This window comes from Bubalus bubalis, chromosome 10 (assembly GCF_019923935.1).
Source record: "Bubalus bubalis isolate 160015118507 breed Murrah chromosome 10, NDDB_SH_1, whole genome shotgun sequence".
Taxonomy (NCBI): Eukaryota; Metazoa; Chordata; class Mammalia; order Artiodactyla; family Bovidae; genus Bubalus; species Bubalus bubalis.
Genome location: NC_059166.1, coordinates 80,256,744 through 80,318,904, shown reverse-complemented (window position 1 = coordinate 80,318,904; position 62,161 = coordinate 80,256,744). Strand labels below are relative to the sequence as shown.

The following is a 62,161-nucleotide window of genomic DNA, read 5'->3' as shown; positions in this document are numbered from 1 at the left end:
CTGGGAGTCGGACACAACTGAGCAACTTCACTTTCACTTTTCACTTTCATGCATTGGAGAAGGAAGTGGCAACCCACTCCAGTGTTCTTGCCTGGAGAATCCCATGGACGGGGGAGGCTGGTGGGCTGCCGTCTATGGGATCGCACAGAGTCGGACACGACTGAAGTGACTTAGCAGCAGCAACAATGGCCTCTCAGCCCTGCTCTATCGCTGGAACTTCCTAACAGAAGTGTCTCAGGGTGGCCCTCTTGTGGTGGACAGGCATTCCCAAGGCCCTTTTCTGGAATGAAATGAGAGGTAGCCCCAGAAGAGTCCCTGTGTCACTTAGCTTTTATTGTCATCACTATCAACATTATCATTATCTTCAGCATCAACATTTCCCAAGTCAAGAATCTGGAAATAATATAGTGAGATAAAAACAAATAATAATATAATAACAAAAAAATTTAATACAGTGAGACGCCAGAAACAAATTGGAAAATCGTCAGCAAGATCTGTCTCTAGTCCTAAATAACTAAACATGTTTTAAAAATGTTTGTTTCTTCAAAATATAGGCCAGTACTTCAAAAAAATAAAGCAGATAGTTTGAAACTCTTTCCTTTGAATATTTCTGTCATCTGGAAATGCCTGTACATAAACCCCATGACAGATTTGCTTGGCTAACATATTTGACATGTCGCCATCCCTCAGAGTAGAGGAGACAGCCAGCATCCCATGATTTTAAGGGGAAAACATCCAGCACTGGGAAAATAGCACATTAGCTGGAACATGACAATCTGAACATGTAACTCCATGGAAAATAAATCACCCCAAACAGATTCTAGTAAGTATCGACATCATATTTCTTTTACTAACCCAAGAGTCTAGACTCTGTCATTCTATGACTCATAAACACAGGACCAAACTTGACAGAATCAGCTGTAGAACATTATAAAAATTAAGAAACCTGGGCCTCATCACTGGATGGTCTGGTTCAGAAAGTCTCTGGAGGAGAATTTTTTAAGTAATTGAGTGATTGCAGCATACAGCAGGGTCTGAGAGTAACACTGAATGGTGCTCCCGGTGGCAGAATGCTGTGGGGACTACCAAGAGAGGTGCTCCGTGTTTGTTGATTTGTTTCAAGGAATACTCAGGAAGTGGGTAGTCATGTTGCAGTTGCTATTGCAGGGATCTTCAGAGGCGATGGAGCCGGTTGAGGACAAAGATTTGCTTTATTCTTGCAGTCCTCAGAATCCAACCCTACACCTGGTCCTGAGTTGGTGTTCACAAATATTCATTAAGTGGAATGTTAAAAGTACCCAAGACCTCTCCTTAAGAATGGAAGATTAAGATTCAAGAGAGTTCTATTAAACAACTGAGATGTTTCATGAAGCACTTTATTTTTATTAAATAGATATAATTTGTTAAAATTTATAATTTTCAAATTAGAAGACTTTTTAAGCAGTTTTGGTTTCAGAAAAATGCAGAAAGTCCTGAGAGTTTCCATATAAAGCATTTTAAAAATTGCAAAGGGCAGATACTATAAGGAAGGATTATTTAAGATTTGCCACCTGTAATAGCTTCTAAATTTTAATATGCTATGAGTTCAGTTTTTCAAAGTTATCCCTTCCAATTTTTTCCATCTCTTTACAATAAAAATAGAAAAACAGTGCTCCTTTAGCTGGCAAATGTGTTTAAAGAGTAAAGGAAGAAGGGCCTGAAAAATTATACAAGCAAGAAATCAGAAGCCACCCAATCTAATATACGGCCAGAGCTATAATAGCATAAAGAGATGAAATAAATAACTACTTTGTGGTGCTTCAAAATCATTCTTCAGATAGAGAACTGTAAATGAAATGTGCATTATGTGCTAAAGACAAAGTAGGTGCTTTAATCCCCAGGTTTTTTATGATCACTCAGTTAAAATTCTTTTTCTTCATATTCTGACCAAGGACTTATATTATTGAATGATACAAACTTTTCAAGATAAATAGTTATAAATACTGTCTTATATGACTCCTGCGTCATACTTGGAAGATGAAATATTAGTATTAGTCCCCTCATTTGGACTTAGAAAAAATGAGTTTAAGATTTGGCAAGGCTAGAAGTCAGTGTCTTATGCCCAAAACTCTCATCCCTGGGTTCTATTCCTTACCTTGAGCTCATTGGAATTTTAAACTTTGAGGCACTCCCCCAGGAATTAGCAGACCTGGATTCTGTTCCTGACGTTGCTAGTAAATGGCTTTGTGACCCTGAGTAAATAACATCGAGGCGTCTTCCCTCAGCTGTAAAATGATAGGCTTGACTGGACAGTTTCAGTTTTTTCTGGCTATAAAATTCTATAAGTCTGGAAATACCTCCTAGTGACATTTATGCTCTCAATATTCCTCTTGCCCCCTTTCCAAAATGTTTTAGTTTGTGGCTTAATATCATCATTTATACAGATCATTTTAAACCCTTTCCAGGATTTTCTGTTTTTGTTTCTTGACAGCAGCTTGTGTTTCTGCATTTACTTTAAGTATTATTATATGCATTTTTTACATATTTGTTATACATTGAAATAGGATTAGTATGACATCAGATACAATTGATTCTTCCAAATTCTCTCCAATGTATAGAGCAATAATTTGAGTCAGTTTCACATTAGAAGTTTTAAATATTTAAATGGGTTCAAAGTAACCTGTATTATGCAACAAACTGCACTTTTTCTATAAGGTTTTCAGCCATTATGACTCCTGCTTGAAAATGTCAGGAACTTCTAAATGTCTGAGTATTACTCCATGGCTGGGCATACTGGCATCAGTCTTTAAAATCCATTTGCTTTGTGTACATAAGAGCAGGAACTTTTCTTAAAACAAACTTCCTTAAAAGTTTTAGTGGTAAGGTTCAGAAATACCTGTGCTGAATATTTATTGCCTTTATTTGCTGTCATCTAATTGTATTACTTTATTTCTTTTTTTTTTTTACTTTATTTCTTTAAGTATGAAATATAGCTTGGAAATATTAGCTAATACACATAAAATTATACAACAGAAAAGGTTGGTAAATACTAGAAAAAATGGTAGACTTGGGTGAAATTCCATCAGTTTTTCATCCCTCATTTTTATTCTATATATAATTTAAGGTCAACTTTACCATGACAAGATGCAGATGAAACAACTGCAAAAAATAATTACTGGAACATCTGTCAAAAATGACATTGAAATAGGTACTATTGAGTGAAGTACAGAGGAGAGAGCAATATAATTCTTTTGTAATTAGCTACATATTACCTGAAGTTCTGATAGGGTGTCGAAAACTGTCTGAATTTGATTTACAAAAGACACATTGAAATTAAGAGGTCTGCAGTGACAGAGAGGGTAGGAGAAACAATTTCATTAGATAATTCTGTAGAGATGCCTTGAGGATATTCCTTTCCCTCCAACTCCCACCTCCACCCCCATGCCAAGATCTTCCTTCTGTCCTGATAAGGATGGAGGCAGAATGAGCTAACATTTCCTAGTACCTGGTACTGTAAGTCCTCCCCCCGCCCCCCCATACTCTTAAAACATCCCTACCAAGTAAATTATCCCTTTACAGAATTAACAAACTCGAAGTTCGCACAGATAAGTGGTAGCAGTAATTTGAAACCAACATCTCTGTGACAAAATTCCAGGGTCCTCAATTAGAGAATCCAGTTCTAAGACCTACTCCTCTGATGTAGTCAAGCTTCTGTGAATTTCAGCAAGGTACTTGGCTTCTTTGAGCCCTGATTTTATCAGTAAAATTGGATTCATATCTACAGACACGTTTTCTGCAAGAGTGAACTAAAATGAAGATACATTAGCTATTAGAAGTACTTAGCACAGAGCTGTGCAGAGTTGTTTCTCCATGAGTCATGGCTATTATTACTATAACTACTATTGTTGTTAATTGCTTTTGAGATTATGATGCTGGGCTTTCGAAACACAGAGTATGATTTCATTGAATTGTCCTACGTGTACTGAAGTCCTACTATGAGCTGGTTCTACTTAGTAAACATTTTAGCTCCCCATGAACCATTTATCTGGAAGCAGGCAAAATGCTGTGAGAGTGAATATGTAGTGTCTTAAGGACCGCACAGACTTTGGACTTGAGGATAAGCCCTCATTATTTAAAGTTTTATCTAGCATATTTGCTGAATTAGGCTGCAGCATGCCTTAATTGAAAACAAGTAACTCATTGTTTCTTTTTTCCTTCCCACAATAAATACCGTCCTTTCCCATGGTATCTAATTTCCTCTAGCAGAAAGACATCACCATCACTATAGATATAGGCAGCAAGCTACCAATGAATCACAAAGAAGAAGGAGGCTAGTCTTTATGTGCCATTTCTACCTTATTTCAAGACAGAAGTTTGATGCACCTTCACAAATCTTTTGAGATTATATATATGAAATTTCTGCCACATAAAACACCAACTTCCAAAGGGACCAAAAAGCGCAGTTCTGAAAGGGGGGAAGAGAGAGGTAGGCAAGATGATTCTTGCCTGTAAACAAGGAGTTAACTTTTCCAAATAAGTGAAATCTAAAATTGGCCATTGTCATCGTGTGATATTAACACCAGCTCTTTTGGCAAGTTTAGAAATACTGGGCTCCCTTATAAAAGTTAAAAATGTCCTGGACCTGGAGTTGTTTATCCAGAGTAGGAGCTGCTCTAAAGTTACAGAGCTCTGGTTGGAAGAGGTGACTCGAAGGCCGCCTCCGAGAAACTGACGTCACAGTAGGCTCAGCTGCCGCTGTGACGCTGGGCTGAGCAGCTTTTTGATTTGTGAAAGTGGTAGAGGTTTCAAAGGGACTTGTCAGTACTTCTCTGTTGAATGGTTGGACTGATTTTACATTCCCATTTCATGCAAAGAAGCAAGATTCACTGCTCCAAGACGTCAAAGGCTTTTCACTCTAAAACAACCAGCTGTCCTCCCATTGCTAGGTTGACCGGTGGTTGGACCTCTGTAGGATTTCTCCCCAGTGCAAAAAGGTATGTTTGTTTTCTGACAGTTTGAAAGCAAGTGAGTAATTGTGGCAAAATATAGAGAGGGGCTGCTGCTGACATGTTTAAAGCTGTGGATACCTTTTAAGTGGAGGGTGATTTCAACATCTGCTTGATTCAGCATCAGTGCCTGGGCTTCAAAACAGTGGGGCGGGGTGCGTAACGGATTTTACTGACTCCCAGGGAAGAAAGGGTTCAGCTGCCGTGAGTGGATTTCCTGATTCTGGACTGACAGTGCCATCCGCTCTGTGAGACGGTTTTTCAAACACTGCTTCTCAGAACTTTGAAGACCGCTTTCTCTGCTGCAGGATTTCACTAAATTTATTTATTTGAAAACTAGTTTCATTAGGATGAAGACTTTTTAACGTTTGCCGAGTAAAGTTCACAGTCTTTGAAACTGTTGGCATTTGAAAATGGCAGGGAAAAATAAATCAGTGTGGTTTCATCCAAGATGATGGTTTACTCACTGCATGATAAGTGTTTCTGTAATTTGAGTTGAAGTGCATAACATTCATAATGGGTTCATCTGCAGTTAGGAGGGAACCTTAATCTATGTCTTCTACTGTTTAAGCTGGTTAACTTTAGGCATCTGTTTATCCTTGGATGTTTTCTAGTTGGAATATATAACTGAAGAGAGAACAAGAAGATAATGGAAAGGCAAAATTGATTTTTCAGAATTGCGTGTGGTAATAGCCCTTTGAGCCTATTGGAAGATAAAGAACATGTTGAAACAGCCAGTTTTAAAAATTCCCTTTTGCCTTGTAACAGAATCAAGTCATGGTTTTCTTTGGAAAGATGCCTTTGTCAGTGAACACTAAGGGAGGAATAAGGTCTGTTAATCAGTTGAATTGTTACAAGTGATTCCTAATAGCCTGGAGAAAGGGCTGGAGAATCCTGGAAGCAAATGGTGTGTAACTTTGATGGGTATAGACAAGGGAATTCCTGATTCCTCAAAGTTAAGAGGAAGCAAAGCATCTCCAAGGCAAACGGTTGTTCTAGGAATTGTGAGATTGGCAATACCAGTGGCATTCCTATTGGAATGTGTAACCTCCTACAAATGAAAATGTTTCCATGATATGAAAAGTAGATGTTTAGGGAAAGGAAATCAGAGAATAGGAAACAAACTAGGAGCAAAACTTTCCAAAGGGAGAAGTTGCCATCCAGTCTGCTCTCCTAACATTGTTTCATTTGTTTGGCTAAAATCCAGTTTTTAGTGGGGAAGATGAAGGTTGAACTGGTAATGATGAAGGTGTAGTTAAGAGTGGAGCATCCCTCAGATGAAGAAGTGTTACCATGGCCTATGTGAGCCTAACATGGAAAATGGAACTGATTTATTGTGAAATTCCTGTGTTGCTCCTAAATTTTGCTTCCTAGTAGGGCCGGAAGGTTAGCAGAACTTATTTTCCTCTCGTCATCATACTTATGCAACCCACTCACAACTCTTCTACAAATCTGGCTTCCGGCCTTGGGGAGGGAGAGGTGGGTTAAAGTGGATTATGTAATGCTCACTTAGAGTTGTTGGGGGAAGAATGTGTGCATGACTGAGTAATGCAACTCCCTCTGATACTTTACATGTGCTCTTACACATTTTTATTCTGAATGAAATTCTGGAGACAGTGAAGTGAAATGGAGAGTCAAGGAGACCTGGGGAGGGATGTAGATAGCAGAAATTCTTCTTTCTCTCCCACGGAGATACCAGTATCTGTGGGTGAAAAAGAGTGACAGCTAGGAACAAAGAGAACTTTTATATTGGCCTCCGCAGAAAGCACTGAAATTGAGTTTTTGAATCGGTTGAGCCATTTTACCCCATAACTTTTCATTTCAGAACATTATGTCCCTACAAAATTGCCCTATTTAGTTGGATTTTTTTTTAACATTTAGGGAGAATTATAACAAGAACAGTTTTATGTAAGATTCATCTACTCAGATTTTTACTAACAATAAAAAAATTCCTAAATCTTTAACTTGCCTTCTGTTCTTAAAATACTTGAAAAACACTGAAGGCAAAGGAAAACCATTAAAAATATGAGTCCACACAATTACACTTGCTTCTGTGAATTTTCTAATTAAATCAAAATCATAGTTTTATCTAGATGAAAATAGATTAAAGAAAGAAGGGTGCAGGGGAAGACCAAAAAAAGAGAGAGGAAGAAAGGAGAGAGGAGAAAACAGCCCTTTATTGAGCACCCAGTATGATCCGAAACGGTGTTAGGTGCTTGGATTAAGCATTCTCTCTCTTGCATATTTAATCCTCACAAAATGCTTTGGACCCCACTTTATTTTTGGAGGAGAAAGCAATATATTCAGCTCTATTATATTTGACATTTGTGACAAGACATAGACAGTGGAAAGTACAATAAACCCACAGAAATTGACAGACATTGCTCTATAGGAATTTTCTCTCAAAGGCTTGTTTTTGATCCATAGCCATTGGGTTTTGTGGCACAAGATGTGGCTCTAGTCTTGGAAAAGAGAAGCTCTGTAGATTGGTCCTTCTCCATATTAAGTGATGAGTTTGGCTTTTTGCAATTAAGTGCAGGGTTCTGTCTGCTTCAGGAATATTACCTGGATTCATGTGTAGTCCTGTTACCAGGAGCAAGCCTGATTGAAGGTTTTCCTGGATGATGTTCTTCAGGTAGGTAAAAAAGAAAAGAGTCTGTTGCCCCTTAACCCTGATTTGAAAGTGGTTCAAGAAGAATTTGAAATGAAAAGAAAAATTGAAGCCATTTGCTACATAATTGCAGGAGACAATTTATGATGATTTCTGTACATTTAGTGTTTAAAGATGGAATGAAACATGGACTATCATAGCACCTCTTTTCTAGTAGCTTGAAATTAGTCTGCTCTCTTTCTATAACTTGATTGGTTAAATTTGTGACTTTCTCTTGATATCTTAAACCATCCCACTATTTCTAAGAAGTTTTAATGTTAGATACCTGCTAGTCTGCACGATAGTTTTAGCTCACAAGTAATTACATATAGTAAAGCAGTCTGTATTCTCTGAAAATTAGCACTGTCTCCATTTCCTGTGAAATAGATGACCCCAATGGCACCCCACTCCAGTACTCTTGCCTGGAAAATCCCATGGATGGAGGAGCCTGTTAGGCTGCAGTCCATGGGGTCGCTAAGAGTCGGATACGACTGAGCGACTTCCCTTTCACTTTTCACTTTCATGCATTGGAGAAGGAAATGGCAACCCACTCCAGTGTTCTTGCCTGGAGAGTCCCAGGGATGGGGGAGCCTGTTGGGCTGCCGTCTATGGGGTCTCACCGAGTCGGACATGACTGAAGCGACTTAGCAGCAGCAGCAGAAGATTAATAGGTAATCAAAATCAGTAACAGATTCTCTAAGACACAAAGTTCTGTGTATTCTTTACTCTCTTCCTTATGTTATGTCTTCATCGACACATTATTTTGGGGCAACTTCCATTTGCTGTGGCACACACCTCTGGTCACTGTCTCACAGGGCTGGAGGGTAGCAAAAGGAGGGAAGGGGGTCAGAGAGGATGGAAAATGAGATTAGCAAAACTGGATAAAATTGAGACACGGTAGTGTTTTTAATGGGTAAATCTGAAATTACTTCTTTTTCTTGGATGAATTAGTCACAGTAGAGTGCCAAAGAAGTAGGTATGAATGATCAAAGTATCTGTAACAAATTTTTTGAGAGAAGAATAACCATATAGGTCCTAACATTATTGGGGTGTTTTTTGAGGATGGAGCCCTGTATATAGCACTGATATTCTTTGACCCTTATTAGTCTATTATAATTCATTAATAGATTGCAGCTCAAAAATGTATGTTTGGCACAGTTTAGCACATGATATGCACATTCAGGACAGCCTGACCAAAAAAAAATCGAATGTCTTCAATGTTTATATTTGGGATATGAAATATGCAGCCTTCTTCTATGACTGCAGACTGAGGCTTGCTGCCTGGTTTTGTGGGCTTCATTTGACAATGCCAGCACCCAGGCAGCTATGACTCTTGAGAATTAGCTCAAAAGTAGCATCATCTGCCAACTCGTAAGTCAAGGCACTTTGGTCGTGGCCTAAAAAGTTGAAGAGTTAAAGACTTCTTTTAGGCATGATTATCTTAGATGAAGATTTGAACATTTTAAGCATGCTTTTCTACCCATTAAAAATGTATCTGACTTTACTAACAAAAATACTTTCAGTGGAAGTCAGCACAAGATTTTTTTTTTTAAATAAGAAATAAGGGAAATTTTATCTTTTTCAAATCTCTTTTTATTCATGTCATTTAATCTTTATAATAACCCTGTGGATATCCCCCATTCTAATGTAAGTAAATAAAATCTCAGAAATTTTAGATGAGTTATAAAAGAGTTACCAATCAGGTATTTTAAAGTTCATCTTAAAATCCTGAGTACACATGCCCTAAATGCTAGAAACCTAATTATTTCAGTCAGTGCTTAGTATGATCAAAGATTTCCCTGCAAAGTGATCAAAACATTTTCTTCTGTACTCTAAATTCAGTATCAGAACACACATTCTGATATCTAGTCTATTCAGTTCAGTTCAGTTGCTCAGTCGTGTCCTACTCTTTGCGACCCCATGAATTGCAGCACACCAGGCCTCCCTGTCCATCACCAACTCCCAGAATTTACCCACACTCATGTCCATTGAGTTGGTGATGCCATCCAGCCATTTCATCCTTTGTTGTCCCTTTCTCCTCCTGCCCCCAATCCCTCCCAGCATCAGAGTCTTTTCCAATGAGTCAACTCTTCGCATGAGGTGGCCAAACTATTGGAGTTTTAGCTTTAGCATCAGTCCTTCCAAAGAACACCCAGGACTGATCTCCTTTAGAATGGACTGGTTGGATCTCCTTGCAGTCTAAGGGACTCTCAAGAGTCTTCTCCAAGACCACAGTTCAAAAGCATCAATTCTTCAGCACTTAGCTTTCTTCACAGTCCAACTTTCACATCCATATATGACCACTGGAAAAACCATAGCCTTGACTAGATGGACCTTTGTTCTCTGCTTTTGAATATGCTATCTATGTTGGTCATAACTTTCCTTCCAAGGAGTAAGCATCTTTTAATTTCATGGCTGCAGTCACCATCTGCAGTGATTTTGGAGCCGCAAAAAATAAAGTCTGACACTGTTTGCACTGTTTCCCCATCTATTTCTCATGAAGTGATGGGACCAGATGCCATGATCTTCGTTTTCTGAATGTTGAGCTTTAAGCCAACTTTTCACTTTCCTCTTTCACTTTCATCAAGAGGCTTTTTAGTTCCTCTTCACTTTCTGCCATAAGGATGGTGTCATCTGCATATCTGAGGTTACTGATATTTCTTCCGGCAATCTTGATTCTAGCTTGTGCTTCTTCCAGCCCAACGTTTCTCATGATGTACTCTGCATATAAGTTAAATAAGCAGGGTGACAATATACAGCCTTGACGTACTCCTTGCTTCCTGACCTGCATATAGGTTTCTTAAGAGACAGGTCAGGTGGTCTGGTATTCCCATCTCTTTCAGAATTTTCCACAGTTTATTGTGATCCACACAGTCAAAGGCTTTGGCATAGTCAATAAAGCAGAAATAGATGTTTTTCTGGAACTCTCTTGCTTTTTCCATGATCCAGCAGATGTTGGCAATTTGATCTCTAGTTCCTCTGCCTTTTCGAAAACCAGCTTGGACATCTGGAAGTTCATGGTTCACGTATTGCTGAAGCCTGGCTTGGAGAATTTTGAGCATTACTTTACTAGCGTGTGAGATGAGTGCAACTGTGTGGTAGTTTGAGCATTCTTTGGCATTGGCTTTCTTTGGGATTGGAATGAAAACTGACCTTTTCCAGTCCTGTGGCCACTGCTGAGTTTTCCAAATTTGCTATTAGAAGGAAAAAAGAGCGTGGATAAGTTCTAACATGGTTTTCAGAATAATTTTGCTGCTTTAGTATTTTACTTGATGAAATAAAATAATGACAATATTTTTCCATGCTTTAGTTTGGTTTCTTGCTGATACCATCTGTCCCAGATTGACTACCAACACTGGGGTCTTATTGATACAGTAACTACATTTGCCACAAGATTGAACTCTTCAGTATAAAATGAAGACTGTAGCACAGCACTGTCTCAGGACTTTAAAAATCATAAAATTATATAATCTGGTTGCATCAGAACAGAAGGAGTAATTCTACTGCAGAAGAATCTACCGCAGTTGTGTAGCTGTGACTATCCAGTTGAATTTCATACTTCCACTCTTAAATAGTCATGAAAAATTCTATCTTTAGATTAGGCGGTTAGTTTAAGGAATACTTATATCTCACACATGCATTTAACCATCCTGTCCACTGTAATTTTGCTGTCTGGTTTCAGAAAGAGGAAGAAAAAAACCCTGGATGATACTTTTGTTTTGTTTTTGATTGTGCTAGTCTCTTCTTAAGCAGATATTTTTGTCATCTCTTCTTTTGAGTCCAATTTTCCTGTGGTTTGTTTATGTCAGTGGCTCTTGACAATCTGATAAAATGTTTCCAGAAAGCACATGGATTTGGAACTCTCTCTTGTTATGTTTATATTAGGCTTTGTTTTAAAGGCAAGTGAGACGGCTTCAAATAAAACAGCTCCAAGCTTCCAAGAAACAGTTAAGAGAAGGCAGAGACGAACAGAAATACCCCTTCACTAACACTCACACGGTTGCCATGGACCTGCACAAGCAGTGGGAGAACACAGAGGCTAACTGGCACAAGGAAAAAATGGAATTACTGGACCAGTTTGACAATGAAAGAAAGGAATGGGAAAGTCAGTGGAAGATAATGCAGAAGAAGATAGAAGAGGTACATGTTGATTTGTTTGAATACTTTGGAAACTTAAAACTCAGAATGAAAATCCTTTTGGCTTGTTTTGTATTGGAAACTGTTTTAACTTTCCAAGTCTACCTAAAAGATACATGTCTCAGTGATACTTACTAGACTGAAAATAGCATAAGCTAACCCATTGGTAGTGTAGAGACTATACTTATTTTATAACTTTGCATGAAAACTCTAAAATATGTCAATTTACTCTTTTCTGACTAAAATGCTGATGGCATCAAAAGTGAGGTATGTATTTTGCATGAGTTTTCAAATGCCGAGCTCAGTGTGAAAATAAAAGAAAAACATAATTAGTGGAACATACCTTCGGATTATTACAATTGCGCATTAAACTAGATCTTTTCTGAGATAATTTATGAATAACATCTACTAAAGGAAATTATGTACTCGATAATTCAGTATAACCAAAAGGAGTGTCGTATTTCAAAAAGAAAATGACAGTGGACATGATATTTATCTGGCAAGGTGCTCCACATTTATTGGCATATTTATTAGAAAAGAGTTTATGAAAAATGACATGCCCAGAATCTGATACAAATAGTAATTTAATCCCTTCAGCCTGTTGGACCTTGAATATTTCCTTTAGTTATCTGCATTGATGTATATTCAGGCTTGTTCCAACTGAAAATTATTTATACTTATCTTGCTTTCTTGTAACATCCCTGCTGTTGACTTACATGGTTTGTGCACATTGTCAAGACAGTTATTTTAACAGACTCCTTGGCCTTCATTCACAGGCAATCAATGCTGATGCTTTGTTTATAGTGCAAATAATTTTCTTATTAACAGCCATGTAATTAGTTATGAATAAAATACAAATTGGCATGCTAAAAGGAAAAATAAAAAAAGAATAGCCATTACTCTATTAGAGAATTCCATGGACAGACCATGGGGTCGCAAAGAGTCGGACATGACTGAGTGACTAACACATAGCCATTAGACTGTTCTTGGAAAATCCAGCTGAGAAGTCAGGCATGTAGTAGATGATTGCAGATTGAAAGGAGAACTTGCTTCTTGTCCTTCTATAGTTTGGAAAATACATTTTGCTTCCTCTGTTAACTCCTCCACCCAGAGTTCAATTGGATCAAAAAGGAGATGGCTAAATCAGAGTGTACAATGCCAGTTTGAAACCTGAACTCATAGGTCACTGGCTTCTCAAGGTTTGGAAAATCCATTAAATAATAGCCTCAGATGATTCTAGCATCTGAGCAAAATAATTAAGGGAGTCAGGATTAGTCTAGCCCATTGTTTAAGCCATGTAGCCTAAGATGGTAGCTAAGGTAGTCTGCGGTCTGGTTAAATTTGTTATTGTCAAATAATTATTCTGAGAGCTCTGCTGACTCCATCTATGGAAGATATGAGCCCTGTCAATTAGCAGGCATTAGACATACTTCAAACTTAGGTGATAGTCCATAAAAGTACTGACAGAAGGAATGGAGTATTTTTTCTTTATCTTGGATAGTAGCTGTGGTGCTATTTATTCATGATGCGTGCATTGTACAGCGCCATACCTGAGAATAGGTTTGAAAAATGTGCTTACCCAGACTACCCACCCAGAGAGGATGCTCTACAATACCTGAAGACTAGCATTGTGTCCCCCTTGTCATAACAATATAGTTGTCCCTCAGTAGACACGGGAAATGGCTCCAGGAGACCCCACGGATACCAAAATTCATGGATACTCTCAAGTTCCTTATATAAAATGGCAGAGTATGTATGTATTCTTTTCCACTCCCAGTATTTGTACCTGTAATAATGTACCTTTAATATCTTCCTGCTTAGAAGCTACAAAGCTGGGTTAGAAAAGATTGGGAAAAACAGGAAATTGTCCTCACATGTCATAGAAAGTCAAGACAATATTGTTAACTAAAATTAAAAGTCTACACTTGGAAACATGTAAGATACTACAAGCGTGTGCACATGTGCGTGCTAGTCACTTCAGTCGTGTCCGACTCTCGCGACCCTGTGGACTGTAGCCCACCAGGCTCCTCTGTCCATAAGGTTCTCCAGGCAAGAATATGGAGTGCATTGCCACGTCCTCCTCCAGGGGATCTTCCCGATCCAGTGATCAAACTTGTGTCTCTTTTGTCTCCTGCATTGGCAGACAGGTTCTTTAGTAGCACCACACTAAGAGACTGTATTTCTTTCTTATTTATCACGAATTCTGTGTTTTAAATCAGACACAACGTATTAAGTCATATGCTAGAAAATTTGACATTTTTAGGTGCAGGCTTATAACTTCTGTGATTCCAAGTAAATATATCGTTAGTGAAAGGATCAGTATTGGGTATTAAGATGTTAATGATTCTTTATTCAGCCACTATCCACAATCATTGCATTTGCTGTTACAAAGTGAAGATGTAGATACTTGGATCTTTGAAACCTAGACTGATCCAGATAGTTGCCCTTAACAGAGTTAATAGACAGCTGGGAATTTTTCTTTTTTTATCACTTTGCCATCTTTCCTGCCTATGTCCTTTGTTTGAATGATCAGATACCCATTGAAAACAGCTGAGGACCAAGTAACAGATTTCCTTGCACAAAATAAATGGTTTCCCCTCAATAGTATAATGTTTTTTGTTTTTTCATATGTCACCTAAGTCCCCAAGAGAATTTAAGATGTCAAATAGAATTCTGTGTAAATTAAAGTATTTCAAAACGAGAAGAGAAAGGTGAAATGAAGATAAGAGGAAGGATCCCTTGCAAAATGCATGCAGCAGGTCCGTCTTTCTAGCAAGTAACAAACAATTACCAGATGCATATTTCTCAATATTCAGGAAACAAAAGCAGACTAATTTTCCAGAAATAGTACTTTGGTCCCTAATTTTACATTGAAGCAATTTTGTTTTCACCCATGACTCCTCTATAAGAGGACAGTGCCACCAAGAACATCCTTAGATTTAGCCTGGTGCTTTTGAGGGTTGCTTCTTATTATGCCCCTCAAGGTCGGCCAAAATTATAATGCCCACAGCAGTTCAGTGCAGATAATTTTACAGGAGCCAAAATGGTTGATTCATGATGGCAATTTGATGCTATCCTGACTTCATCCAATGACAAATTTATGACTAGGGCAATAAATGCACTGCATATCCTTCAGGCATTAAATATGTTCTAGTGCTTCTCTCTGAGATTTGCATAAATACTGAGCAGAAATTAATCTGTTATTATATTCTTTGATTAATAGATCTCGTGCAGATATAGGATGTGATTGTAAAATGTAGAGTCATTTGCTTTAATAGTTCTCTGACAGTCTTTGGAATTTGACAAGCTTTCTCAGAACTCAAGCCTGAAGAGAAAGTCACTAATTGCCTGCAGGTTAAACTAAATCCTCAAGAACTAATTTGGGGCAATTAATAAACTAATAGATGATCAAAGCCTTAGAGTTCAACTGTATTACATAGGACAGGCTCACATTTGTTTTAATTAGGACAAAGGAAGAAACTTTTTTTGAATGTATATAGCCTTGGAAGTGAAAAAAAAAAAAACAAGTCTGAGAATTACCTACCCCTCACCCAGGTAACTTCCTAAAGAAGCATCTTTTGATGATGAAACAACTACTTAGGGGACAGAATGAGCTGAGTTACTATGTGAGATTGTCAGTCATTTAGACAGTTCAATGCTGACTTACAAGTAGGATCATATGTTTTTAAAATATGGCCTTAATGTTGGTTAAATTAGAGCACATTGCCAGTAATTGGGAGAAGGCAATGGCAACCCATTCCAGTACTCTTGTCTGGAAGATCCCATGGACGGAGGAGCCTGGTAGGCTGCAGTCCATGGGGTCGCCAGGAGTCGGACACGACTGAGCGACTTCACTTTGACTTTTCACTTTCATACACTGGAGAAGAAAATGGCAACCCACTCCAGTATTCTTGCCTGGAGAATCCCGGGGACCGGGGATCCTGGTGGGCTGCCGTCTTTGGGGTCGCACAGAGTCAAACACCACTGAAGCGACTTAGCAGCAGCAGCAGCAGCAGCCAGTAATTAATTGAGGTCATTCCGATTTTGTTAACAGTGCTCTGTATCATTATGACATCTATATATAAATGCAGGTTTCTGTCATTTTTGAATGAATTGATTTCTAGTCATATAGAAATTACCTTCTTTGCCCTACTACATGTAGTCTTTATGGTTCATCAAAAGTTGCTCCAGCTAATCCAGATTTTAGAAGCATGATTTGGAAGCCCAAGCATTAGTGCCCTGGAGCAGTCTATGTATGCATGCGTGCTTAGTAGCTTAAGTCATGTCTGACCCTAGGGACTGTAGCCCACCAGGCTCCCCTGTCCATGGGATTCTTTTTTTTTTTTTTAATTTTATTTTATTTTTAGACTTTACATAACTGTATTAGTTTTGCCAAATATCAAAATGAATCCGCCACAGGTATACATGTGTTCCCCATCCTGAACCCTCCTCCCTCCCCATTTCATCCCTCTGGGTCGTCCCAGTGCACCAGCCCCAAGCATCCAGTATCGTGCATCGAACCTGGACTGGCAACTCGTTTCATACATGATATTTTACATGTTTCAATGCCATTCTCCCATTGAAACATGTAAAATATCATGGGATTCTTTAGGCAAGAATACTAGAGTGGGTTGCCATTTCCTTCTCCAAGGGATCTTCCCAACCTAGGGATCAAACCCAAGTCTCCTATATTTCCTGCAATGGCAAGTGGGTTCTTTACCATTAGTGCCACCTGGGAAGACCCACTATATAGTAATATGGCCAAGAGAACTCAGAGCATGGTGTTTAGGATCAAAACTATTGAGAAAGTGGGTTAGGGGGAAACTTTTATCTTTGTTTTCCTTATAGCTCTGCCATGAAGTAAAGCGTCGGAGGAAAATCAACATGAGTGAACGTGCTAAGGTCATTGATCTTGATTGTGAGAAGGCTGTTGGAGATAAAATGGAATCTTCTCCAGATTACCCCAATTCAGGACAATGTAAATTTACAGGGATACATCCCAGGGACATTCTGGGAAAAAAAGATAAAACAGAGCAGAGTTTACTCAGGGAAAGAAATCAAGTGTGCAAGGAACAAAAAACAATGAAAAAATCAAAAGTAGGGTATATGGATTCTGAAGCCAGAGACAACCAAAAAGAACGTGGGGCCCGGCCTGACCTGAGGACTTTTGAGGCAGAGAACAAGAGCTGCTCTGGCGCCCTCAACACAGTAAGTAAGACGGGATTGGCCTTGGACTGTTTCTAAAGAAATATTTACATTTCAAAGGGCTAACATGCTATTGCTTATATGTATAAAGGCTCTTGAAGAACTTGCCAAAGTTAGTGAAGAATTATGCAACTTTCAAGAGGAAATTCAAAAGCGGTCTAACCACAGAAGGTAGGCTGGTACATCTATGATGATTTTTATGTTGAAAAATCAAGACGGTATTGTTTTAAGTTAATGAGTCCAAATTACCTTTCACATTTAACACTTTGTTAGCAAGAATTAGTAATGTTACTAAAATCTGTTATTTTAGGAGATAAAAGCTTAAATTGTACACTTCTTTGTTCATTAATTCTTAAAGTAAATCTTCTGGTTTTCTTTATAATTTGACTATTATGTGTACTTTACTTTTTATTGATGTTTAGTTTAGTTATGCTTGCCATTGTGCTCAGTCACTTAGTCATGTCTGACTCTTTGCGACCCTAGGAACTGTATAGCCCACCAGGTTCCTCTGTCCATGGAATTTTCCAGGCAAAAATACTGGAGTGGGTTGCCATGCCCTCCTCCAGGGGATCTTCCCGACCCAGGGATCAAACCCACATCTCCTTTGCCTTCTGCATTGGCAGGTGGATTCCTTCCCACTGAGCCACCTGGAAAACCCCAACACTCACCATAATAAATAGTGAATTAGCAAGTGTATACAATGGCATTCTTTTTGTTTGGAGTATTTGCCCAGTGGAACAGTATGTTGGGTTAACCTAGTTAAATACATCTTTAAGCTAAGTCGCTTCAGTCGTGCCCGACTCTGTGTGACCCCATAGACGGCAGCCCACCAGGCTCCCCGGTCCCCGGGATTCTCCAGGTAAGAATACTGGAGTGGGTTGCCATTTCCTTCTTCAACGCATGAAAGTGAACAGTCAAAGTGAAGTTGCTCAGTCGTGTCCAACTCTTAGCAACCCCATGGACTACAGCCCACCAGGCTCTTCCGTCCATGGAATTTTCCAGGCAAGAGTACTGGAGTGGGGGTGCCATTGCCTTCTCCAAATACATCTTTAAGCTGTGTCAAATTTAACAATATGGTGCTTTAATTTTATAGTGATGTTCTGCTGAAATATTCTGAATTATTTATTTCTCTACATTTATTATGTGTATAATGAAAGCATTCATAACTTTCAGAACAACATACTGTAAGTACATACCCACATATGTATTCACACAGTGCTGTAAAAATGCTGTTTCAGTTCAGAAACACCTATATAATTCTAAGGGTAAGTTTTAGCCCAATTGAAAAATAAATTGGATTCTCTGCAAGTTAAGTGATGGATTGCTCTAAAATCACCATTTATCTCCTTGTGGGACAGCGTACTTCTCTGAGAAGCTATAGCAATGTGAACCCTTATTTTTCTTCATCTCTTTGGAAGCTCAGAGAGAATTTTTGTACTGACTTACAACAGATTTTACTTACCCAACTATGTTTTATACATAATTTTGCCTTCCACTTTTCCCATTTAGCTTTTGCCTAGTAGGCATTCATCTGTGCTTTATTATAAGCTATCTCATAATGGAAGTTAAATAGGTATAAATGTGGTTTCTATTTATCAATATGATTAATTAATGTTAATTTGTGAACCCACATTATTGCTACATTTAGGTTTTTATTTCGATAATTCAGAAAATTCTTACTTTCCAATTTGCTTTTACAAACCATCCCTGCTATAAAGTTCTCACTGTGACTTCATGGCCTTTATAAAAAAAGCTCAAAATTCTTAATATGTAATTCAAAGTTATTACAATTTGACCTAGCATTTCTCTCTTATTTGTCATCATTCTTTCCCGCTCTGTTTTATATTCCATCTATGCCAGATTACTCACTGTAGCTTGAGCAGCCACATGATTTTTACTGCAGCTTTTAAAAAAAAATGTCCTTTACTCATCAGAAAAAAAAAAAGCTCACTTTTCTTTCTTGTCCAAATAACACCTCCCATTTGGTATTGCTCATGTCTCTCTGTGCTTTGATTCAGATTTCTGGAATGAAATAGAATGTTATTTCATTAATTTCTTAGAATGTTATTTCAAATTCGAGGGGAGGAGATTGAGCTCAGAAGACATTATGAATAGGAATTCAGTAGGCCAAGCTGACATAAGGAAATGGCAAGAGAAAACCTATGGAAATGGGAACACCAATAGGAGATACCCAAGAGACTACACAAAGTCTAAATGTAGGTGAAGTTTCAGGTAATAGAAGAAAATGAGAGACAGTTAAAAAGACAGTTTGGGTCAGACTATGTATATAGTCTTGAATACAACACTGAGTGGTGGTCTTTATCCTATAGCAAAAGTGACTTGAAGTTTTGTACTAGGAAATTTATATAAAAATATTTTTTAAGGAAGTTGTGACTCCTTTTTCTATGTCAGAATCCATTGTTTTAGGCCCAGTGTCTTTTAAGAGTTTATCATAAACAAAGTCATCACTAATATAGCATGCTTTATAATTTTTAGGATGAAGTCAGATTCTTTTCTCCAGGAAACACCAAATGTAATGAATACGCCTCATGGAGGTCACATGATCAACAACAGCCAGTGCATTCCTTCAACCAGTTTAGAAAATGAGAAATGGAAAAACAGAAAAAATCTGAGCTGTACCAATGTTTTCCAGAACAATTCCAAGAAAAAAGATGGAATTGATACAATTGATCTGAAAAGAAGTGAAGCTCCACCAATTCCTCCTCCAAGAAGCACATCTCGAAATTTTCCCAGCTCATATTCTGCACAAGCCCATGAAAGTTGGAAAGAATGTTTAGACCACAGCAGCTGGGTGGCCCAAGAGGGTCAAGGTGAAAAGAACAGCCACCCTCATTTTCTCTGGAAGCATGATGAGATGCCACTGCTGGGTCTAAATGAAGGGAAGACTCTGAAGGATGGTATCACGTTTCCTTCTTTGGCACCAGAAGCTAAAATAGATAACAAGCCTTCATGTAATGAAAATGCTGGACTTAGCATGTGGTCATGCAACACTGGGGTTTGTGCAAAAAATAGCCCCTCTACACTGTGGTTTCAGAAAGCCTGCTCTACTCCCAATAAGCCAAAATATGAAAAGGTAATTCCAGATCACTCTGCTAAACCTCCTCCTGATCTTCATATAAGCAATGACTGTAGCTCCTTAGTGTCACAGAGCAGCGGCCCACTAAGAAGTTTCAGTTATGGCTTTGAAAAGACTACTGGGAATGAAAAGCTGGCAAAAAAGACTGATGAATTTAACAGAATTGTATTTAGAACAGATAGAAATTGTCATGCTGTACAACAAAGTCAAAGCTGCTCAGAACGATCCGAAGATCTTCAGCGCTGTGAGACCTTGACTGCGTGCACAGGCAACGTCTCAGTCAGTGAGAGTGTTTCTGACGTTCTGAAAACCAGTGCCCCCATGCCTGTGCCCAGGGAAAATGTGCCTGATAATTCCACCAAAAAACCCACACCAGGCCAGTTCAGACAAACGCGGGAGCCCATAAGCCCTCACAGTTACCGGAATATGCTTCACGAGCATGACTGGAGACCAAGTAGTTTGTCTGATCGGCCAAGGTCTGCGGACCCCAGGTCAAATTATGGTGTGGTGGAAAAGCTGCTGAAAACCTATGAGACATCTGCGGGGTCTGCATTGCAGAATTCTCGATGCTTCCGGGCCAACTGGACCAAATGTAGTTCTGATGTCAGTGGTGGAGCCACATTAGGTCAACATTTAGAAAAGCTCCAAATAGAACAAGAGCTTGAGCACAAGACAGCAATGCATGGAGCACAGCAAGTGAAGCGAGGAGTAGATCGGAAAAAGGTAACTGAGGTGAGAAAGCAATTTAACGTATTTTGGTGGAACTGCATCCATATTTAGCAATGGCTCAGAGTTCAGTCATTTGCCCATTCATATAAATAGAACATAGGCAAATGTTTTGACATCTTCTTAGTTCTTTGACCCTTCATTTGTGAATAAATATAAACCTTAGGATGGTAACTCAGCGCAAACTTTTAAAAGTTTAGTTTTTAAGTCTGGGTTTAGCACATTACAGCTTTTGTTTAAATTCTGAAATAGCAGAAAATATATGTAATAAATGGGCTCCAGAACAAAATGATCAAGTATTTGTTGTGTTTCTTTCTTAAAGAATATTCTGAATGTGAGTTTGTTCATTTATAGAATTTTATCCTATTAAAGTGTTTATATTTTTTAAAGTATATGGAAAGTATTTTAAAAATAACTTGTATTTTTCTGTTATTAGCTATGATTGGTTCAGTCATTTCCAGAATTTGATTTGTGTTTTTCCTCATGGAATTATTCACATGAATATGAGTTTGGTTAAAAAAAGCCATCATTTAAAATAGTGCCTCATAAAGTTCTCTTATTGTGGCGCTAAAAGGCAGTATATGAAAAAAAAATGATAGTATAGCATAAAAACTTTAGAGTCATTATTATAGGTATAAATTCTTTGTATGGAAATTGTCCCCTCAAAATGGGTATTTAAATAAACTGTTACCTTTTTTTATTACAGTGTGCTTGCAAAAGAGCATAATCTTAGAGGGGAGAAAAGAGGTTGAAGAGATCTGTATTTACAATGAAGAGCTATCCATCAGTACCTTATACACATAATTTATAAAAAGCTACAAGGTGACATATTGTTACAATTAGGCAATACTTTGAAAACCCTAGTTTTACAAGCACAGTGTGTATGCAGCATAGTTTTTAAAGGATGCAAGTTGCCTCCTGGTGTGAGAAATTTTTATGTGGTTTTCAAGTCCTATAAAAATATCAGTTTACATCCAGTTGATCAGAAACTTTGTCTGTTTGCCCAAAGTGCAAATAACTATCCTGCTTTTGTATGTCTGTTGTTTAGTTGAGCCCATAGATACCTGTAAGGTCCTCTGGCTTCAGATAGAAGGGCATGGAAGTGGAAGCATGTGTACAATAATCAGCCCAAAATTCTCATTAACAAATATTAAATATTTCCCATTTTTGCAATGATTGGAGGTTTGAGAAGGGTCCTCTACTGTAGATCCTTAAGAGCAGTTCTTATATTTGGGACACCCCTGTTGGTCCAGTGGTTAAGAGTCCACCTTCCAATACAGGGGACATGGGTCTGATATCTGGTCAGGGAACTAAGATCTCACATGCCCAAGGGGCTACTAACCCCAAGCGCCACAACTAGAGAGATGCCTCACACATGGTAACTGAGAGCCCACTCGGCAACAAAAGACCCCCACATGCCCCAATTAAGACCCAGCACAGCCAAAAGTAAATATTTTAAAAAAGAACAAAGTTCTATTTTAAAGTCTTTTAAAGGTAATTTTGAAGCTTTTAAAAGATTGATAGTAAGAGTGGTTCTTAGTGAACAAAAAAGAAAGATAGCATCAGACAAATCATTTGGTGATTTGTGTCCCTTTTGTTTATGATCTCTAAAAGTGTCAATGCTGCTGCTGCTGCTAAGTCGCTTCAGTCGTGTCCGACTCTGTGCGACCACATAGACGGCAGCCCACCAGGCTCCCCCGTCCCTGGGATTCTCCAAGCAAGAACACTGGAGTGGGTTGCCATTTCCTTCTCCAATGCATGAAAGTGAAAAGTGAAAGTGAAGTCGCTCAGTTGTGTCCAACCCTCAGTGATCCCATGGACTGCAGCCCACCAGGCTCCTCCGTCCATGGGATTTTCCAGGCAAGAGTACTGGAGTGGGGTGCCATTGCCTTCTCCAAAAACAGCTCGCTTTGAATATGAATATGGCATTTGCTAATCTTGTGGATCTCGTTGTATCAAGTTTTAATAAAACTAATTTCTTTTTAGAACTAACTATGTAAGTTAGTCTTATGTTAGAACTCAAAGTTTATGTCAGGTAACATTGATATGATGGAACTAAAGATTTTCCTTAGTGGAGTGTTAGGATATTTCAGGTTTTTTAAAGATAATAATATAAAGAATTAATTTGCGTCCGGTTATTTTATGTCAAGTTATAAACCGGATGCAAATTAATTCTTCTTTAAATTATTATCTTTAACATAAGATTAACTTACATAGTTAGTTCTAAAAAGAAATTAGTTGTATTAAAACTTAGTATGATGAGATCCACAAGATTAGCAAATGCCATATTCATATTCAAAGTGAGCTGTTTTGATTAAAACATCCCAGACCACAAATATTAGACAAAGAGATTCTTTAATTTTTCTTGCTTGTAAACATGGTAAATACATTAATCCTACACTTGGGATCCATAATATATTAAGCTCATTGTTGGTGCCTGAATGGTGAGGTGAAGGTCTTCTTTTGTGTCTTAGGAATCCATGGCAGTGAAATCCTCACCTGGAAAAGGATTTTCCCGACCTGCCAGACCAGCAAATCGCCGTCTCCCATCCAGATGGGCATCTAGATCTCCTTCAGCACCCCCTGCCTTGCGGAGAACTGCCCACAACTTCCCCGTTCCTCTGCGATCAGAAGCATCGATGGTCTAAGTCTCTGGCCTGGATTGCTAGACTACGAAAGTCCCGGTTGCCAAACAGAGTATTCCGAGTGTTTACAAACAATTCTGTCTCTTCTGTATCCTTCAAGATTACTGGGACAATTTAAACCTTAACTTCCCATCAGTCTTCAGTGTTTTTAATCTATGGAGTAATTATCTTCTTGTATTTTGATTTCCTAGATCAGAATTTTTTAATGCCATCCTCATTAATTTGCCAATATGATTTACATCGAAACAGTGTACTATATTGTATATTCTGACTTTCTTGCAAGTGGCAGAAAGCAAGGTTATGTGCATGGCTATGTGTTTTGTAGGTGCATGTGTTGATACAGGAAATGTCAGTATGTATTTAGATAAGTAAAACTTATGTGCTAGTGTTGACTTTGAAATTATAACATATATACCTATATATTCTTTGTGTTTATTTAAAAATTTTTAAAATACACAGTATTATTTATATTTTTTGTACCTTTTAATAGGTGTCCACTTAAGGCATTTGAGGTACATATATTAACTAACCACTTCTTGACCCCAGCTACATAGAAAACTAACTATACATATACGTAAGGTTAGTAGGTTTCTACAGCCAACTCAGTTCCTTAACCCATATAAGGATTGATTAATACCATTGATCTCCTCATTTATTCTTTTAAATATTAATAAATAAAAAGTTTAAATAGGTTGAAACAGATCAGCCTTCTAAAACAAACATAAAATGTCCACAAAAACTTTTATATATCATTCAGCAGTCTATTATGGCTTTCGCTGTATACTTGATCCTCAGAGCCAGCATAAGACTGCTTTATAAACAACATAACTGAACAATTAATTTATTTTGACAACCTTAGTAACAAACATACCTTAAATATGGTTTAAAAAGAAATTTGATTAGGCTGAATTCTAATTTTGGCAAAATTTTAGTAAGTTTTTTTTCAGCATTTGGAGCAAGGCATATTGTGAGAGGTAAGTTATTCACTTTTTCCCTTTTTAACCTTTCCCTGAAATTAGTAGATAAGAGACTATTTCAAATTTTTATTAACAAAGAAAATCAGGAACGATACTTCATTGAGAGCTGAATTGTATTTCTTGCAGTGTGCTACATTCAAAAAGCCTTAAACTAACCTTTGGCATCCATGGGTAGCATAAGGGGCAGAAACTTTTTTGGTGGTTGCACTTTGCCGACAGTGAATATCCATATACTGAGAGCTGACAGAAATATGAACGTTGAGGTGCTTGGAATTCTACATGAATGATCTTAGAAGCAACTTTGCTATCCACTGTCTCTGTATAAAGCCAACTACATTATTAGATAGTAATTCTATTTAAGCTTTTCTTTTACTACCAAAAGCTTAACGAATTCTTATCATAAAGATATTCAAAGAGCCTTCTCCTTGTGATACATTCTAACAATTTAGGAAAATTCACTTCATCACACCATGATTTGACGTACAGTAATTAATTTTTGAATCCCAGACTGCCTTAAAGGCTCAAGACTGTTGCATGGTGATGGCCAGATTCATATTTTCCGATAAGAAGAGTTTCCGGGAGTTGAGCAGAATTAAACTTCTAGAACGTGAGGTTGGAGCAGATGGTAAGAAAGGGCTACAGATCCAGTCTTTTAATTCTTGTTTGTTTCAGGCATATCCTTTTCCATAGGAAGACTGTAAGAGAAAAGTACCCTAGATATCAAGTGATGTCACTCATATAATATGCTGTTCATCTAAAAGGGAGAAGACCCTGGGGAGGTGGGAGACTATGGCATAAGATAATAAACCAGAAGATCCTGCTGTGTAACAGTGGAGCTCAAGCCTGCCCAAGGGCTGTGCGACAAAGCTCCTCCTCTCCTTCGCTGTATCCCAGGTAGTCTGACGTGGGTCTGTGGTCCTAACTTGAATTACAAGTCAAATATTGAGGGTTGTTTTTTAATTCTTGGCCTCACCCCATAACTACTAAAAGAGAATTTCCAGGGGTGGGGAGGGAATTTTGAGTCCTTAATAACACAGAACAAAATACTTGCTAATTAGGGAGATTTGGAAGCAGTGACATTCATTGATACCCTAATGATGTGTATCATTGGATATTCATGTTACTTCTCTGTGACTTCCTTATCTGTAAATTAAAAGGGTGATATTGTCACACATCACAATTTTGTGCCACTTGTTCTAACCATCTGAATGAAACAGTGGGATACATTTTAACATCCTATGTTGACAAAAATCATAGAATATTAGCGCTGGGAAAAAAAAAAAAAAAAACCTTAGCATCTACTCCAACTCCTTGATTTTAAAGTTGGAAAAACTAAAACAAATATTAATTGAATATTCTGTCTTCTCTTTTAAATATTTTATATAATTTTTTATGGAAAAACCTATCAGTTAAATGGAAATTATCCTGGAAAATACATTTTTGATGTATTGTGACTTTTAGCCAGTAATTTTTCTACTTTGGATGGACATTTTCTTCCCCCAAAACTTACCTTTATTATACCATCATTACTGGATTCTAGGTGTTTATAAACCTTTCAGAGGCGCTTGATTAGAAGTTTTCACTGGCAGACTTTTGAAGGGAAAAAAATCTTATATTATTTCAATAGAGTTACTGATGTTGTAGATTGATCTCAGAAAGGAAGAAGAATGAGGCAGAGTGTTTGAGTTTCTGTGCCCGTGTGCCTGTATGTGTGTATGTGTGTGTGTACATGTGCACAACCCTTGCCCATGCTCCCTATGTTGCTTTATGATCAAAGCCAAATACAAATGATGTTGTATAATTCACTTTATTAAACATTATTCATAACTTTAATTTATTTTTACATAGACAATGACAAGGACCAGATATTATCATGCACAAAACATGATTACTTCTACATAGAGGATTTAGCCAGTCTCCACGTCATCCTAAGAAAACATTTGGACCTAAAAGCAAGAATCTGCTTTCCCACACAGACTTTTTAAAATGATTTTAGTCACGCTTGCTGACAAACAGCTACTCAGTAATGAAATCTCTTTCAATCATTGGAAACTATCAAGTAAAATAGGTGTGGAAGCACTTGTGGTGGCAATGTGTATACATGAGGAAGAACATTTATATTTTCCTCTTTTACTGGTGAAACTCCAGCTGAGAGTTTTTTAAAGACTAAACTCAAATATGTACACAGTTCAACCTAGTTTCTCCTAAAATATCTCAAGATGGTAGTCTAAAGACCAAGTCTGCTTGAACTCCTGCACCCAGTCATATGCAAACACATCTAGTTTCTCATGTACTGACACCACTTTGTGTCTATTTATCTGCTTATTAAGTCTGATTAAGTTTGTTTTAAAAAGAAATACTCCTCTGAAATTTGCTCTTACATTATGAAATCAGTTAAATTATTTTTAGACATATACAGATTTCTTGTTATTGTTGTTTTAGTTGCTAAGTTGTACCTGACTCTTTTGCAACCCCATGGACTGTAGCCCCCCAGTGTCCTCTGTCCATGGGATTTCCCAGGCAAGAATGTTGGAGTGGGTTGTCATGTCCTTCTGCAGGGGATCTTCCCAACCCAGGGATTGAAACTGCACCTCCTGCTTGGCAGGTGGGTTCTTTACCACTGAGCCACCTGGAAAGCCCCACAGATTTCTAGTAGAGTGCTATTTCGCTTCAAATTCTGCACATTTCTTAAGTAGCAAGTACTTAATCAGAGGGACTTTGCTGCCAGCTCAGCAGTAAAGAATCCATGTGCAATCCACATGCAGGAGCTGCAGGAGATATGGGTTTGATCCCTGGGTTGGGAAAATCCCCTGGAGGAGGGCATGCAACCCACTCCAGTATTCTTGCCTGGAGAATCCCATGAGCAGAGGAGCCCGGCAGGCTTCAGTCCAGAGGGGCGCAAAGAGTTGGACATGACTGAAGCAACTTAGTATGCATGCACCTTTATCAGAATCTAGACCATGACCTTCATTTTATTACAGCTCAGAAAATAAGCCTCTCCAAAAATGAGCTTCATAAAGTAAAAGAAAGCAAAGAAAAAAAATTGCAGGAGGAGTTTTAAGGCAAGTGCCTAGCCAACATTTTTTATTGTGGGAATTCTTATCATAGAAAATAATCTTTGTCTCAGTGGGGAAAAAAATCTTAAGACTTAAAATCTGATACATATTACAATGATCTCATGAATCCAACAGGTAAGATTGGCAACTTCTGGAAAGAAAAATGATTCTGTTTTTATGAATCTCTGATGGAGTCTAGAAATGAGAGAAGAAGCTAGAGTAGGAAGGACCTTAGAAATCACACAGAGCCATCTCATCTGACTTTAAAAGACAGGCAAGGGTGGTGCGTGTAGACTGATAGTCTCTTCTTTCCGCCTTCCTTTTATTGTCATCTAAAGTTTTATCTAGATAAACCCATAAATAAAATCTTCCTATAATAACAGCAAAATTAGATACCCCAGAAACTGAACGTGACATTTTTCTTCAATTAAAAAAAGAAATAGGCACAATATCAAAGAGTAAGACCATGTCTAGAAGAACTTAGAAAATGACTGTATATATGAAGTGGAAAAGCATAGGGAACACCCATATTGCTTCTGGGAATAAAATATGGTCTCAGGGAAAAAGAAGTGCAGTGATATTATAACTAAAGAAGGTGAAGCTTAATCAGCTTCTCTGAGCTCTGTCCTGAATGGAAAGGAGGTGGGCTGCATGGAGCAGAGGAAAAGATACTTGAGAGCAAGAGTATCCACTGTTGATCCACTGCCATCCAGTTAAAACAAACAAAAAGGCCAGGGCCTGAGAACATGAAATTTCTGGCCATAGTACTACTCCATTCTGTCTCTAGGGGAGGAGGTTCCCACAGACTGTCTGTGCCCCACAGGTCTGTGCCAAAGGGTCACCCAGTTCCATCAGCTCACTTTTCCCACACTCACTCAAGTACTGTTCTGATTCTCAAATTAACGACTTGTTTAGAGAAATAAGAGAGTATCAAGACCAGTGTTTTTTTTTTTTTTTAATATTTCCAGGAAGTTCTCTCTAATAGTAAAAAAAATAACTACCCAAAGTCTCTGTCTGTAGACAGCTTTCTCCATCCTTGGCTGCAAAGAACATAATCTAATTTCAGTATTTACCATCTAGTGATGTCCATGTGTAGAGTCCTGTTGTCGGAATAGGGTGTTTGCTATGACCAGCATGTTCTCTTTACAAAACTAATCTGTTAGCCTTTGCCCTGCTTCATTTTTTAATCCAAGGCCAAACTTGCCTATTATTCCTACTTTTGCATTCCAGTCCCCTATGATGAAAAGGACAATCTGTTTTTGGTGTTAGTTCTAGGTGTTGTAGGTCTTCATAGAACTGGTCAGCGTTAACTTCTTCAGCATCAGTGGTTGGGGCATAGACTTGAATCATTGTGATGTTGAATGGTTTGCCTTGGAAATGAACAGAGATCATTCTGTCATGTTTGAGATTGCACTCAAGTACTGCATTTTGGACTCTTTTGTTGACTATGAGGGCTACTCCATTTCTTCTAAGGGATTCTTACCCACAGTAGTAGATAAAATGGTCATCTCAATTAAATACACCCATTCTCATCCATTTTAGTTTGCTGATTCCTAAGATGTTGATGTTCAATCTTGCCATCTCTTGTTGGCCATGTCCAATTTACCTTGAATCATGGACCTAACCTTCCAGGTTCCTATGCAGTGTTGTTCTTTATAGCATCAGACTTTACTTTCACCACCAGACACACCCACAACAGCATCAATTCCACTTTGGCCCATCCACTTCATTCTTTCTGGAGCTACTAGTAATTGCCCTCCGCTCTTCCCCAGTAGCATGCTGGACACCTTCTGACCTGGGAGACTCATCTTTCAGTGTCCTCTCTTTTTGCCTTTTCATATTGTTCATGGGGTTCTCAAGGCAAGAATACTGGAGTGGTTTGCCATTCCTTCCTCCAGTGGACCACGTTTTGTCAGAACTCTTCACTATGACCCATCCGTCTTGGGTGACCCTGCATGGCATGGCTTATAGCTTCATTGACTTATACAAGCCCCTTTGCTACAACAAGGCTTTGATCCATGAAGGGGGTGTCTAAAATCATTTCACTTAGGGTAGTCATAACTTGAAAATTTTTACAGTCCTTAAACAAGCCAGGATTTTGTTTGCTTTGTTCACTTACTGTGCCAAGTGCTCAGGAAAGTGCCAGCAGAGAGTCAGCTCAATAAATATTTGTTGAATAAAAAAAAAATTGTTGTTAACCGTTTAACAGTAACAAAATTCTTTAATCGTTATCAGGAAAATCAAAATAGGTTGTCCTCTCTGCTTCCTTATTTAATTACCATGGACTGAAATTTCCCAAAATTGAGCCAGCTGAATTTACTTTGTATAGTAATTTCTCTTCTTGATGGTGTCACAATATTTTCAGCACTTAAAATGTGCCTACAAATAGAGATCATTTGTTTTCACTGTTTTGTAAACTTTATAAGCATAATCACTGGCATAAAATGACAAGAATACTACCAACGAAATAGTATTCTTGAACGTTTGAATTGACTGCTGGTAGAAACTTAAGTATCTTTTAGCTGAAAAGTCAGTGTGCTATGTGAAATATTGTAAGGCTCTCTTTTTTATTGTCTGAGGAGAAACATAGTTGAAGGGCTTTTGTGAAGACAAAAAAATAATAATATAGGACTAACTTTTACCACATGTCATTGAATTGAAATTTCCAAAATTTCATGGTCGATGTCAGTTCTTCACAGCTGGCACATTTTAACTGCTGTCTTATCACACCCGGTGAAAGCTTTCACAGATAATTCAATCTTAAAATGTTTTTGCTAAATAAGCCAGCTTTGAGAACTACTGTTTGCCGTTAGATAAAGCGGTGATTCATCATTTTAACCCATATTTTAGCCATTTTTACAAGTTTTTAATTTTCCTCTTAAAAAAGTAGTTTTACTAAATTGAAAATCTTTTTAAAATTGTTATTTATTTATTTTTGGCTATGCTTGGTCTTGGTTGCTGTGCGGGGACTTTCTCTAGTTGCAGAGAGTGGGGCTACTCTTCTTGTTGCAGAGCACAGGCTCTAGAGCTCGTGGGCCTCAGTAGTTGCAGTAAGCCTATGCAGCATGTGAAATCTTCCTGGACTAGGATCAAACCCATGTTCCCTGCATTGGCAGGGGGATTCTTTAGCCACTGGACCAGCAGGGAGGGCCCTAATTTGATCAGCAGATTTCTCTGCCTAAACCAGCACATATACATGTCAAAGCGCAGATTTTCAAACTCATTTGCCATTTCTTTATAAATTTATCTAAAAGATAAGCATCTAAATAATTATTTCTGTTAATTTTCAACAAAATTCAGCATTTATGTCCAGCCCACTAATCCACAAAGAAAAGCAGAAAACAAATTCTTTGAGAGGGGATATTATTGACGCACCACCCCAGGGCTGCTGATTCATGCAGAATATAAAAGGGTGACCCCTTGTTGACATCAATATCAACATCATAGATTCATTTCTCTGCAAACACTCATCAATGGGCATTTTCATTAATTAAAAAGAAATCTCATATATAGTTTAAAAATCATTTTCTGTAATTTCAATCTGTATAAATTAGGATAAAGATTTTTAAATTACCAAATTATCAGTGTCCATGCTTTCCAATTTAAAATAAAGAGCAAGGTTAGGGTTCATCTTTCAATCGGTCATTCTTCTTGTGTGTTAGAACTATCAAACATCGAACATCATTTAATAATTGTATCTTTTTCATTCTGTTGGTTTCTTTTTAATCTCCAAACAGATATAATCATAACTATAGCATGGAGCTTCACCAAGATTGGGGTTATTTTCTTTAAACAGATTTTAATAATCAGGCAATTTTGTCTTTTCAATTGTGCTTTTCACTCCTAGCTAATATTTTTTTCCTCTGTTGGTGCAACATTTTCTGCTCCTTTGAACAGTTTATTTTAATGTTAACCACAAGAACAGTGATGGTTTATGCAGTTATTCTCAGAGTTTTATCCACTGAAAAATATAAACAACTTGACCTTTGGCAGTTCCACCATATTATAGCTCATATTTCAAATATGCCTCTAAGTACATCCTACTATTTTTAGATGGGAGCTACCTAGTACCAGTTCAGCAGTAAAGAGAGTGGTCTATGACCTTTCCATCATCATTTCATTGGTAAAACTCATCTCTCCAACTTTTGCTGATTTCTGGAAGTACTAAGAAGTTTAAATTATCTGTTTTATTTTACTCAATATTCAGCTTGGGACCCAAACTTCCTTTTTAAATGACATAATGTATTTCCTGAGGAAATAAAATTTTAAAATTGTTTTTGTTGTTCAGTTGCTTAGTCATGTCCAACTCTTTGTGACCCCAAGGACTGCAGCATGCCTGACTTCCCTATCTTTCACCATCTCCCAGAGTTTGCTCAAATTCATGTCCATTGAGCCAGTGATGCCATCCATCCATTTCATCCTCTGTCATCCTCTTCTTCTCCTGCCTTCAATCTTTCCCAGCATCAGGGGCTTTTAAAAAAACGATAACATAACATGCAATGCAGCTTATTTTAAAATACTTATTCTCTATTGGCAGAAAGTAGAACTTAGAAGGAATCAAGCACTTGTAAACAAAATACATAATTACAGTAATTGTTAGAAATTCTTAAATTTCATTTTGCAATCAATGACTTTCTGTGGCATGTAATCTAAAGGTTAAAAACACTGATTCTTTCTTTTTCAATAGTGAAAGATGTGTATCAGTTTTCACAATCAATAGCCAGACAAAAAATAAAAGATGATCATAATTGCAAGCCATATTGGGAACATGATTAACTTGCTGCTGCTGCTGCTGCTGCTAAGTTGCTTCAGTCGTGTCCGACTCTGTGCAATCCCATAGACGGCAGCCCAGCAGGCTCCCCCGTCCCTGGGATTTTCCAGGCAAGAACACTGGAATGGGTTGCCATTTCCTTCTCCAATGCATGAAAGTGAAAAGTGAAAGTGAAGTCGCTCAGTTGTGCCCTACCCTTAGCCACCCCATGGACTGCAGCCTACCAGGCTCTTCCATCCATGAGATTTTCCAGGCAAGAGTACTGGAGTGGGGTGCCATTGCCTTCTCCATGATTAACTTAGCAATATAAAATAATTACATAGAATTTGGGGGGTCAAGCAGAGTGATGTGGTAAGTGAAAGTGCATACATGGACGTGTTTTCATCCACTCAGCCAATTTATGTCTTTTGGCTGGTGCATTTAATCCATTTACATTTAAGGGAATTATCAATATAAATGATCCTATTACTGTTTTCTTAATTGTTTTGGGTTTATTTTCTATAGGTCTTTTCCTTCTCTCATGATTCCTGCCTACAGAAGTTCCTTTATTTGTCATAAACCTGCTTTGGTGGTAACTTTTGCTTGTCCATAAAGTTCTTGATTTCTCCATCAAATCTGAATTGAGAGTCTTGCTGGGTAGAGTATCCTTGGTTGTATGTTTTTCCCTTTCATCACTTTAGAGATATTATGCCATTCCCTTCTGGTTTGTAGAGTTTCTGTTGAGAAATCAGCTGATAGCCTAATGGGAGTTCCCTTGTATGTTATTTGTCATTTTTCCCTTGTTGCTTTTAATATTTTATTTTTATCTTTACTTTTTGTCAGTTTGATTACTATGTGTCTTGGCTAAAAACACTGATTCTTGCAGCAACTGAATAATTACTCTAAAGACTGGCTGTCCAGGTCTCTGAGGACACATTGGGAAACCCCATTTTTCAGCTTTTCCTGCTCTGGCAGCCAGTGCTAGGAGAAATCTTAACACACTGTTCTTCCTCTAGTAGCATGTTCATGTTCGTTTTGTGGGACCACACTGTTGATAGCACTTTATTCCCCAAAGCACAAGAGTACTAAACTTCCCAGTCAATAATTGTATCTAAAAAGGTTATTCTTTCTTGGCTGACATAAAAGCCACAAAATATTCACCAACAAAGAAAATCATGTTATCTAATTTTCATTGAGTTGGCTTGTACCCAACAGAGTTTTATACACTTTTTATTTTGAAGTAACAGTTGACTCATAGTAAGCTGAGAAAATAGAACAAAGAGTCCCAGCTTCCCAGCTTTTTACCCAGCTTCCCCGATGATGACATCTTATAGAGGCTCTAGTGTAAAATCAAAACCAGGAAACTGACATTAGGACCTGCATTGTAAAACCTGCATTCATTTGTGTGTGTGTGTGTGTAGTTTTATGCACCTTTTTTCATGTACAAATTTGTATAATCACCACCACAATCAAAATACATGTTTGATGCACTATCACAAAACAATTCCTTTGTCCCGCCTCCTTTTATCTGTGTCTCCCTCCCCACTAAACCCATCCTTGTGCCCTGACAGCCGCTAACCTGTTCTCTACCCATCTAGTTTTATTGTTTCAAGGATGTTATATGAATGGAATCATACACTATTAATATTGTGGGGGTGAAAATCTAACTTTTTTCACTAAACATAATGTCCTTGGGGTCCATTTGGTTTGTTGCACATATCTGTGTGTGTGTGTGTGTGTGTGTGTGCACGCACACACATACACTTCTGTCCAATTCTTTACAGCCCCATGGACTGAAGCCCAAGAGGCTCCTCTGCCATGTAGCTTTCCATGCAAGAATACTGGATGCAGTGCCATTTCCTTCTCTAGGGGATCTTCTCGACCCAACATCAAAACTCTGTCTCTTGCATCTCCTGCATCAGTAGGCAGATTCTTTACCACTAGTGCCATCTGGGAAAGGGACAAAAGTTCCAAAGCTACTTGTAGTCTAGGAAATCTAGTGGCTTCAAAGCAGTACTTTGTCAGGGACCAGTCAGGAGGATAGAAACAATAGGAATCGAAGCACGTAAGAACGGGAAATTGATAACAAAGGGACAGAATATCTGGAGAAACAAGCTGATGATGAGGGCTGGAGGAGCAAGAAAGAAGAGTTAATACCTAGAGATTAGGAGCTGCTAATGTTCCCTAATGTTCCTAGCCTAGAACACACACACTTGAAGCTGCACTGTTGGAAGCTCCGTCAGGGCTTGTTCTAGGATGCCAAATAAGAACCATTTCCTATAGAAAAATGCAGCTTCCATTTGGACTGTTGAGTTTAAAATCACCTCACCATCACTATCATTACAACAACAATGGCAGTTATCACTGCGTGGGAGCTGGAAGCAGAAGCTTCTCTTTCTTTATCATCCAGGTCTCCTTCCAGTACCAAAGGGGCCTAGAAGATACAGTGTAGTCTCACAGCCCTCGTCATACACAGCAGAGTCTAAAAGGGAAGTGGGAAAATCCAAAATGTTACTGCAGAACTTCTCTAAAATGAAACATTTGACTTGACATTAATGCCTTAAACATAAGGAAAAATGATCAAAGATGGCACCGGTTGGCCAACTTTTTGTTTTCTCCAGTATTTTAGAGCAAAATGAAATTATCACTAGTGTGTAGCAGGATCATTTACTTATGGATCTCAGTAAAATCAGAAGAATTTACAGGCTCAAATTGGTAGAGAGTACTACCTGGAAATTTCAAACTTCTAGTAAGAGAATAAAGGAATTTATGGAGTTTTTCCCCCCAAAATTGTACTTCAGATATTAACATTTTTGTGAAGAAGAACATGGAATAAGTCTTTCACATAAAGGTATTCAATCTGTTTTTAAAGGGAAGAAGATTAACAAATCACTGAGGATCATTCTTTAAACTACATTTTACATTTGTGCCCCAAGCAAGCACCTCTTACCCAGATCATCAATTTACAAAACCTTAAAATATATTAAATCACCTGGTATCTCTTCTCTAACTTTGAAATTTACACTCTAGAATTGTTAGGGGAAGCACACTGAAACCGCCCACCTGGCCAGGTCCTTTAGTAACCATTCGCATGAGCTGTTTTATGACAGGAGATCCTGGTAAGGAATATGGAACTAATAAGCCACCACCAACTGGAAGAGTTCGGGAAAGGTCAAAAGGAGACACCATGTGTCCGTTCACTTCCCAGAATCCCTCTCGCTAGTATCCATCTTAGCTGGGCGATGCGTGTGCCACCAGGAAAGACTGAATTAGAATGATTGGCCAAAGACAATCCAGAAACTAATCCCATGACCATAAAACCCGAGACTGCAAGCCATGTGGCAGAGCAGTTCTCCTGGGTTCCCTTACCATGCTGCTCTCCACCTGGGTGCCCCTTCCTAATAAAATCTCTTGCTTTGTCAGCACATGTGTCTCCTCAGACAATTCATTTCTGAGTGTTAGACAAGAGCCCAGTTTCGGGCCCTGGAAGGGGTCCCTCTTCCTGCAACAGAATATTCATGGATTATTCAACAAAGCTTCCAAAATTATTTAAATCTCAAGTCCATTTCAAGAGAAGAAAAAAATATGGTACTGGCAAAACCTAATCGAAAATCTTGACCTTTTCAAATATTTCTTTTCCTTAGCAGTTCTAATTTCTGAAATTTTATAAAGTGCAAAGGGAAATTTTCAGAATGGAATGAAGAATGGCTTTGATTTCTGTTTTCCACTCTGGGGTGGGGGTCCACACCCTTTAGGTTTCATAAGACACAATGAAAAGACAGATCTGATTCTAAATTACCTGACTGTTATGGTCCCCTAATTCAGAAAGTACACATGCAATGAGGGCAAAGAAACACACAACATTAGCAACCAGAAGTAAAGTGAACACTTTGGGAAAACATACAGTCAGGGAAAACAGCAAGGCAAAGCCATCCCATTGCCCTGCATATGCTGTGTAGCTCTTTGCAGGGCTGGGGGGCATGTGGGGGGCAAGCTGAAGAGGGAGAACAGGGATTGTCAGAAGAAGACCTCACCAGATACTACTATTCTACATATTGATAGAGAAAGAGGGGTAGGAAATGGCCACTTGATTTTGACAATGTAACAAAGGGAGCTTCTTTTCACAATGTCATGGGACATTAAAAACAGGCTTGTTGGAAAAGGGGAACCCCATATTCAGGCACCACCATCCGCTTGTTCTTTCCTCAGCCTCAGATGGGAGTCTAGCTAGCTACCAAAAGGGGGAGGAAATGAGCTACTGACACCAGCCATCTCAAGGTGTCTCTCATTATATTCGTGAACTATAGCACTCAGGGGAAGGAGAAAGAAGAATTTAGAGAAGTTTAGAGGACTTAGTAGCAAACAGGCACTTACTTACTCTTTTGACTGCAAGGAAAAAATTTTGCTATATTGTAGAGTGGGAAAAAAGTAGTGGGATTTCATTTATGTATAGCAAAATACTTTTGTATTTTCTACTCAAAATTTTACAGCAACGTATTTGTAAAGAGGAAACAAATTTTAAAATCTATAAACAAAATATGATTTCTTTGATTTACTCTTTCAAATGATGCTTATCTTCCAGTATCCTAATTGGAAAATTAATTTTCCCTAAAGAATAGGAGAAATCTTTTTATCTGAGAAACAAGTCACTTTCTACTCATTTAAATTATGTGTTTTCTGTTAGCTTCACTGTGTCTAATCTATCAACTTATTTTAAATAATAGACTATAAAATTACCCTCACCTGGGTAAAGAAATTATCATCTGGAGGAAAATGGTTCCAATAAGCATATTTATGATGATCATACATGTTGGGTTTCTATATTTAAAATTATAAATACATGATGCCCAGTTAAATTTGAACTTCAGATAAACAATAATCAGTTTATAATAACACTATTGGTTTATTCTGCTCTGAATCGATTGTTAACACAAAGATAGATAGATGATAATAAGTAGACAGAAGATAGAAAGATAGAATACAATATTTAGGATATCCTTATAGTAAAACATTTTTTGTTGTTTTCTGATTCTCAATAGAGGAAAGAAAGAAAAAGAGAAATATTTTGAAGGCAGAGCCCAAAGGAAGGCTAACCAGACTAACAATAAATTGGTTGCTTTGAAAAGCAGAGGAGGGAGGAGCCAAGATGGCGGAGGAGTAGGACGGGGAGAACACTTTCTCCCCCACAAATTCATCAAAAGAGCATTTAAACGTCGAGTAAATTCCACAAAACAACTTCTGAATGCCGGCAGAGGACATTAGGCACCCAGAAAAGCAGCCCAACTCTTCGAAAGGAGGTAGGAAAAAATATAAAAGACAAAAAAAGAGACAAAAGAGGGAGGGACGGAGTTCCGTCCCGGGAAGGGAGTCTTAAAAACAGAGAAGTTTCCAAACACCAGGAAACCCTCTCACTGCCGAATCTGTGCCGAGCTTTGGAAGCACAGAGGGCAACATAAAAGGGAGGGGAAAAAAAAATAAACAATTAAAAATCGCGGATTGTGAGTCCTACGGTAACTCCCCCAGCGGAGAAGCAGCGCAGATGCCTGCACACGGCATTAGCAAGCGGGGGCTGGGCAGGGAAGTGCGGCGCGGGCTGTGTCCCTTAGAGTAAGAATCCGGCCGAATGTCCTGAGCGCTATCTGAGCGAAATAATTTGGGCTAGCAAACCAGACTGTGGGATATCTACCACGCAAAAAGCCAGCCCTAACCTAAGACACCGCCAGGCCCGCGCACAGAACAAAGGACTGAACAGAGATAGCCGGCTGCAGACCTTCCCCCTCCGGTGACAGGCAGCCAGAGCCGAAAGGGGGCAATCGCAGCCCCAGAGAGACACTATCTATAAAACTGTAAGCAGGCTTCTTTGCTAACTAAAACTTCTTGGGGGTCTGGACGGTCAACATCTGCCTGAGAAGGTGCGCCGGTTTTACACCCAGATAACTGACTGGAGGGGAGGCGATAAGTCGCAGCATTGGTGCCCGCCAAACACCTCATCACCTGAGCTGCTCGGATCTGGGAAGAACACAAAACGCAGGCCCAACCGAGTCTGCGCCTCTGAGGACTACCCGAGTGCCTGAACCTGAGCGGCTTGGACCTGGGAGCTCAGCCCAGGGCCGGCCTCTGATTGTTCCCGGGGAACAACCTAGAGCCCAAGCAGTGTGGGCAGGGAGGCTACACGCGCCGTGAGCGGGGGCAGACCCAGTGTGGTTGAGGCACTGCGAGCGCACGCCAGTGTTATCTGTTTGCAGCATCCCTCCCTCCCTCCCCACAGCGCAGCTGAACAAGTGAGCCTAAATAAAATTAAAAAAATAGTGTCCTCCACCGTCCCCTTTGTGTCAGGGCGGGAACCAGACACTGAAGAGACCAGCAAACAGAAGAAGCTATAACAGAGGGAAACGCCTTGGAAGCTACAGGCCATAGATTAAAACCCTGTGGTTACTACGGATTACATAGGAAGGGGCCTATAGATCTTGAGAAATATAAGTTGGACTAAGGAACTGCCAAAAATGAACTGAACCCACAATACTCACAACAAAACCAGAGAAAGACCTAGATATATTTTTACTATTTTTACGATCAATCTTTCTTTCTTTTTTTTTTTAATTAAAAAAAATTTTTTAAGTCCTCTATTGTCCTTTAATTTTCACTTTTATAACTATTACTTTGCAAAAAAAAAAAAAAAAGACCCTATTTTTTTTTTTTCTTCTTCAGCGAACTTCATATATATATTTTATAATTTTTTGACCGTGGTGTTTTTTTTTTTCTTTTTTCTTTTTCTTCTTTTCTTTAACATTGTATTTTTGAAATTCCAAACTCTACTCTAGATTTTTAATTTTAGCCTTTTGATATATGTTATCAATTTTGTACCTATAGTTTTTTTCATAATTTCTGTGACTTTTTTTTCCCTCTGTTTCTTTCTCTTCTTCTTTTATATAACATCGTATATCTGCAATTCCAAACTCTACTCAAGATTTTTAATTTATGCTTTTTGGTATTTGATATCAATTTTGTACCTGTATTTTCTTTATAATTTTTGCGACATTGTTTTTGTTGGTTTGTCTGTTTTCTCTCTATTTTTCTTCTTCTTCTTCTTTTTTTTTTTTTAACGTTGTATTTTTGAAATTCCAAACTCTACTCTAGATTTTTAATTTTTGCTTTTTGGTATTAGTTATCAATTTTGTACCTGTAGTTTCTTTATTACTTTCACGACCTTGTTTGTTTTTCTTTGTTCGTTTTTTCTCTCTTTCTTTTCCTTCTTCTTTTCATTAACATCGCATTTTTGGAATTCCAAACTCTACTCTAGATTTCTAATTTTTGTTTTTATGTATTTGTTACCAATTTTGTACCTTTAAGAACCCAATCTTCAGGACCCATTTTTCACTAGTGTACGAGATTACTGGCTTGACTGCTCTCTCTCCCTTTGGACTCTCCATTTTCTCCACCAGGTCACCTGTATCTCCTCCCTAACCCCTCTCTACTCTACCCAACTCTGTGAATTTCTGTGTGTTCCAGACGGTGGAGAACACTTAAGGAACTGATTACTGGCTGGATCTGTCTCCCTCCTTTTCATTTCCCCCTTTTATCCTTCTGGCCACCTCTGTCTCCTGCCTCCTTCTTCTCTTCCCTGTATAACTCCGTGAACATCTCTGAGCGGTCCAGTTGTGGAGTGCACATAAGGAAGTGACTACTGGCTAGCCCACTCTCTCCACTATTGATTCCACCTCATCTCATTTAGGTCACCTCTAACTCCCTCCTCCCTCTTCTCTTCTCCATGTAACGCTGTGAACCTCTCTGAGTGACCCTCACAGTAGAGAAACTTTTCATCTTTAACGTAGATGTTTTATCAGCGGTGCTGTATAGAAGGAGAAGTTTTGAAACTACTGTAAAATTAAGACCGATAACTGGAAGTAGGAGGCTTAAGTCCAAACCCTGACTCCAGGGAACTCCTGACTCCAAGGAACATTAATTGACAGGAGCTCATCAAACGCCTCCATACCGACACTGAAACCAAGCATCACACAAGGGCCAACAAGTTCCAGGGAAAGACATAACAAGCAAATTCTCCAGCAACAAAGGAACACAGCCCTGAGCTTCAAGATACAGGCTGCCCAAAGTCACCCCAAAACCATAGACATCTCATAACTCATTACTGGACATTTCATTACACTCCAGAGAGAAGAAATACAGCTCCATCCACCAGAACATCGACACAAGCTTCCCTAACCAGGAAACCTTGACAAGCCACCTGTACAAACCCACACACAGCGAGGAAACGCCACAATAAAGAGAACTCCACAAACTGCCAGAATACAGAAAGGACACCCCAAACTCAGCAATTTAAACAAGATGAAGAGACAGAGGAATACTCAGCAGATAAAGGAACAGGATAAATGCCCACCAAACCAAACAAAAGAGGAAGAGATAGGGAATCTACCTGATAAAGAATTCCGAATAATGATAGTGAAATTGATCCAAAATCTTGAAATTAAAATGGAATCACAGATAAATAGCCTGGAGGCAAGGATTGAGAAGATGCAAGAAAGGTTTAACAAGGACTTAGAAGAAATAAAAAAGAGTCAATATATAATGAATAATGCAATAAGTGAAATTAAAAACACTCTGGAGGCAACAAATAGTAGAATAACAGAGGCAGAAGATAGGATTAGTGAATTAGAAGATAGAATGGTAGAAATAAATGAATCAGAGAGGATAAAAGAAAAACGAATTAAAAGAAATGAGGACAATCTCAGAGACCTCCAGGACAATATTAAACGCTACAATATTCGAATCATAGGGATCCCAGAAGAAGAAGACAAAAAGAAAGACCATGAGAAAATACTTGAGGAGATAATAGTTGAAAACTTCCCTAAAATGGGGAAGGAAATAATCACCCAAGTCCAAGAAACCCAGAGAGTCCCAAACAGGATAAACCCAAGGCGAAACACCCCAAGACACATAGTAATCAAATTAACAAAGATCAAACACAAAGAACAAATATTAAAAGCAGGAAGGGAAAAACAACAAATAACACACAAGGGAATTCCCATAAGGATAACAGCTGATCTTTCAATAGAAACTCTTCAAGCCAGGAGGGAATGGCAAGACATACTTAAAAAGATGAAAGAAAATAACCTACAGTCCAGATTATTGTACCCAGCAAGGATCTCATTCAAGTATGAAGGAGAAATCAAAAGCTTTTCAGACAAGCAAAAGCTGAGAGAATTCTGCACCACCAAACCAGCTCTCCAACAAATACTAAAGGATATTCTCTAGACAGGAAACACAAAAATTGTGTATAAATTCAAACCCACAACAATAAAGTAAATGGCAACTGGGTCATACTTATCAGTAATTACCTTAAACGTAAATGGGTTGAATGCCCCAACCAAAAGACAAAGACTGGCTGAATGGATACAAAAACAAGACCCCTGCATATGTTGTCTACAAGAGACCCACCTCAAAACAGGGGACACATACAGACTGAAAGTGAAGGGCTGGAAAAAGATTTTCCATGCGAATAGGGACCAAAAGAAAGCAGGAGTAGCAATACTCATATCAGATAAAATAGACTTTAAAACAAAGACTGTGAAAAGAGACAAAGATGGTCACTACATAATGATCAAAGGATCAATCCAAGAAGAAGATATAACAATTATAAATATATATGCACCCAACACGGGAGCACCGCAGTATGTAAGACAAATGCTAACAAGTATGAAAGAAGAAATTAACAATAACACAATAATAGTGGGAGACTTTAATACCCCACTCACACCTATGGATAGATCAACTAAACAGAAAATTAACAAGGAAACACAAACTTTAAACGATACAATAGACCAGTTAGACCTAATTGATATCTATAGGACATTTCATCCCAAAACAATGAATTTCACCTTCTTCTCAAGCGCACATGGAACCTTCTCCAGGATAGATCACATCCTGGGCCATAAAGCTAGCCTTGGTAAATTCAAAAAAATAGAAATCATTCCAAGCATCTTTTCTGACCACAAGGCAGTAAGATTAGATCTCAATTACAGGAGAAAAACTATTAAAAAATCCAACATATGGAGGCTGAACAACATGCTGCTGAATAACCAACAAATCACAGAAGAAATCAAAAAAGAAATCAAAATTTGCATAGAAACGAATGAAAATGAAAACACAACAACCCAAAACCTGTGGGACACGGTAAAAGCAGTCCTAAGGGGAAAGTTCATAGCAATACAGGCACACCTCAAGAAACAAGAAAAAAGTCAAATAAATAACCTAACTCTACACCTAAAGCAACTAGAAAAGGAAGAAATGAAGAACCCCAGGGTTAGTAGAAGGAAAGAAATCTTAAAAATTAGAGCAGAAATAAATGCAAAAGAAACAAAAGAGACCATAGCAAAAATCAACAAAACCAAAAGCTGGTTCTTTGAAAGGATAAATAAAATTGACAAACCATTAGCCAGACTCATCAAGAAACAAAGGGAGAAAAATCAAATCAATAAAATTAGAAATGAAAATGGAGAGATCACAACAGACAACACAGAAATACAAAGGATCATAAGAGACTACTATCAACAATTATATGCCAATAAAATGGACAACGAGGAAGAAATGGACAAATTCTTAGAAAAGTACAACTTTCCAAAACTCGATCAGGAAGAAATAGAAAATCTTAACAGACCCATCACAAGCACAGAAATTGAAACTGTAATCAAAAATCTTCCAGCAAACAAAAGCCCAGGTCCAGACGGCTTCACAGCTGAATTCTACCAAAAATTTAGAGAAGAGCTAACACCTATCCTGCTCAAACTCTTCCAGAAAATTGCAGAGGATGGTAAACTTCCAAACTCATTCTATGAGGCCACCATCAGCCTAATACCAAAACCTGACAAAGATCCCACAAAAAAAGAAAACTACAGGCCAATATCACTGATGAACATAGATGCAAAAATCCTTAACAAAATTCTAGCAATCAGAATCCAACAACACATTAAAAAGATCATACACCATGACCAAGTGGGCTTTATCCCAGGGATGCAAGGATTCTTCAATATCCGCAAATCAATCAATGTAATACACCACATTAACAAATTGAAAAATAAAAACCATATGATTATCTCAATAGATGCAGAGAAAGCCTTTGACAAAATTCAACATCCATTTATGATCAAAACTCTCCAGAAAGCAGGAATAGAAGGAACATACCTCAACATAATCAAAGCTATATATGACAAACCCACAGCAAACATTATCCTCAATGGTGAAAAATTGAAAGCATTTCCTCTAAAGTCAGGAACAAGACAAGGGTGCCCACTTTCACCATTACTATTCAACATAGTTTTGGAAGTTTTGGCCACAGCAATCAGAACAGAAAAAGAAATAAAAGGAATCCAAATTGGAAAAGAAGAAGTAAAGCTCTCACTGTTTGCAGATGACATGATCCTCTACATAGAAAACCCTAAAGACTCCACCAGAAAATTACTAGAACTAATCAATGACTATAGTAAAGTTGCAGGATATAAAATCAACACACAGAAATCCCTTGCATTCCTATACACTAATAATGAGAAAACAGAAAGAGAAATTAAGGAAACAATTCCATTCACCATTGCAACGGAAAGAATAAAATACTTAGGAATATATCTACCTAAAGAATCTAAAGACCTATATATAGAAAACTATAAAACACTGGTGAAAGAAATCAAAGAGGACACTAACAGATGGAGAAATATACCATGTTCATGGATTGGAAGAATCAATGTAGTGAAAATGAGTATACTACCCAAAGCAATCTATAGATTCAATGCAATCCCTATCAAGCTACCAACAGCATTCTTCACAGAGCTAGAACAAATAATTTCACAATTTGTATGGAAATACAAAAAACCTCGAATAGCCAAAGCGATCTTGAGAAAGAAGAATGGAACTGGAGGAATCAATCTACCTGACTTCAGGCTCTACTACAAAGCCACAGTTATCAAGACAGTATGGTACTGGCACAAAGACAGAAATATAGATCAATGGAACAAAATAGAAAGCCCAGAGATAAATCCACTCACCTTGGACACCTTATCTTTGACAAAGGAGGCAAGAATATACAATGGATTAAAGACAATCTCTTTAACAAGTGGTGCTGGGAACTCTGGTCAACCACTTGTAAAAGAATGAAACTAGAACACTTTCTAACACCATACACAAAAATAAACTCAAAATGGATTAAAGATCTAAACGTAAGACCAGAAACTATAAAACTCCTAGAGGAGAACATAGGCAAAACACTCTCCGACATACATCACAGCAGGATCCTCTATGACCCACCTCCCAGAATATTGGAAATAAAAGCAAAAATAAACAAATGGGACCTAATTAACCTTAAAAGCTTCTGCACATCAAAGGAAACTATTAGCAAGGTGAAAAGACAGCCTTCAGAGTGGGAGAAGATAATAGCAAATGAAGCAACTGACAAACAACTAATCTCGAGAATATACAAGCAACTCCTACAGCTCAACTCCAGAAAAATAAATGACCCAATCAAAAAATGGGCCAAAGAACTAAATAGACATTTCTCCAAATAAGACATACAGATGGCTAACAAACACATGAAAAGATGCTCAACATCACTCATTATCAGAGAAATGCAAATCAAAACCACTATGAGGTACCATTTCACACCAGTCAGAATGGCTGCGATCCAAAAGTCTACAAGTAATAAATGCTGGAGAGGGTGTGGAGAAAAGGGAACCCTCTTGCACTGTTGGTGGGAATGCAAACTAGTACAGCCACTATGGAGAACAGTGTGGAGATTCCTTAAAAAACTGGAAATAGACATGCCTTATGATCCAGCAATCCCACTGCTGGGCATACACACTGAGAAAACCAGAAGGGAAAGAGACACGTGTACCCCAATGTTCATCGCAGCACTGTTTATAATAGCCAGGACATGGAAGCAACCTAGATGTCCATCAGCAGATGAATGGATAAGAAAGCTGTGGTACATATACACAATGGAGTATTATTCAGCCATTAAAAAGAATACATTTGAATCAGTTCTAATGAGGTGGATGAAACTGGAGCCTATTATACAGAGTGAAGTAAGCCAGAAAGAAAAACACCAATACAGTATACTAACGCATATATATGGAATTTAGAAAGATGGTAACAATAACCCTGTGTACGAGACAGCAAAGGAGACACTGATGTATAGAACAGTCTTATGGACTCTGTGGGAGAGGGAGAGGGCGGGAAGATTTGGGAGAATGGCATTGAAACATGTAAAATATCATGTATGAAATGAGTTGCCAGTCCAGGTTCGATGCACGATACTGGATGCTTGGGGCTGGTGCACTGGGACGACCCAGAGGGATGGAATAGGGAGCGAGGAGGGAGGAGGGTTCAGGATGGGGAACACATGTATACCTGTGGCGGATTCATTTTGATATTTGGCAAATCTAATACAGTTATGTAAAGTTTAAAAATAAAAAAAATAAAAATTAAAAAAAAAAAAGAAAAGCAGAGGAGGTTTTAAGCAGATCTCCTTGAGAGATCAATGGAGCTCCTAGCTGCAACAATACGTTAAACAGGTATTTCCCAGGCTTAACACCCTACAACATGCAGCTCAGAAGAAAATGGAACAGACAGTCAAAAGAATTCTTTTGACTTGGAAAAGTCGATCTAGAGCTAAGGACAGTTTATAGTTTAGAACAGGATAAACAAATAAAGTGGTTATTAACTGGTGGTTAACAAAAAAGATTAAGAAATCGATTACAAAAATAGAAGCTAATTATAAAATAAAATATTTTCCCATTGTATTCATAATAATAATTATATAAAATTCGAAATCATTAGAGAAATATAATTAAAAACACAATGCTTTCCCAACCCAAAAAAAGATAATAGAGAAAGACAGTACTTTTATTTTTGAATAAGGACTAAACCAGACTATAATGCACATCACAGGTAACCTGCCAGGAGACTGTAAAGATAGAAAGGAGTTTTACCCTCTTATATAGCAAAGCTGATAGAGTCCATTGCAGGCTAAGTTGCTCAGTCATGTCCGACTCTTTGTGACCCTATGGACGGTAGCCCACCAGGCTCCTCTGCCCATGGGATTCTCCAGGCAAGAATACTGGAGTGGGTTGCCATGCTCTTCTGCAGGGAATTTTCCCTACCCAGGGATTGAACCCACATCTCATATATCTTCTGCATTGGCAGGCAGGTTCTTTACTGCTAGCTCCATCTGGGAAGCCCAATACATACCTATTTTCAAGATAATAATAACTAATCCTCAAGTGGGAGGGCTGGACAGCACCATGAGTTATACAGAATTCATCCTAAATTCACCTGGTAATTCAGTGACCATCTATGATGGTAACTGAACTAGCCAGAGGGAAAACACCCTTTTCTTATTTTTATGACAGAAAGTAGTTTCATACCTTGGAGTGAGGTGCCCATTCAAGTTAAGGCTCCTGTCCTCCCACAGAGACTGGGAGACTGTCTCCTTTAATGTTTTCATTGCCTTTTACGTGTGGTGGGGCCAGGGCCAGAGTAGGGATGGGGCAGAGGAGCTCAAACAAACATATCCTTCTCACAGCTCTGAAGGCTGTGCTGTACTGTGCTTAGTCGCTTAGTCATATCCAACTTTTTGTGACCCCCTGGACTGCAGCCCGCCAGACTCCTTTGTCCATGGGGATTCTCCAGGTAGGAATACTGGAGTGGGTTGCCATGCCCTGCTCCAGGGGATCTTCCCCACCCAGGGATCGAACCCAGGTCTCACGCATTGCAGGTGGATTCTTTACCTCCTGAGCCACCAAGGAAGCCCTGTTGCTGCTGCTGCTGCTGCTGCTGCTGCTGCTAAGTCACTGACTCTGTGCGACCCCACAGACGGCAGCCCACCAGGCTCCCCTGTCCCTGGGATTCTCCAGGCAAGAACACTGGAGTGGGTTGCCATTTCCTTCTCCAATGCATGAAAGTGAAAAGTGAAAGTGAAGTCGCTCAGTCGTATCTGACTCTCAGCGACCCTATGGACTGCAGACTTCCAGGCTTCTCCGTCCATGGGATTTTCCAGGCAAGAGTACTGGAGTGGGGTGCCATTGCCTTCTGCTGCTGCTACTGCTAAGTCGGAAGTCCAAAATCAAGGCAGACAAACTGAACAGATTAGATGTCTGTGAGGATGTTTCCTAGGTGGCGCTAGTGGTAAAGAAACCGCCTGCCAGTGTATGAGACTAAGAGACACGGGTTTAATCCCTGGGTCGCGAAGATCCCCTGGAGAGCATGACAACCCACTCCAGTATTCTTGCCTGGAGAATCCCATGGACAGAGGAGCCTGGAGGGCTACAGTCCATAGGGTCACAAAGAGTTAACAGGACTGGATTGCCTTAGCACACTGTACTCACACTCACAAGGACGCTTCCTGGTTCATAGACTTACAGGTTCTTTCTGTCCACTGTGTCCTCATAGGGAAAAGACTTGGATGTTTGCATTTCAAAGAGATAGTTCCCATTATTATACAGAGTGAAGTAAGCCAGAAAGAAAAACACCAATACAGTATACTAACGCATATATATGGAATTTAGAAAGATGGTAACAATAACCCTGTGTACGAGACAGCAAAAGAGACACTGATGTTTAGAACAGTCTTATGGACTCTGTGGGAGAGGGAGAGGGCGGGAAGATTTGGGAGAATGGCATTGTAACATGTAAAATATCATGTATGAAATGAGTTGCCAGTCCAGGTTCGATGCACGATACTGGATGCTAGGGGCTGGTGCACTGGGACGACCCAGAGGGATGGAATGGGGAGGGAGGAGGGAGGAGGGTTCAGGATGGGGAACACATGTATACCTGTGGCGGATTCATTTTGATATTTGGCAAAACTAATACAGTTATGTAAAGTTTAAAAATAAAATAAAATTAAAAAAAACAAAAAAACAAAAAAAAAACAAAGAGATAGTTCCCAGATAAGAGAAATGTTCCTGGTTCATGAAGCTGACAAAGGCCTATCTAGTTTCCAAAAGGGTTTACATATATTTCAGAAAGAGAGAAAGTACTCACAGCTATGGGGCTTCCAAGGTGACTCAGTGGTAAAGAATCTGCCTGCCATTGCAAGAGATGTGGGTTCCATCCCTGGGTCGGGAAGATCCTCTGGAGAAGGAAATGGCAACCAACTGCAGTATTCTTGCCTGGAGAAATTCCATGGACAGAGGAGCTTAGTGAGAGGAAGATCTCTTCCTATATTTTCAACAGGAAGAAATAGCCTCTTATTTTAAAATTGCATTTGGCCTTAAATGTTATGAGAAAAGTTAAGGCGATATCTACCTACACCTAGATATAATCCTATTAGCATTTTGTTATATTTTATACATTACTTTGTTTTTTATAGTTTTAATCAAATAATATAAACCTAATTTTGTGTCTAAACTTTTTCTATTAACATTATCCCATATTACAAATATCACTTTTAATGGTAATCTTTTAATTGTTGCATTATGGTTCATTTCATACAGCAGTTAAAGCTTTTATTCCTTCATATTTACCATTAGTTCATTTTGAAAGATTGTCAGGAATAGAATTCCTAAGTAAATACAAATGAGTATTTTAAAGCTTTTGTTAGATGTCTCTGAGCTGCTAAAAGTTGCATTTCTAAGTAACACAATTATGTCTTAGCCAATAATTTTTCTCTCCCTAATTTTTCAAACAATTGCACAGTTTCTATGATTTTTAAAAAGTGACTTGAACAATTCCCTTATTCTTAATTCAATTAAATACTCAAAGCATTTAAATTATAAGGAATCATGAAAAATAATATTCCTGTTAGTTTTGTATTTCTAAGGAGAGCCCATGCTTTTTGCCCTCATTGGAAGCCATCATTTGACAGTGAACCATCACAGACCAATCAGTAGCAGTCACCAGAGAAGGAGGAGTACTGGGTGAATCTCATGTTGCCTTTGACCAAGCTTTGAAGCTCTAATGAACACTGGTGATCATTGTATCCTCATATAGAAAAACAGATTGCTCAACTTCAAATTAATAACCAAAACGTGTTTTTAAAAATAATCTATTTGGCTGCATTACATACTTTCCTTGCTCTGCTGCAGGCTGTCCTGTTTACCCTAGAGAGAAACTAATGTAAACCCTGGAGACTCCACTGATCTGAGTCTCTGAAGCAGCCACTGAGGTCCTTTGATCAATGGATAAAAAGGAAAAAAAAAATAGGTCCCTAAAATGAAGCATCTTTTCTCTCTCTTCACCCCACCCCCAACTTTTCTTCTTTTGTCAGCTGTTTGAAAGATCTAATTAAAGCCACTGTGTTTTGATACACAGTCAGACCCCAATAGGTTGAATTACAAGTCACCCTGAAGTCAGAGACTCAAGGCAGGGTCCTAACTTTTAAAGCTAAAATGATGAATAACAGGTGACATTTGATCAAATTCAGCATTGGTTTTCTGGCAGAGAGATGAAAAGGAGGGATATATAATTTTTTAATTAATATACAGAACTTAGATCCTGTTTGTCACAATTCCATTTTAAATTACCCCATGTCCCCTGTAATTAACAACAGCAAAGAATTAAGCACTATCCTTACATATTACTAACCAACTAATAAGATACTTAACATGAGATACTCCAGAAGCATTTTATCACTGTATTAAATCCGTTCCATAAATTGAGAAATGCCTTTGTTTATATAGAATGGAAAAAGACTTAGCCAGGCATATACAGCATATACTATACAGCACTCTCAAGAATTTCAGGATGTAGATGGAGAAATGGGATATTTATATATAAATGGTAACTACTATAACCATACATGGTATTGAACAGAAATTATGATATATCTAATATTTCTATGATTTATTAGAGTCTGCTAAGTTTGGCCTTCACTAAACTCTGAATTTGATATTTTTACCACCATTCAATGGATGAAGAAATTGGGATTTAGAGAGACAAGAATTTGCCCAAGATTTCACTTCTAGTAAGAGATAAGATCTGACATCAAATTCACGATCTGGAGTACTCCAGGCAATTAAATGCCTAGAAAATCAAAATTGGAGCATAGTTTTATCAAAAGAGCATTTATGACAGATGCTGGATTTAACGATGTAGGCACAGAGGTCATGTTAAGTGAAAGAGAAGTTTGTTGGCAAAGGCACACCAAACAAAAATCCCTGAGGCCTTTCCACTGGAATCTGAAGAACAGTGACTGAGCCAGCTTGTCTGAGGGGAGATTTCAGGAGAGACCAAAATGCTAAGGCTAAAATGTTTACACTTTATTAAGGAAACCAATGAGTACTAGAGAAAATTTTGAAACAAGACTGTGACATTTTATCTTTGAAGAAAATGATAGTTTTGGCTTCTGTAACGTAGAAACTCAAGCCTGCCATATTAAGCCAGAACACATTGTTCAGAGCACTGAACTTGGTGCTCATGGTAAAGAACACGCCTGACAATGCAGGATTCATAAGAGATGCAGGTTTGATCCCTGGATCGGGAAGATCCCCTGGATTACCACACAGCAACCCACTCCAGTATTCTTGCTTGGAGAATTCCATGGGCAGAGGAGCTTGGTGGGCTACGGCTTAGAGGGTAGCAAAGAGTTGGACAGGACTGAAGTGACTGAGCAGGCACTCAAACTTGGCAAAAATGTTACAGGCATCAACAATGTTAAAATCCCTTCACAGATGTTCCTGCTGTGATAGCAGCGCATGTCAACTGTTTCTCTGTTGCAGTGCTCCAAAATTCTGAGGACCATTTTTTGAATTACAAACTTAGGCCATTTTATCTCCAATAATTAGACTTTATTCTCAGGGACTTTGAACATATTCTGAGGCACAGTGTTGTTTCTCTAAAGTCTTGAGACACCAGGAAACTGGGAGGAGGCATGCCAGAGAGGAAGTGAAGGGCACAATCATAACACAGGTGTGGGTAAGACTTGAAGAGAGCCAAGAGATTCTGATCTAGGATTAGGGGACATTTCTTTGTGCTTCTTTTCCAGCTCGGGGCTGACTAGCTTCCATCTTGCAATGGAATAAAGCTGTACCACTAGTACTCGCTCCACCACAACTTTGCCCCTCTTCTAAAACTCCTTGTCAGTGAAACATAGGGAAAACCTATGAGTCTGAAAAATTCACTAAAATTGTTCTTATGAATACTATACCGATTAATTTTATAACACTATATGGAAGCAAGACACATCAAGATGAATAAGATTAATTAGCATTCTGAAAATGTTCTCAATGCATAAGTAAACTAGAGATAAAATTTGAAGTAATATAATAGAAAATTATTCTTTCACTTACTCTTTTTCTCCTGCTCTTTGATTCTACATATCTTGGTATTTTAAAAACATGCAAGATTTATTTGTTCATATGTAGCTCTTGAATAGCTTGGTATAATTGATACCCACAGATTATGATTATAATTTATGGCATTATTTGACTTTCAGAATTAAAAGACAGTCATCACTGCACCATAAATATGAGTCAACCTGTACTTTATTGAGCCTTTGCACACACCACCATTTTAGATATCATAGTCACATGGATCTTTGATCTCAAGTATTAAAACATGGTTATAGAGAAAAATATACATGCTTTGAAGCATTTCCAAAATTAGCAGTCAATGTATTGAAAAGCAGAGACATTACTTTGCCAACAAAGGTCTGTCTAGTCAAGGCTATGGTTTTTCTGTGGTCAGGTATGGATGTGAGAGTTGGACTGTGAAGAAAGCTGAGTGCCGAAGAATTGATGCTTCTGAACTGTGGTGTTGGAGAAGACTCTTGAGAGTCCCTTGGACTGCAAGGATATCCAACCAGTCCATTCTAAAGGAGATCAGCCCTGGGATTTCTTTGGAAGGAATGATGCTAAAGCTGAAACTCCAGTACTTTGGCCACCTCATGCGAAGAGTTGACTCATTGGAAAAAACTCTGATGCTGGGAGGGATTGGGGGCAGGAGGAGAAGGGGACAACAGAGGATGAGATGGCTGGATGGCATCGCTGACTCGATGGATGTGAGTCTGAGTGAACTCTGGGAGTTGGTGATGTACAGGGAGGCCTGGCGTGCTGCAATTCATGGGGTCGCAAAGAGTCGGACTCGACTGAGCGACTGAACTGAACTGAACTGAAGCATAAAACAATACTGTAACAGCACAAATTAAATGCACAAATGTAACATAGAATCAGGGTGGAAATGACAGAATAGTCAGATAGAGTAATAATTTTTCTGACCATAAATGGTGCCCGTATCCCATCCAGCAGATGGAGATTTTTTTTTTTTTTCAAGATTTTCATGATTTGCTAAACCCCATTCTATGACCTACAAAAAACAGGCCATCCTTGTTCAGTCCAATTAAAACCCTGATGACATGGCTAGTCCTCCTGGATAAAAAAACAAAAAGGAAGCTTCTAACACTGTAATCCAAAATACTCATGGGGATGAAGAAATTCCTCTAGATTCATAGAAATCCATAAGAAGGTTAACAGTTACTTTAACTAGACAAAAGACCCAAAGCAATGCTAACTCACAATCTTCCAAGAATAAAAGATCCCACTTATTACATTCAGCAAATATTAATTGATCATCTTCACATATTAAGCATTGTTGTAGGGCTGGGTGAATACAAGTTGACCAAATCCCTTCCTTTGGTGCTTACGGCCTATTGAAAGAAGAAAGACCAAGAAAAAACTTACAAAGGTAAGATTTTGAGTGCCAGGTAGGGAGTAGGGTGTTGGAAAATGAACTAGAAAGAAGAGAGAATATGCTGGAATGGGCATTCAATTTAAATAGAGTGATTAGTGAGGGCTCATTGAGAAGAGGATGTTTGAGCCAGGATGATAAGAAGGTGGGCTTCTGAGGTGGTGTTAGTGGTAAAGAATCTGTCTGCCCACCCAGAAGAAACAAAAGACTCAGTTCAATCTCTGGGTGGGGAAGATCCCCTAGATGAGGGCATGGCAACCCACTCCAGTATTCTTCTTGGAGAATCCCGTGGACAGAGGAGCCTGATGAGCTACGGTCCATAGGGTCGCAAAGAGTTGGACACAACTGAAGTGAGTTTGTTCTTGTTGTTCACTCCCTCAGTTGTGTCTGACTTGTGCAATCCCATGAACTATAGCACACTTAGCTCCTCTGCTCGTGGGATTTCTCAAGCAAGAATACTGGAATGGGTTACCATTTCCTCCTCCAGGGGAATCTTCCTGATGAAACTTGGAACTCCTGCATTGCACACAGAGTCTTTACCCACTGAGCCAAGAAGGTGAGGGACTGAACTCTGTAGGTATCTGTGGGAAATATGCTCAGGTAGAAGGATTAAGAAGACCAAACGTCCTGAGGCAGTGGGGTATCTGGTGAGTGAAAGGCCCAACCAGGAGGCCAGTGTGGCTGGAGAACAGGGAATAAGAGAGAGATAAATAGAAGAGACTGGAAGGGTCATAAGGAACTAAATTGTGGAAGGGCTGGCAGAGATGTTTCAAGGGCTTAGAGTTCCACTCCAAGGAGAACAAAAGTGCTGGAAGGGCTTTAAGCAAAGGAATGATAAGATCTTAAACATGTTTTAAAGGCATGGCTCTGATGCCTTGTTGAGAATTTAAAAGAAAAATCCAAACAAATAGTTCTCCCTTACCTTAAAAACAGAGTCCGTAAAGTAGTATCTATCAATTGAAAAAAGAAATGCCTTATCCTTTGTACAAAAATGTGGCTCCTTTTTTTCTGGCATTTGGCAGAAAAATGGTCAGTTTGGAACTAATGTATCCACCCTCTCTAATTTGGGTTCTCCTGTCCAGTTGTACTCTCAGAGCAGCCAGCTGGCTGGGATTAGAGGCTTCCTGCTCACCCCGGGGGAATGAAGGAAGTCCGTGGGCTTTGGGAGTTATCATTGGCAAGTGTAAGTTGAGCAACTTCTCTCCCTGCTCCTGCTTCTACTAAGATGAAGACCAGCTTCAACTCAAGAGGAAATAAACAGTATTTTTATGGATAAAAATAAAGTTTCTTTACTTCAATTACTTTCTCCCTAAAAAAAAAAATATACAGCATGCAAACTATCAGAATAATACACAAGATCCCAAAGCTGACATCGGAGGCTTCATCACCAAAGCCCTGCTTTTTCCCACATGTTCTATTTTTTTCTGAACGCAATGAGCTTTAGCCAACCCAAAGAGCTATTTTCTGTTTCTTTGCTCATGCTCAAACACTTCCCTGAAGCCCATTTCTCCAGGTCCAAAATGAAGCTACGAAGTGGAAGGAGTGAAAACTTAAAATGAAGAGCCCTGTGTGAAACTGTTAAACTTTGACCCCAGGAACTTAAACTTGTTCAGCCTATTTCCTTATTTGCCTCACAGAGGATGTTATGTACCAATTAGATAACAGAAGTGAGTCTTTATAAAATAAAAACATCACATTTATTGAGTCAATAAATACTGATATCTATTTCACTGAAGGAGACAGATTGAGGGGAATAGAGGGAAGGTGGGAAGATATTTAGGAATAAGAAAGCTCAGTGGTAAGTGCTGCTTAAGGAGGCTCTCCTCCACTGCACCTGGTCATACAGTGGAGCGAAAGTAGCCAATCCCGCCTCTAACATTCACCGGGTTTGGGACAAGAGCACAAAATGAGACCCATGTCACATACCTCATAAGAACAAAATTGCAAAATACCAGTAAAACTATGGTTTTCACACAACTTGAAAGTCTGAAAAACAGCAGAGTTAGCTGCTACACAGATTCACAGATTACTGTTACACAGATTCACTGTTCTATTTATAGACTGGTGTTGTAACAAGTAATAAAATAAAGACAAACCTAGTTGATAAATAATCATGCATTCTATTAAATTTAGTTTTATTGTCTTCATTTTGACAAAGCCACTAAATGAAGTTGCTATAAGTATAAAACGGGCTTCCCTGGCGCTCAGTTGGTTAAGAATCTGCCTGCAATGAGGGAGACCTGGGTTCCATCCCTGGGTTGGGAAGATCCCCTGAAGGAGGACATACAACCCACTCCAGTATTCTTGCCTGGAGAATCCCCATGGACAGAGGAGCCTGGCAGGATGCAGTCCATGGGTTCACAAAGAGTTGGACACGACTGAGTGACTAAGCACAGAACATAAGTATAAAATACACACAGAATTGGAAGACTTGCTACCCCTCAAAAGAAGGTAAAATAGCTCATGAATTTTTGTGTTGATTAAATATTGACATGATAATGTTTTATAAAGATTGGATTAAGCAAAACATCATTGAACTTTAAAAAACCATATATAGCACATATTGGAGAAGGAAATGGCAACCCATTCTAGTGTTCTTGCCTGGAGAATCCCAGGGACAGAGGAGCCTGGTTGGCTGCCGTCTATGGGGTCGCACAGAGTTGGACACGACTGAAGTGACTTAGCAGCAGCAGCAGCAGCACATATTGACTTTTATATATTTTAGATAAAGCTAGGCACTGAGCTGTCTCATGCTAATTTGGGATAAACCTTTCATTTTATTTCTGAGGCAGGGAAGATGATGGAACATTTTGGTGATCTCTGTTCTTTCAACTCTTTCCTTGAACAGACATAAGAAGAACACATCAGGAGTAAGGGCTGCAGCTCCAGAAGCTGACTTAGTCTAAGTCCAACTTTGGCCATGCTGTGCCCCTACCTAGAGAGTAACTATGAGCCTGAGTATTATGAGGAGGGAAGGTGAGGGAGGACTCTGAAAAACACTGGCCCTGTGAACAGGAAGAGTCTGCACACCTGGAGGGCTGCATGATCTCACAGCTCCCAGAAAAACCCCCTTCCTCACAGAAACTTGAAATCCTGGAAAGAATTTCTTTCTAAAGTCACAGGAGGAAAGGGACAGCATCCAAACTGTGTGTGTGTGTGTGTGTGTGTGTGTGTGTGTGTGTGTGTGTGTTAGTCGCTCAGTCATGACTGACTCTTTGTGAGCCCTGGACTGCAGCCTGACAGGCTCCTCTGTCCATGGAATTCTCCAGGCAAGAATACTGGAGTGGGCTGCCATTCCCTTCTCCAGGGGATCTTCCCAACCCAGGGGTCAAACCTGAATCTTCCACATTGCGGGCAGATTCTTTGTTGTCTGAGCCACCAGGGAAGCCCAGCATCCAAACTACCTCCCATAAAACCGTATTTCATGTTTTATGTCAGTCAAATTGTATCTGTGAAATCAAGGACTTCAGAGCTCCCAGAAATAACCTTGAAATTAAAAAGTACTTGTAAATGACTTACAATCTGACAGATGCATTCTGTACCTTTAAGCATGGCATTGGTATGAATTATTACCCAGCTAATTTAAATAAAAGCAGATTCAGGTAACTCTAGCTTGACATTTGTAAATATTTCCCTTTTAATCTGGACTCTTTAGGTGTGGCAGTAACCCAGGGATTTAGAACATTCAAGATGTGTGTGCATAGGATAGGGTTTGGAGTTTGCTCACAGGGGGCAGGGAATTGAATTTCTTCCCACCAGAAATGGAGAGTTGGAGAAAAGATGTGAGGTTGGCACATCCCACTGGACAGTCCAGGAAGAATGGAGAAAAAGATTCAGTGTGCACTTCTTAACATGACTTGGAGCAGAACAACAGGCCAGGAAGCCAAGCAGGCAAAGATGTGCCAGATAGATGAAGACAGAGAGGAAAAAGAGCCTGTTGATGTTGGGTAGCTAACCAGCTGCTGTCAGAGAAGGTTGTTCATTCCAGTAGGATACAAAAAAATAATGCAACTGGTCTTCTAGCAGCTGGGGTACAGGTCTCCTCTTCCTGAGCTGTTTACTTCCATGTGTAGTTGGCTTTAGACAGGTAGAAAGGTAAGTGAGAGAAAAAGGATCAGCTCAGGAAGGACTGAAGCATTGCATTTAAACTGAGGTTAAATGTAATTAACCTTATTACTTACATTATTAATTACATAAGTATATTAATTAAATGTAATTAATAATTATATCAGGGCTCAGATGGATATTAACTTAGAGAAAGGCAGGGCGAACTTCCTCCCTGAAATTCTTTTATGTTTTCAGATGTACATTTTACTGCCTGTAACCATCAGAGGCAGCCTGTTTGTGACTCTTCTTTCTGGAAGGCAGATATGCAGATGTACATTGATGTTTACTTTTTTTCATTCTTCAGTCAACAAATATTCACTGGCCTTTTTCTTCCGGTTACAGCATAATTAAAAATGAAAAGAGGAAACTTTCTAATCTTTTGACTCATATCTTTTTGTAATATAATTTAAAAATAATTTTTATAATTAAACATTTCTCAAAGAGGTGATGTTTGAATGAGCACTTTATAGACTTTGAACATGGAGAATAGTTATTTTACTTTTTCTTCTAGTCCAACAATTTCTTCCAGTCCAAAACTGCTTTTCCAGCAATTTTGAAAACTGCAAAAAACTTTTACTTACAAGATCATATCTGGGCAAAAGATACTTGATAATGATTAAACTGGCTACAAGAGAGGATTGAGATTAAAAAAAGATAGGCCATTCTGCATATTATTAAAAGGAGCGCAGGGAACAAGGGCACCTGTCAGTCATTTTCAGTAAAGTATTTTGAATCTAAATTTCCCACATGCCTGAGACATAATTTTATCATTATAAAAGGTTATTTTTAATTAAAAAAATATATATATACCTTTTTATAGATTCATTGGTTTTCATTATATACACAATAAAATCAGGCATTCAAAAATGTAAATAATTATACTAAAGTGCTACTGGTCTGTGTGTTCATGTAATGAGATGCGTTCTTCCCTCATTCTTCTGCTTTCTAACTTTTAGACTTTCTTCTATGATTTAAGTAACGTATTAGGAGCCCCAAGGGAGGAGCTTCCCTGGCCACTCATCGGTAAAGAATCCACCTGCAATGCAGGAGCCGCAGGAGACATGGGTTCAATCCCTGGATCAGGAAGATCCCCTGGAGGAGGGCACAGCAACCCACTCCAGTATTCCTGCCTGGAGAATCCCATGGTCAGAGGAGCCTGGAGGGCTACCGTCAGCAGGATTGCAAAGAGTCGTACACGACTGAACACGCACAGGAGGAGGGGGAGGTACTTGCACCTAGTCATGATATTCTCCTGGGAAAATCTCACATCTATATCAATCTGTTGGCTTCTTCTCTTACCTACTGATCAAGCTGGAGGAAATTCTAAGCCTCTAAAGGTTAGTGTGTCTCTCTAAGGGGCTACTGTCAAGCTTATCAGGACCTCAGTGCCAGCCACTTTTTTATTTCTCCTGAGCCTCTCTCTCCTACTGCCTGAGGGTCATTTCAGTCCTACACTTTCCCAAAACCCTCTGTTTCATATGCCCTCCTTGTTTTGAACAGTTTACCTTATCTTATTTTTAACTGAAGGAAGAGAAAAATAGAGATCTGTCTGCACGAACTGTGTCTGCTTTCTTCGCATACACATGTGACACCATCATTCTCTCCTCCTCTCAAAGGTTGGCTCTTTCTCCTTGTGCAGTAACAACTTCTTTCAGTTTCTACCCTATTCTAGACAAGGGAGATGGTAGAGCTTATACTCTACTATCATTGTTGGCAATTCCAACCCTGAGGAAATTTAGGGTCATCTGTTCCCAGATATGAGGAATGCCTGCAGTAAACAGTTACTGGAGCAGAAAAGGGCCTCAATGGTTACAAGAGTTTCATGTTACTCCTTTATTAATTTAACAAATATTGAATGTCCACTAAAGTGTTTACCATCAAGAGGGAGGACACATGTTAAACCAGTAATTTCACAGATCATTAGTTAGTTATATTCTATGAAATGCTCTGAAGGAAAGATACAGGATATTGAGAGCATCTAACTGGGGGACCTTGCATAAACTAGCACATTACAAAAAGCCTTCCCTGAGAAAATGTCAGTTAATTGAGAGGTGGAGGCTGAGTAGGAGTTTGTTAAGCAAACCAACAGGGAAAAGGCCTTCTAGGCAAAGTGATCAAAAAGCCTCACATGAAACTGGAAAGGTATAAAGATTGAAAGTAGGTCAGGGTGGCTAGAGTTTATTGATCAAGGACAAGAAAGGGTAAAAAAGAAGTTTCATAGGTATGCTGGGACCAGATCTTTGAGGAGCCTGGTCTTTTCCTATGATCTTATCCTATGACTTGGGCTTCCATGGTGGCTCAGAGGGTGAAGAACCTGCCTGCAATGCAGGAGACCCGGATTCAATCCCTGGGTTGGGAAGATCCCCTGGAGATGGAAATGGCTACACACTCCAGGATTTTTTCCTGGAGAATTCCATGGACAGAAGAGCCTGGCAGGCTAGAGTACATGGGGTCGCAAAGAGTTGGACACGACTGAGTGACTAACACTTTGACTTTCACTTTATCCTATGAGCAGTGGAAATCCACTGAAGGATTTAAATCAAGACTGACTTCATTTGCTTTGTTTTTATAAGTTGATTTCAGATTTTTTGTTACCAACACCAACTAAAACACTGATTTAATTCACAAAAAACTCTAACAAATTACAAGAATGCATTCCTCTTGGCTTTCCTTTCTGGATACCTAAATCCCACTTCATTGAACACACAGTTCACCATTACTTCCACAGAGTCTTTTTTGAGCATTTCAGGGCTGAGTTATTTACAGTTTTGTGAATTCTTAGAGCCACTGCAGCCTTGCTGTCCCCCTACCAGAATGTTAGCTTCTGGAGGACAGGAATTACTATCTACTGTCTTCACTGATCTATCCCTATCACATAAAACAGGACCTGGTCATGGCGGGTGTTCCACTCCAGTTCAGTTCAGTTCAGTCACTCATTCGTGTCTGGCTCTTTGCGACCCCATGGACTGCAGCATGCCAGGCCTTCCTGTCCATCACCAACTCCTGGAGTTTACTCATAATCATGTTCATTGAGTCGGTGATGCCATCCAGCCATCTCATCCTCTGCCATCCCCTTCTCCTCCTGCCTTCAACCTTTCCCAGCATTAGGGACTTTTGTAGTGAGTCAGTTCTTCACATCAGGTGGCCGAAGTATTGGAGTTTCAGCTTCAACATCAGTCCTTCCAATGAATATTCAGGACTGGTTTCCTTTAGGACGGACTGGTTGGATTTCCTTTCAGTCCAAGGGACTCTCAAGAGTCTTCTCCAATACCACAGTTCAAAAGCATCAATTCTTTGGTGCTCAGCTTTCTTTATCGTCCAACTCGCACATCCATACATGACTACTGGCAAAACTATAGCCTTGACTAGACAGACCTTTGTTGGCAAAGTAATGCCTCTGCTTTTAATATGCTGTTTCAGTTGGTCATAACTTTTCTTCCAAGGAGAAAGTGTCTTTTAATTTCATGGCTGCCGTCACCATCTGCAGTGATTTTGGAGCCCAGAAAAATAAAGTCTGGCACTGTTTCCACTATTTCCCCATTTATTTGCCATGAAATGATGAGACGGATGCCATGATCTTAGTTTTCTGAATGTTGAGTTTTTAGCCAACTTTTTCACTCTCCTCTTTCACTTTCTTCAAGAGGCTCTTTAGTTCTTCTTCACTTTCTGCCATAAGGGTGGTGTCATCTGCATATCTGAGGCTATTGATATTCCTTCCAGCAATCTTGATTCCAGCTTGTGCTTCATCCAGCCCAGCATTTCTTATGATGTACTCTACATATACGTTAAATAAGCAGGGTGACAATATACAGCCTCGACATACTCCTTTTCCTATTTGGAATCAGTCTGTTGTTCCATGTGCAGTCCTGACTGTTCTTCCTGACCTGCACACAGATTTCTCAAGAGGCAGGTCAGGTGGTCTGGTATTCCCATATCTTTCAGAATTTTCCATAGTTTGTTGTGATCCACACAGTCAAAGGCTTTGGCAGTCAATAAAGCAGAAATAGATGTTTTTCTGGAACTCTCTTGCTTTTTCAATGATCCAGCGGATGTTGGCAATTTGATCTCTGGTTCCTCTGCCTTTTCTAAAACCAGTTTGAATATCTGGAAGTTCACGGTTCACGTATTGTTGAAGCCTGGCTTGGAGAATTTTGAGCATTACTTTACTAGTGTGTGAGATGAGTGCAATTGTGCGGTAGTTTGAGCATTCTTTGGCATGGCCTTTCTTTGGGACTGGAATGAAAACTGACCTTCTCCAGTCCTGTGGCCACTGCTGAACCTTCCAGATTTGCTGGCATATTGAGTGCAGCACTTTCACAGCATCATCTTTTAGGATTTGAAAGAGCTCAACTGGGAATTTCATCACCTCCACTAGCTTTGTTCATAGTGATGCTTCCTTGACTTCACATTCCAGGATGTCTGGCTCTAGGTAAGTGATCACACCATCGTAATTATCTGGGTCATGAAGATCTTTTTTGTATAGTTCTTCTGTGTATTCTTGCCTCCTATTCTTAATATCTTCTGCCCCTGTTAGGTCCATACCATTTCTGTCCTTTATTGTGCCCATCTTTGCATGAAAAGTTCCCTTGGTATCTCTAATTTTCTTGAAGAGATCTCTAGTCTTTCCTATTCTATTGTTTTCCTTTATTTCTTTGCACTGATCACTGAGAAAGGCTTTCTTATCTCTCCTTACTATTCTTTGGAACTCTGCATTCAAATGGGTATAGCTTTCCTTTTCTTCTTTGCTTATCACTTTTCTTGTTTTCACAGCTATTTGTAAGGCCTCCTCAGACAGCCATTTTGCCTTTTTGCATTTGTTTTTCTTGGGGATGGTCTTGATCCCTGTCTCCTGTGTAATGTCACGAACCTCCATCCATAGTTCATCAGGCACTCTATCAGATCTAGTCCCTTAAATCTATTTCTCACTTCCACTGTATAATCATTAGGGATTTGATTCAGGTCACACCTGAATGATCTAGTGGTTTTCCCTACTTTCTTCAATTTAAGTCTGAATTTGGCAATAAGGAGTTCATGATCTGAGCCACAGTCAGCTCCTGGTCTTGTTTTTGCTGACTGTATAGAGCCTCTCCATCTTTGGCTGCAAAGAATATAATCAGTCTGATTTTGGTATTGACCATCTGGTG

General features: G+C 38.9%; 1 protein-coding gene across 1 annotated transcript; it reads left to right on the top strand.

The window, feature by feature from the left end:
* Positions 1-2,956: 2,956 nt before the first annotated feature.
* On the top strand, positions 2,957-23,865 carry KIAA0408 (KIAA0408 ortholog). The gene is made up of 6 exons (XM_044924465.2): positions 2,957-4,973; positions 11,535-11,775; positions 16,621-16,980; positions 17,069-17,148; positions 19,474-20,806; positions 23,275-23,865. Exons 1-6 carry the CDS (start codon positions 4,816-4,818, stop codon positions 23,446-23,448), a joined length of 2,346 nt encoding a protein of 781 aa, XP_044780400.2. The 5' UTR covers positions 2,957-4,815; the 3' UTR covers positions 23,449-23,865.
* The last annotated feature ends 38,296 nt before the right edge of the window (positions 23,866-62,161 follow it).

What these genes read in the sequence shown, in the direction of transcription:
- KIAA0408 (XM_044924465.2), top strand. Translation starts at nt 4,816, where the DNA reads ATGGTTGGACTGATTTTACATTCCCATTTCATGCAAAGAAGCAAGATT. An exon ending in TGCAGAAGAAGATAGAAGAG is followed by an intron (nt 11,776 to 16,620) that starts GTACATGTTGAT and finishes TTTTCCTTATAG; the next exon opens with CTCTGCCATGAAGTAAAGCG. An exon ending in AAGCGGTCTAACCACAGAAG is followed by an intron (nt 17,149 to 19,473) that starts GTAGGCTGGTAC and finishes TATAATTTTTAG; the next exon opens with GATGAAGTCAGATTCTTTTC.